Below are 72,089 nucleotides of genomic sequence, written 5' to 3' on the forward strand. Positions count from 1 at the left end.
AGATTTGGGCTCAAAATGATTTTACCTTTAAAAACAGATGTGAACAGTGACATAAAGTCTTCAGAAAAAAGGGAACAAGATTGATTTGTGTCTAGTTTGATTGACACTTCCTATCAGAGTTTAGTGAAAATGTCAAATACATGATTTTATGTGTGTGAAGAAATGATGCTTCTATTCCCAATAACTAGTTGGTATTCATATATAATATATTGATAATGAAAAATAATATTTAATTAGAACTCATTTTAAGCTAGATAATATAGAGAAAGATATTAAGCAGTAGACATTGCTATTGCCCTTAAGACATTAAAATATGATTTCAAAGACAAGATACATGAGAAATAAGAATCCAGAGCAGTTCCTGATAATTGGAAGTAGGAGTACCATTGTGATATTAAACTTGAATACATTTCAAGGAGCGGAGAACTGAGGCTACTTTAAGCCAAGTGCTTATATATTTTATTTCATCTAACAATCACAATAATATTTAAGGTTCTTATTATTTTAAGGTGTTATCCCTATTTTCAGATGAGGAAACTGAAGTCATTTGAGAAGAGCTCAAATTGAGAGTTGGTTCTTATTCCAGAGATATTTCTCTTTATACTTTGTCTCTTGTCTCTCATTTACTTTTTTAAGGACAATATAAGTAATATATGAAATAAGCACATGGCAATTTCAGAAAATCAATTTCTAAACAAACTTGAATTTGGTTGACTTATCAGAAGTAAGGAATTAACCTAGTCTTGAAAGGTGTGTAGATTTGGAGAGGTAAAAATACAGATAGTATAACAGGGGAAACCTATGATTTAAAATGTAGATTGCAGAAAAGAGGTGAGAACCTGCCTCATCCTGATTAAGGACCAAGCAAAGGAACTCTCTGGGTAGTAAAGTAAATAGTTAAAAAGGGAAGTGCTGCCCATGAAGGATCCTCATACCAGGTCAGGAGTTAGGACCTTCAAAATGTGTATATTTTCTCTCTCTCTCTCTCTCTCTCTCTCTCTCCCTCTGCGTGTGTGTGTGTGTGTGTGTGTGTGTGTGTGTGTGTTTGTCTCTTTTTGATAAGATGACTTCTGAATGGGAATCTTGAAGGGATGGACTTGATATTTTGAGCCCTAAGACATATGACAAGTAATTTTATTGTTCATTTTAGGCAAAGTAAAAATGAAAGCTGCTAGCCATACTTTTCCATCTGGTGAATATGGGAGAAGAGGGTAAGGAAAAAGAGAGAAAAGTTGAAGGAAATTCTGCATGAAAATAAAGTAGTTAGCTTAAGGAGGGATACTTCTCAAATAAATGAGAAGCCCGAGGTGTCCTGAGCAGAAGCTCCTTAGAGAGCAGTTGGCTGTAGCCCTAAGCCTGGAGGCAGTGCTAGGAGCCACCACATGGCCCATAACAGCCCCTCAATGACCATCCTGGAGGCACAGAGGGACTTTTTTATGTGGTTTCTACCAAGAAGGAAGACGTAGATACCTAAATAAAATGGATTCCAATTAGTGAGCTCTTAGTTTCCCTCCTGACTTCCGTAACAAAAATGGTCTTTCAAGTTGGCAGGAGATGTGGGGCCATGAATGGCTCGTAAAGAAACTATAAAATAAGCAAAACAGTCTTCCTTTGTTGCTCTCCCATCACTTCCTTCTCCATGCTGTTTCCCAATTCTGGAGCTGGATAATCCTACTATGCTCATCTCTTGCTCTTAGACACGGAATGGTCCAGTACAAGAACTGGACCCTATCTTCACTGCAAACCAACTATGTTTCCTTGTTTAAACTTAGACATCTTTGGACCTATATTTATTTTTAATCTGAAAATTAAAATTAAAAATTAAAGAGATTGAAATATAAGAACTCTAAGTTCCCTTTCAACTATGCTTTTCTGGTTTAGATGTTGTTAAAGTTAATGTTGAAGATAGAGACCTCAAGGTGAAGTTTGCTCATTGTGTTGTTGAACTATCAGTTTTACACTTAGTTAATTTTATTTCTCTCCCTTCTCTTCTTCAACCATCACATACTACGTCAGAAGCTCACATCTACTTGTCCCACTTCTCCATATTCTTTTCTTGCCCTTTTGCTGGGGGAGATCTAAGAATCATCCAACATCCAAGAGAAGTTGTCAGAGGGTCTAGGTGACTCAAAGGATGCAGTGGGGCTTTCTTCCTATGAGACATTAAAAAGCCAAATAAATCAGGTACTTAGCACTTTGTTCAAAGTTAGAAACATTAAATAAGAAGTAGATCCTCGTCAAGAAAGGCAGCAAGAGGAGATAGGGGTGAGGAGGAGAATGTGCGGTTCTAAATCCGGTGTAGGTGTCATCCAAGGATAAGACAGAAAAGACACAGGACAGAGTTAAGGCAGCAGGTAGTCTAGGATCATCAACAACATTAAGGATTTTCTCCCAAAATCTAGTGTTATGGCTAGAGAATTATTTTTTACAGTGAGTGGATTATTTACCTCCTGTGATCACCCTGGGCCCAGTTTTAAGAATAATTGTCTTACAGGGTATAAGCAGAAGAGGTTGGGTAGATCTGGTCTTCTGGAGCAGGTGTTAAACACCAGCAGTGCTGGAATCTCTGGGCCTTTACTGAAACCACCACTTTTCAGTAAATAAGGGTTCACTCAGAGGCCAGATGAAACAGGTAAGTTGTAGGCCTAGTTTTCATTTTCTCACACTTTGCTGCCTTATCTTGATGTTTACTTTTTCCCTAAAGCTGGTGTCATGATGTCACTCAGGTTGGGAAGGTGAGGTCAAGATTCTATTGGACCAGAAATAATCATCCTGATTGCTCTCTTTTCCCACATTAAGTTGACACCTAACTCTCCAAACATCTAACTGGATGTCTAGGTGGGCAGACAAGACTGGTACCTAGAGCTCAAGGTTTTTTTGTTGATCTTTTGTTTTAAATACATAATGCTTAAGTCGGTAATGGTAGTACCAGCCTAGAACAAAGAGAAAAACTACTTCTTTCTAAGCAATTATTAGTTTGTCTACCTTCATTGAAAATTAGGTCTTTAGTGGCTCTCCTGAAAAAATGGGAACGGGATACAGATGTTCTGACCAAGGAACACCCTCTATATCAGACATCCTGGCCTCTAGATTGAGAGAATCTCTTCAACACTCTGGAAAGCTCTAAATTATGCTAAAACTTTAAGTTGATTAGAAGTTGATTAAAAGATTAAAGTCGGCAGTTGTCTGAACCAGGCCCTGAAAGCTGACCAACAGCTGCCTAGCCCTGTGTTCTTTGCAGAGTGGCCTGCTTTATGATCTCTGTTAAGGTCTGAAACTTGATGGGAACTACTTTCCTACAACTAGTACTGGGGTCCCATCATGGCAGTGTTGTCTTTATTCCTCTCTCACTCTTCTGTTATAGTAACTTTACTGTGAAAAAACCTGGTAAGACACCATCTTAATCAGTGATCAAATTGAAAATCATGAATAATGAGATAAATGGAAATAATATATCGATTTATAGATTGCGATGAGAAGAATGCAATATATTTTCTGTGATATCTCTGCCAAAGAAAATTGTTTTAAATGCATAAGCTGTATATTCTCATGAGGAAAAGTCAGAAAAACCCAACTGAAGGAATTTATTCAAAATAACTGGCCTGTTGGCTTCAAAGATATCAAAGTAATATAAGTCAGGAAAAACAAAGGAAGTTTCTCCAGAATGAAGAAAACTAAAGATAGACTACAACTAAACTGACACATGATGCTGGATTAGAACATTTTGCTGAAAATTGGGACAACTGGCAAAACCTGAATAGGCATCTGTAGATTCTATAACAGTAATGTATCAGTATTAGTTTCCCGATTTGGTCAGTTCTATAGTGGTTGTTTTATTTTATTTTATTAAGATTTTATTTATTTATTTGACAGAGAGAGATCACAAAGAGGCAGAGAGGCAAACAGAGGGAGGGGGGGAGCAGGCTCCCTGCTGAGCAGAGAGCCTGATGCGGGGCTGGATCTCAGGACTCTGAGATCATGACCTGAGGCAAAGGCACATACTTAACCTACTGAGCCACCCAGGCATTCCTATAGTAGTTATTTTAGAGAGTACCTCTGTTTTTAGGAAATGCAACTGAAATAATTCAGAGTGATGGGAGATCACATTAAAAGTGCAGCCTCCAGTGTTTTAGGGAAATAAAATATTTGTATTACTTTTGCAACTTTTCTACAAATTTGAAATTATTTCAAAATTAAATAGCTCAAAAAGCTTAAAAGTTAAAAAAGGATCAAATATTCATAGATTTCTAGGAACCAGGTGTTCTAATTCCTTAAAGGTTAACAAAGGAAAACTATTTCTTTATTCACAACCCTACTGACACCAAATGTGTAGATTTTCCATACCAAGCAGTTGCCCAGTCCTCTGTGGACAATCAACTGAATGTCCTACAGTTTAATTCAATTCTGACCTTAACTTACCCAGAGTTGGCACAGGCCCTACAGGTTCAGAGCTCAGTAGCACAGACTGTTACCCTTCAGATGCCAACTGCAAGCAGTGGGTCACCTACAGCTTCTATCCAACTTGGCTACAAATTGGGGCTTCTCAAACCCTACCCCTCAGTTTCAATAATTTACTGTAACAACTTGCAGAACTCACAGAAATACTTTACTATTACCAGCTTGTTATAAGGGATATTAAAAATGATACAAATCAACAGTGAGAGGGAAGAGGTACTTAAGGGCAAGAGTCCTGAGCATGGGAGCTTCTGTCCTTATGGAATTTGGGGTGTGCCCCAAATTGGCACATGGTTGTGATGCACCAATGGCAAGCTTCTCAAACTTCTTCATTTAGGTTTTTAATGGAGGTTCCATTACATAGGCACAACTTAATAAATACCTGACCTTTGCTGATTAATTTAATCTTCAGCTTCTCTCCCCACATGGGAGATCAGGGAGGGGCTGAAATGTTCAATTTTCTAATCACATAGTTGGTTCCTCTGGTAACCAGCCCCCAAGCTAAAGCTATCCACAGGCCCACCAAAATCACCATTTTAGCATAAGCTCAGGTATGATTGAAAGGGCTTTTTTATGAATAACAAAGGATGTTCTTCTCACTCCATCATTCAAAATTACAAGGGTTTTAGGAGCTTTGTGCCAGAAACCCAGGACAAAAGCCAAGTACATATTTCCTATTACATCACAATATCACAAGTACCCAGTGTTTAAAAAAAGAATAAATCATATGGGATTACTGTGCATTTCTTTTAGGAAGCAGAGTACTAAACATAGAATACTATAGTCCAAAGACTACTGAATTTGGAGAGCTGGATTTCACTTTCATATTCTCAATGGGTAGAAGCATGTGTGATAATTTCCCTCTAACACTTAAGTTCCTCATCTGTAGGTAAGGAGGACTATCACGTTTTGACAAAAGAAGGTTCAAGTTAATTAATAGCTATGAGATGCTTAAAATGCTTCCTCGGGTGAGAAGAAGCATCATTATATTTGGATCAGCTTGTAGTCACCTTTCAGGTAGATGAAAGTATGTTTTCATCTTCATTCTAATTTGACTGCCTTTTTTTCTCACTTTTATATTTTTTTACACAGACCCAGACTCAGATTTAGCAAGTTCTATTTCCAGAAATGAGTTGTTCAGGTCCACTGACATGGGGACATGTCCATTAGGACATGGGGTTTAATAGTAAGGTTTTGTCCATCTTTCATCTGAGACACTGGCAGAGAAATTGACAAATACTTAGACTGTTCATGTAAATAATGTGTTTTCTTGACCTTTGGATCATAGAAAAATCATGAATTTGAGGACTAGAAAAGAGAAGGAGGTTTATTGTGTTAATTAGAGCAAACTTGACTGAATCTGTTCCTCTTTGTGCTCTTAATTGGACTGGTAAGGTTAGTGGTCTGAAAATAGTGCCCACCCAGACAACCACTCATTTGCTTTCTTGACACTGTAGATTAGTTTGCATTTTCTAGAGTTTTGCAAAAATGGAATAATATAGTATGTATTCTTTTTTTGCTTGGTTTCTTTCATTCAGTATAATTATTTTGAGATACATATGAGCTGTTGTGTATAACAAGAATTTATTTTTATTGCTGATTAGTATTACATATACATACCAAATTTTACTTTTTCAGTCATCTCTTGAAAGATATTTAAGTTATTTCCAGATTGGGGTTATTATACATAAAGCTTCTATGAACATTCATATACAAGTATTTTTATGAACATATGTTTTCTCTTCTCTTTGTTAAATATTTAGGAACAGAATGGCTAGACCAATATAATTGATACAGTTTTAACTTTTTAAGAATCTGCCAAAGTATTTTTCAAAGAGGTTATACCATTTTAAATTCTTGCCAATAAGGTATTCCTGAATTATATTTCCTTGTTTGGGATTACAGATCCTTGAGAGTTAAATGGTACACAACATAGGCGAACGTCAGGTCATCAGTTTTCCAGGGACAATATATAGTGTCAATGCAGAGATTGCATGATGGCTGTATTGAAAGTTTTCCTTCCATTTTTTCAGAATATAAGATTTTTATCTCCCCAAACTCTGACTTCTGAGAAAATGAAATGGCATTTTCTTACTTGTATATAGCACTTTGTATTTTTATAAAGTTATACATATTAATCTAATTAAATAAACTTTATTATATATATTATTTATTATTCTCTTTGAAGCAAGAATGGCTTTTTCATTATCTTAACAGCAGATTTTGAAAACACTAAGTTAGTATTTTTTATGGTATGAAGGTGCAATTATTATTATTTTGCATATGGATATTCAATATTTCAGCACCACTTATTTATCTTGGGTTTTTGAAAAAGCTAAACAAGTCTCAAATTCACCAAATAAAAATGGTCAAGTTCCATTACTATTATTTTTTAATTGTAGTATATTATCATATATACATCATATATATGATATGTATATGTATATATAAAATTGAATTGCCATTTTTGGTATTGTTCTAAAGTTAATAACTGTCAATTTTATCCACACACACAAAAGTGTTGCTTCCAGAGGTAAGAAATAGAATTTTTAAATATTATACATATGTATTTCAATAAAATTCAGTAGCACATTATTACGCACAAGGACATGCCCACATTAGCAGTTTTAGACTTTTGGAATTCTGTGGGTTTTGATACATGAGGTGTGTATGTTAATTTCCTCATAGTCAAGAAGATTCACTCTTAGAGTTACAGGGAAAATTAAATAAGATGATATATAATAACATTTATTAAACTAGATTTATATATGTAATTATTTTATAAAATACAAAGTGAGTAAATATATAACAAACTCTTGAAATTCAGTTAGAAAACAAACAAAACAATTTGAAACATGGGCAACAGATTTAAACCAATATTTCATCAGAGAATTCATATGAACAACAAATAAGCACAGGAAAAGATGCTTAACCTCATTAGTCATTAGGAGAATGCAACTTAAAACCACAATGGGATACTCCTACATACACATCAGAATGGTAACATTTTTAAAAATTTTTAAAAGCTGGTTTGGAGAGGATGTGGAGAAATTGGACATCTCATACAAAATTAATGGCAATGTGTATATACACACACGTACACATACACACACACATATATACACACATAACTGCAATATATACCTACATCTTTAGCTGTGATGAATAAAATGCATTATTGCTTGTGGACTGGGAAGTCAGAAGCAACATAGGTGCTCATCAGTAAGGGAACAAATCAGTAAAATGGGTTGTATACAAATATAAGCAGAAAATTGGAACAGGAATCGTTAGCCCAGGTTTAAGTAGATAGAATTTGAGGGGCCGATTAACTTAGGTGGGGAAAATGTACATCCTTATATTCATAAATCTCTAACATTTCGCATTTTATGTAAAGAATGAAGTCAAGAAACCACAGTTCTGTTAGCGATTCCTTGACTTTATCACTAACAGAAATCACATTTATTCACAAATTAAACTTGTTTCATACATCTGGAGTCATTTCATACACTAATCACCATAATAGAATGATGGTAGTTATTAAACTGGCAACTGGATTGTATTATTTATGTGTGAATAAATAACCACATATATTGGTATGCCATACATTTGCTGTTTTAGTATTTTGATAACTGTATTCCAGTTTAATTGATTTATTTTGCAATCCAGTGTATATGACTATGTTTTTCACAAGTGTTGAAGACATAAGGTTTCATAAAAGATTATTCTAAGAGTCAAGACTGCCAAAGGGGTCTATAGAACTAAATGTTTATGAACTCCCAAAATAGAGTTATATACAGGATCAAGGATACATATTAAAAATGTGGTATTAAGTATTAAAAACAAATTAGAGTGAAATCTGATGCATAATATCATTTATATATGTTGAAAAATCAATATATTCTATGTTTTAAAAAATAGACATATGTATACAGACTTCGCTAGGAAAGTGAAGAGTAAGTGCATCACAAAATAGTTTAGGTAGACATACTAGATCAGGCACGATAGATAAAACTAATAAAATAAAGAACTTAAAAATTAGTGGTGTTGGGGGTCTGCATATGAGTGCCAGAAATGAAAAATAAAATGAATAAGATTGAGAAGCTGTTTCCAGACCCTAACCTGCAATAAGTCAGCCAACCTCCAAAAGAATCCTTAGGAGGGAGTGTTTTAGATCTGAATTCATAACTGTCAGGATCTATTTTTGAAAGATAAGAAGTGTTGTTCTACTCCCTCCCTCTCCTTCCTCTCCTCTCTCTCTCTCTCTCTTCCCTCCCCTCCCTCTCTCTCCATTTCTCTCTCTCTCTCTCTCCTTTAACGGGAGGGGTTCTAACACACATATCCTCCTAGGGTTTCCTCTTTCTGGTCTCATAAACATAGACAAGAATTGTTTTTCTTCACCACTTGTGACTTCATCAACCCTTATAAGCTTACAACAACCCCTTTTCTAAAATATGTGAGACTTGTATGACCAGCACAATTGCCCTTTTCATAGCTCCTTAAATAAACAAAATGTTGATCCATTAGTGTGCCTATACATTGAACCAAAGTGCAAGTGTACACTATTTGTATATCAGAGATCAATTCTATATTCTACTTATATTCCCTATAACCCCTTGTTTCAATCTGGACCTCATTTTACATTGCTATAGAATATTTCCTAGTTAAATATACATTAGTATTATTTGGCAGCAAATAAGTCATAATTTTCTTTGTATAAATGCTGGTTCATTTACATCTTTGGCCATGGAAAAGCCATATAAACTCTTCCATACCTTTCAAGATTTCTTTTAGTGAATTTGATTTAGGATATTATCTTCTCATCATTTACCATAAATATATCTTTTCTTTATATGTATTTCATGAGCCTGACCAATATCAGAGTCTCTTAAACAGTCTTCTTTGTGTACTAGTTTGGTGTAATACTTTTTCCTTGACTAGGTTGGTTACTCTGCTTCTGAGACTTTGCCTATATGATGAATAAAAGAAACTATTAAAAAATGTTTCATCTTCATCCATGTAATATTTACTACCTTTAATTCATTAGAATATAAGTGCTGTGAAGGCAAGGTTTTTATTATTGGTTCTCTTATATAGCTTCATTGGCTGATCCTCAATAAATATTTGTTGAATTATATCAACAATAAAGCGGGGGTAAAAAATTTACATTTGGATTTCCTTGTAACCGTCACCAACCATCAGCCCTGAGATGGAATGCCAGATGCTGAAGTTGTTATCCAAGCAAATAACCCTGATGGTTGTGATTTTCCTCTTTACTCTTTTCTGTATTCTAATTTCCAATTTCCCATAATGCGAATTTACCATATGATTTTCTATTAAAAGTTTTTTTTTAAGTTTATTCCTTTTTTCAGGTGGTTTCTTTGCTTAGAGATTAGCAATTTTTGATAAAATATGGTGATTATTTTTAAAACTTATTCAAGAACTGATGAAAATGAAATAGTATTACTATCTTTGGAATTTGTTCTAATTCCCTAGAAAAAATTTATTATGATTTAGTACTTTAAATCATATGTTGTATAATGTTTTTTTAAAAATGTATTAATTCCTAGGGTGCCTGGGTGGCTCAGTGGGTTAAGCCTCTGCCTTTGGCTTAGGTCATGATCTCAGGGTCCTGGGATTGAGTCCCACATCTGGCTCTCTGCTTGGTGGGGAGCCTGCTTCTCCCTCTCTCTCTGCCTGCCTCTCTGTCTACTTATGATCCCTCTCTTTCTGTCAAATAAATAAATAAAATCTTTTTAAAAGATGTATTAATTCCAGTGTAAAAGGATAAAAATCCTCAATATATTCTTCTGTCACTCATTCTTTCACTTAATTTTTGAACTCATGCTGAGATACACACATGTTAAACTCCCATAATATTTCATTCTCAAATGTTTCCCTATGTAGTTATTAAAATTATAAAAGAGATCACTTCATTAGTTTTCATTAGATATTGAGTTCCAGACTAGAGGTCTTTCCCAATACCTGTTACAAAGCTGTATGAGTTCTATAAAGAAAAAAATTGTGCAAATAACCTATTAAAGAAATTAAAGAAGACAAATCTACATGTGGGTAAGGACAAACGATGTATGCAACCTATTTTGAATTTTTTTTTAGGATTTTATTTATTTGTTTGATGGAGAGAGAAAGATCACAAGTAGGCAGAGAGGCAGGCAGAGAGCCCAATGCGGGGCTTGATCCCAGGACCCTGACACCATGACCTGAGTGAAGGCAGAAGCTTAACTCACTGAGCCACCCAGTGAGTTTTGAATTTTTTTAAAAAAATTATAGCAGTGTTAATTCCAGTTATTCAAAAAAGAGGAGAAAAAATGGAAATCAGAGACAAAAGTATACATTCTAATAAAGCAAGAAGATAATTAAATTAAGAAAACAGACAAAAGTTTGTAGGAGGGACAAGAATAATGGCAAAAGACGAGTTTCATCAGGTCAGTCCGTTGCTTGCCATTCTTACTTAAACTATCACTTTCCAGATTGGAAAGGTGAGTTTCTAATTAGTTTTTTTTTTTTTTCCTTAGTCAAGGCTCAATCTCTCTAAACAATCTTTGAGTAACAATCATATCCCCACTTTGATCAACTTCAGGGAATTTGAAAAGCCAAATATTAAACAGGTGGTTATGAAATTGTGCTCAACCACCTGTTCTCTGACCTCTGACTGACCCAGTTAACAAAGACCAGTGTACTTCAATTAGTGCAAGTGATACCAAATATAAGCAACTCTAATTAACACTGGGCATTTTTCTCTCAATCTTGCAATTTGATATTCTCTAATTAATCTTCAGTATATTTTTATATCTCAATGAAAGATTATAAAAAATTTGTAACTTGATCCTGAAACTTGTATAATGAATATAACAGGAAGGACTATAATCTTCCCCTACTTTATTTACATATTCATTTGATTTGCCTATATTTATTTGCTTTATGGCTGAAACAATTGCCTGTGTAGATCTGTTAAAGCATTTTCTTTATGTTAAAAAAAAGGTCTCAAACTTCAGTGTCCATCAGAATTTTCTGGGGCATCATTAAAAAGAATTCCAGATCCCAGGTCCTACTCTAAACTATGAAATGAGAATCTTCAAGGCTGGAGCCTAGATGTGTATAGTTTTAACAAGTTCACAAGGTGATTCAGATGTAGACCTCAAGGATGAAGGCTAGCTGTTTGTCACTTGAATGAGTTTGTTAGCTAGTTCAGATGTAGACGGACACCTGAGAATGATACTGATGAACTTATATTTAGAGGACACCTTGAATCAACCTCTAATGAAACATCATACCTTTGAGCTGAGCACCCATCTCTGAGGAGTTGTACTAGAACTCTTTGCTAACATAGAAATCCCTAAAAAGTAGGCAAAAAGTGTTCTGGGTACATAAGCAAAGAGATTAAGAATTATTTTTTCTTGACATCTATGCTGGTCTCAAATTCATCCTATTGTTATTCATTCACTCTTAAAAATATAGCAACTATCTATCATTTACACACACACACACACACACACACACACACACACACACATATCTTGTTCCCAGCTGTGTCCCAACATATATATGTAGGGAACAAAATAGATGCCACTTCTACACTGTGGAGTGAAAATATTCCAAGTTAAGGGTATGAGTTGTGGAATCTGACATCCTGCATCTGAAAACTGGCTCTGCTATATAAAGAACTTGGGTAATTTGTTTACCTAGTCTAAAGTACTTCTTTTTTATTTGAGAAATGGGATTATTCATACATATGTAATAAGATTGGTATCAAGATAAAATTCTTAACTCATAGATATTGTTCTATATGAGACTATTTACTGACAAGTAGATAAAACTGTTTTTACTGTTTTTAAAAATATTTTATTTATTCATTTATTTATTTGAGAGAGAGAATGAGAGAATAGGGGGAGAAACAGAGGGAGAAGAACAAGCAGACTCCATTCTGAGCTTGAAGTTTGACATGGGGCTTGATTTCATGACCCTGAGATCATGACCTGAGCCAAAATGAAGAGTCAGATACCTAACTGAGCTAACCAGGCCCTCCTGTTTTTACTGTTTATGCCATTATATTTTTGATATTTAGTTTTTAGTGTGTTTTTTTTAAGATTTTATTTATTGGACAGAGAGAGATCACAAGTAGGCAGAGAGGCAAGCAGAGAGAGAGATTGAGGAGGAAGCAGGCTCCCCGCCAAGCAGAGAGCCCAATGCAGGACTCGATCCCAGAACCCTGAGATCATGACCTGAGCTGAAGGCAGAGACTTAACCCACTGAGCCACCCAGGTGCCCCTGTTTAGTGTTTTACACTTAACTATCCTAAATGTGCCATTTAGTAAAAAATTTCCATTTCTTAAAATGAAATATTTTCTCTTTAAAGTAGATATTATTTCTTCGTATCTTTACCATAGTTACTGGAGAGCCAAATGCTTAATTCTGTATGTGCTCATTAAATATATCTTAAGCCAAGTTACATTCTAAATCAAATCATATATGGAATATGTGTGTATCTGTGTGTTTGTGTCTGTATATTTTTTCTACTATATATAACAAATTGCCTCACAATTTAGCAGTTTTAAACAATACATGCATTTATTATCTGACCATTTCTGTGGGTTAAGAATCTTGACACAGATAAGCCAAGTCCTCTGCTTTAAGGTCAATCACAAGGTTGCAATTAAAGTCTTGTATAGGGCTAAAGACCCATGTGAAGGCTAATTTGGGAAGGACTCATTCTAAGCCCATTCATATAGTTGCTGGCAGGATTCAATTCCTCTTAGACTATTTGACTGAGGGCTTCTCTTCCTGACTGGGGATTGTCCAGAGGCTGCCTTCATTTCCTTACCACATATGATTTACCATCATGCTTTATGAGAATAAGCAAGTGAGGAAAAACCAGAGAAAGAGGACTAGCAAGATGAAAGTTACAAACTTCTGTATCCTAATCAGAGCCATACTCTTATTTCTTCTAAGTAGCTAGGTCTAGCCAATACGCAAAGGTTGGAGAAGGGAGGCAAAATTATAAAAGGATACGAATGCCAGGAATTGGTGATCATTGGGAGCCATCCCAGAAGTTACCTGCCACTATATATATTAGTGTAGCATATGTAAACACTTTAAGAGCCAGGGAGAATATAGAATATAGAATAGAACCATTCCTTTACAGCGTTCTCAAACTCTAGCCTGTGTTCTGGAAAAGTCTCCAGAGTTTCTGATTTAGCAGATGCCATGTAGAACTTTATAACCAGCCCTCAGCTGATGCTTTTGGTGCTAGTTTGGGATCATTGAGAAATCCTGTTTTAAAGCATATACTGTGCTTTACTGCACAAAGATAACCAAAACTCACCTCAGCATAAGTTCATTTTTCAGCCAATGTGGCAGTACTCCTTTTCTCTACTGGAATAGCTACCATATCTGCTGCTATCTATGGCCATTTTTGAAAAAGATATTAAGAAGCTTTCTTCTGTTGGGATATTTTTTTTCTTTACTAGCTTCTTTACAGATTGGTAGATAAATGGGGATCCAGGAACTTTGTTGGGTGCTAAAAAGTTATAGACAACCCTTGTCTAGATGTCTAAGAAAAATTGACACTTTAGATGAACATTGAAGAACAGAAGGTATTTGAGAGACAGAAAAGGAGAGTCATTAAGTGACCTAATAAAATCATTCTTTTCTTGTTCATTGCAACACATTCTTCATTTCCACATAAAGAAAGAAACCTAAAAGACCAATTAACACCCTGGAAAGCACTTTGGAATTGCTTTCTAAACTTGGTGTAATGAAAACAAATGGACATTTTGATTAAATAGATATCATTAGGATGACATGTTATGATCTCAACCCCTGGTTTAATGATCTAATTAAGACCAAGAAAAATTCATTATGGACTCTCATTCAAATAATTCATTTTACAGAGACCAAAAAAAAAAAAAAAGAGTGTTTAGAATAGGAAGACTGTCCTGAATGAATGAAGAAAAGAACCTCAACCCTGAGAGATTTATAACTACCTTTATTTCAAAGAGGGAAAAGATACAGTAAGAAGGAGGAGAAAGGAATGGTAAGGGGGTAGGTGGGGGGAGAGGAAGAAGAAGAAGAAAATATCAATGGAAAATACAAGTTAATGGGAAGAAAAGAGCTTAGATCCTGGATGCATTTTTGCACTCAAACATTTCTTGCTATATTTACCTAAGCTTGTCCATTGCAAAAAGAGAAAGAGTTTGGTGATAAAGTAGGTGAACTAAGATAACTGCAACTCCATAGGCTTTGGGGGGGGGGGTTATCATATCAAGGGAATTAAGACAAAGCAGGAAGTCAGAAAGCAGGCAAAAATAAAGAGTGTTAGTTGCATATGGGAGATCAGGAGAAGCAATGATAAGAAACAGATATAATAACATGGGAACTGGGACAGTTTTTATACACCAACTTCACTAGGCTAAAGGATGCCTTGATAGCTGGTAAAACATTATTTCTTGATGTCTCTATGAGGTTGTTTCTGGATGAGATTAGCATTTGAATCAATAGACTGAAATAAAGAGTAAATCTGCCATTTCCAATATGCCTGGGGATCATCCAAACCATTGTGGGTCCAAATAGAACAAAATGGTGGAAAGCAAACTCATTCTTCTTGACATGGGACATTCATCATTTTTGGCTCTCAGACATTGGAGCTTCTTGTTCTCAGGCCTTTGGACTCTAGGAATTATATTCTAAGGCTTTTCGTCTTAGGCTGGGAGATACACATCAGCTCCCTGGTTCTCGGGACTTTGGATTTAGATTGAATTATACCACTGGCTTTCCTGGTTCTCAAGCTTGCAGAGGGCATATTATGGCACTTCTCAGGCTCCATAATTGAATAAGCCAATTACCATAATAAATCTCTTTTTTATGTATCTATGTATCCATCCATCCATCTCTCCATCCATCCTATTGGTTTTGTTTCTCTGGAGAACTCTGACTACTCAGAAAGGAAATGGGAAAGGAAATGGACTAAAATTAAAGCATGCAACATCCATGAGATTCCAATGGAATGCCACATGTAGTTTTCTTATAGATAACATTTTCTCACAACAAGTGGGTATCATTGAAACCTGTACTCTAAGGACTCTTTGCATTCACAAAGTTATTGCATGTTTCCTGGCTTAAATCTGTACCTAAATTTATGGGAGAGAGAGAGAGGGAGAGAGAAGAAAAACCTATTAGATCATTGAGGAGTTTTCACTTGGAAGTCCTTAAGATCAATTCACCTAAAAACTTATAAACAAAAGTTTAACAAGATTGCCTGTGGCTTTGTCAATGACAATTTATATGCTGTTTTATATCAGGGGACACAGAAAGAGGTTACAGCTAACTGCTGTCTCTCTTCTTCCTTGTCCCCTTTGAACACAATACTTTGAGTCAACTCATTTGACCCTGCCTTGTCTTCATATGCTTAGCTCTATGGAGTATTAGGATATCAACCATATGAGCAGGAAGGGGAAAAAATGGAGGCTGAATTGGGCAACATGATGAATGGGGACATTAATCTAGTTATAGATGTGGTGTGGCCCCTTAATGGTAGCTGACTAGTGTACAAATTCTGTGAATTCTTCTTGATTAGATTAAGTGTTAATGTCTGAGAGGGTTGAATACAGACAATGAAGTCCAAATGGTAAATAATACTTGAACCAATGGTGAATGCTGTAGATTCTATTATTAATATAAATAAGGACTTTTTCAGGGGCTGAGCATGATCAAATTTGATAAGAGATTTACGAAAATTAAGCAAAATAGCAAAATCTTCACTCAATAAAAGAATACACAAGAAAACAAGGAAAAAAGCTGAATCAAAATAACTGGGCCATTATAACAGGAAAGTTGAAGATTGTTACATACTTGCAGATGCGAAGGTTTTACTGTTGGCATGGTGAGTTCTAGAGTCTACTGTGTAGAGCTTGCTGATAGCTGTTCTGTCCAGTTCCCACGACCTGGGACTGACAAAACCTCTACCATTATAACTAGCAGGATGGGTAAGGTAGGGAGTGAACAGAACATACTACCACCCTTTGGAGGTCATTGCCCCTGCTTCTTTATGCTGATGGAGCTGCCTGACTAGTAGACTAGATAGTTGCATGTGTGGTAAAATACTTCTTGCAGTGATCTAGATATGATCTTGTTTCCACTTCCTTAACAGCCAGAATGGAGAAGGATCTTCTGTCTTTCTTAAATATTGAACTTGAAAGCAATATTCCCACAAAGCCTTATGGTAGAGTAGATAAAGGACAACTTTTAGAGTTAGACAAAAATGAGTTCAAATGCTTACATGCTATTTGGGTCTTGTGTGTAACCTGAGGTTTGATTCCTCATCTGTAAACCAATATAGCATTGTCCACCTCATAGTGTTATTGAGATGATTAAATGAGAAACAAACAAATACAAAACTAAATGCCTAGTACATCTGATGGTACTCAGCAATTGTGAGTTTTCTCCACCCCATCACATATCATCTTTTCCTTTCTCCTATTTAGGGATTCATGGCATTCACCTTCTACCTGTTTATGTACTCATTTTTGTGGCTCCCAAAGCATCTTTTTTTTTTTTAAAGATTTTATTTATTTATTTGACAGAGATCACAAGTAGGAAGAGAGGCAGACAGAGAGAGAGGAAGGTAAGCAGGCTCCCTGCTGAGCAGAGAGCCCAACATGGGGCTCGATCCCAGGATCCTGGGATCATGACCTGAGCCGAAGGCAGAGGCTTTAACCCACTGAGTCACCCAGGCGCCCCACTCCCAAAGCATCTTACCTTCAAACACAAACACATGTCATTGGGTTTATTTTACTCTAGCCTGGCCAAGTTGGTGCTTGCTGTGGCTCATGGGGGAAAAAATTCCCTGTTCAACCAGGGTGTCGTTACCAACCCAGATTGCTGAATATCTAAAATGAATTAATCAGCTGCTGAGTACAGGATTACTGTACAGGGTATAGTCATAGGATTTAAAAAAAAAAAAACTTGTCAGAAAGCTGACAAGTTAAGACAGCTTTGATAATTTGTATATACCTTGAAATTTTATATATACCTTTGCAGGAGTAATATAAACTTCATTCATTCATTTCTATCTTATTGTAGAGTTAATGCAAACTAGAACTCTATAAACCTCTATAAACCTAGGATCTCATTAACCGATGTAAACATCATCTACCTATCCTTTCTCTTGTCAAAGGTGTTTTGTTTTTGCTGTTCTTTTTTTGTTTTGTTTTGTTCTTGACATGTTTTATTTTAATTTTGTTGTTTGGTTTTGTCTTAAAATTGTTAAAAGGAAAAGGGGTTAAAATATCTTGAGGATGAGTTTATTAATGAATAATATTGATGTCTCTTACAGTCAAACAATATAATGGGTCAGAATCCTTGCATTTAGAATGCTTTTATGCTGTTCAAAATAATAATTTTATAGACTGTGAGCTATCTTTATATCAGGTCTGAGAAGAAGCAATTTTTAAACATTTTAAGACTATAAAAACATGGATTATGGTTAAATGGTAATCACAGAGTTGGGCTAGTTCACTTCAACCAAAATATATAAATGAGGTCCCCAAACCTCTTTCGAAAGATAGTTTACTTGCGGAGATAGGCCTGTTTATTTCTGATAGGATTATTGGTGAGAAAAAGGCAAAGCATCTAAGCCCTTAATAGATGGGAAATTTGGAAAGGATCACATTGTGAGATAATTGTGAGACATATGTCATGTAATAAGGAAGGCTATTGGATGCTATACACCAAAGAAATTATCTTTTCATAGTGATAGGCCGTCAAAGTAAAATAAGCAGGAAGCTTTGGGGCAGGAATGTCATCAGGTTAGATAAATAAGTCAGCTCACAAAGCAGGACAGGAGCCTTCCCAGAATAGTATGCTTTTCTTTTTCATATTGAAAGAGGAATGAAGTCTCTCTGGAGTTTAGCATTGGGTCACTTAACTCTGAGAACTCTTCTCTATAGGATAAACATAAGGCTCTTCAACAGGAATGAGGCTCTTGAATTATAAGGATATAAGATGGGCTATCTGGAGTTTAGGTGTAAGTTTATAGGGATGATTTCAGGGTCTCCCATTTCAAGAACTCTTAGATAAAAATCAAATTTTGAAAATTATTTATTTATTGACATAAAAATTAAGGGCTGACAATGTCAAATAAACTCTGAACATAATATTTATGGTATCCCCCTCACAATGTATAGTATATGTTAATAAGAAGGATAATTATTATGCATCTTTCCATAGAGTGGATTGAGTGGTAAATAAAGGGTGACTTACTCCAACAAAATATTTGATTAATTACTGGTGGTAATTTTTCTAAGGCAGCATTTATTCAACAGTATATAATGCATCTATAATGCATGGCACATGTGAAATTCTAAATTTTCTAGTAGTCATATAAAAAATACACAAAGATTGCACCTCATTAATAGCTTTTTTGATTTCACCTTGGTTAGATTTTAGTTCTTTTATTTCTCCAGAAAGGGCTTTTATATCTCTCGAGAGGGTTTCTCTAATATCTTCCATGCCTTTTTCGAGCCCGGCTAGAACCTTGAGAATTGTCATTCTGAACTCTAGTTCTGACATATTACCAATGTCTGTATTGATTAGGTCCCTAGCCTTCGGTACTGTCTCTTGTTCTTTTTTTTTGTGTTGAATTTTTCCGTCTTGTCATTTTGTCCAGATAAGAGTATATGAAGGAGCAAGTAAAATAACTAAAAGGGTGGCAACAACCCCAGGAAAATATGCTTTAACCAAATTAGAAGAGATCCCAAATCGTGAGGGGGAAGAAATGGGATAAAAAGAAGTCAAAAGAAAGAAAGAAAGGAAAAAAAAAGAAAAGAATTAAAAAAAAAAACTAATAAAGAAACTATAAAAAAGAAAAAATATATATATTAGATAAACTAGTTAAAAAACGTTAAAAAAGAAAAGGGTAAAAGTTAAAAAAAATTAGCAGAAGAAGAGAAAAAATAATACTGCAATAAGATCTCTCTACCTTTTCCCCAGTTTTTCCACAGATAAGACTTTATCAACCTAGAGTACAGTATTGTAAATGGGATGTTAACATTGATGTAATTCATCAATCTTAGTCTTAATTTCACAATTTTACTGGTACCTATCTTCTTTCTCTCTGTGGGAAAATTTAGATTTTTGCAATTTTATCAAGTCATTTCTTACTTTTTTTTTTTCTTTTTAAAGATTTTATTTACCTATTTGACAGAGAGATCACAAGTAGGCAGAGAGGCAGGCAGAGAGAGAGGAGGAAGCAGGCTTCCTGCTGAGCAGAGAGCCAGATGTGGAGCTGGGAGTCCGATGAACCCAGAAGAAGGGAGAGACTTTAACCCACAGAGCCCCCCAGGCGCCCCTCACATGCCATTTCATATATCACTACCACAGTCAAGATACAACAGGTATCACCTCTAGGATTCCTTCTGCTTCCTTTTCCTAGCCACAGCCATCTCCCCCTCCCTCTTGTGTCATACATTTCTAACCCGCAGTAACCACTAGTCTTGTCTTCCATTTCTATAATTTTACCTGGTAAAATTAGTTTTAATGATATTTAATTTAATTTAATATATCTAAACTAATACCATTTCAGTAAATGATTGATATAAAAATATAAAAATGAGATATCCTATATTCTTACTCTAATACTAAGTCTTTGAAATCTCAGGTATATTTTATGCCCACAGAACACATCAATTTGGACTAGTGACATTTTGATTGTTCAGTAGCCACATATGTCTTTTGCCTACTGTATTAGTTCAGGCCTAGGGGATAAATGTTTACCCTTGAATTGTTCATGTCATTCAATTTCGAGGTTTTAGATTCAGGGAAATATAAAAAGTTGGGTGTATTTGACATTTGGAAACAGCTGGAGTGTTTAGCGTTGGAGGAATGTTTAAGTAAAATTTTGTGTAATATCTTAATGAAATATTATGGACATTAAAATTGTTTACAAAGAAGACAAAGTAATTTGATGGAGGGAGACCAACAATCCCAGTTTTTCTGGGACAGAGAGAGAAGTTTCTTGAGATGTGAGACTTTCATTGCTAACTAATCCAATAGGAGCCTTAATATAGTAGAAGTTTTATGTATATATGCATATATAAATAATGTATATATGTATATACATGCATAGATATGTAAAATTTATATATGTATATACAAGATCTATGTCACAAAGGGAATGATAACAATATTCATAGAAAAGCATTTTAGGAAAAAAAACCAGTAGGTAGTTATTTTTAAAAATTAAAGCTAAGGTATATTATGAAAAATTGAACTTTGCAGAGCAGGCTTAGGATAAAAAGGATTTGGGGGGTGTCAGTATTTTTTATTGTAAAATTACAAATAGGAGTAAATGATCTCTAATATCCCTTCTAGTTCCAAAATCTAAAATAAATAAGCCTTCATATAGCTCAAAGTTACTGTATAAAAATCAAGAAGTGATTTCAATATTTAGGAAAACATTCACATAAAATGTGAGAAGTAAATATGACTTTGAAAGATGGGAGAGTTTGCTCTAGATGAATAGAAGACAGGAGGTAATCCCAAGTAAATGAGTAATAGTTAACTCAGCAAGGCATAGTAACAACACAATTGAGCTAAATTCCTTACAGGGAACCCCTCAGGCAAGGAAGTTTATTTTTAAAAGGAAAATTATTTTTAAAAAACCTTAAAGAAGATTCCTCTCTGTATTAATAACTGAGCACTTTACATTTGCCAAAAACATTATAAACAGTAGTTAGGAGCTTAAAAGAAATGACCGCTTATTTTAAAACTTGCTAGTGTTTTACATTGTGTTTATTTAAAATCTTTATCTAATGTATATGCTAAGTAATAAATAGCTTGCAGTGCTGGTGGGGATTGTGCAGAGAGGAAATTTGCCTTTCATAAGTCATGCCCATTTTAAAAGGCTAATTGATCTGGTATACCATTTTCCAATTAGAATCCATGTTTGCCGCTAAAAATGGGCATTTGATTCTGATAACAATCACAACAAAAAATTCACTCATACATGGGCCAGTCACTCTTTTACTGATCCTGTGAATTAATGGTATTCAGTAATCAGGATGTAAATTCTGAATAATTAAACCCTACATCTAGATGTTTAAATAGTGACATGATGGAGGAATAAATTGGACATACATATAATAATGACAACTCCATCCTTAATCTGTAGAAACAAGCAATAGAAATTTTACTCTCTGATTATCCTACTACTTACTGACCTAGCTTGAGAAGTAGCTGATAATGAAAACTTTAGCATGCCAACCCAATACTCACATTGTTTCTTTGTAAAATAGACTTCTGTTTCCATGTTTGAGTATACTTTCTTGGCCACACCTGATCAGACTGGAAGAAAATCCCTGACATAGGAAAAGCTAACCCATTAGATAGGCTGAGCCAGTCATGTTCTGTCTTCTAGGAATTTCTACTGAGTCTGAGAAATAGCTCAGCTAACTATGGCAGGAAACTTAAAACAATAGTAGAGCATGGAATAGTTGTGCGTGGGTTATCTTGAAGTGTAAGAGCAAATAGTCTGCCGGAACAAAGAATATAAACAATAATCACTGGGAAGACATGTTTCTACAAAGCTATATTTCTGCTAGCCAAAAATGACCCCTGGCCTTTAAGTCATTTGTTAGTTCAAACATATAAAATAAGTGGTAGTTAAGTCTGCAGTCAGTAGGGAAAGAAAAACCTGGTGCTGGACACTCTTAGTGTAGTGTTTTTTTTTTTTAATTTTTAATTTTTAATTTTTTATAAACATATATTTTTATCCCCAGGGGTACAGGTCTGTGAATCGCCAGGTTTACACTCTTCACAGCACTCACCAAAGCAATACCCTCCCCAATGTCCATACCCCCACCCCCCTTCTGCCAACCCCCCTTCCCCCAGCAACCCTCAGTTTATTTTGTGAGATTAAGAGTCACTTATGGTTTGTCTCCCTCCCAATCTCACCTTGTTTCATTTATTCTTCTCCTACCCACTTAAGCCCCCATGCTGCATCACCACTTCCTCATATCAGGGAGATCATATGATAGTTGTCTTTCTCCACTTGACTTATTTCGCTAAGCATGATATGCTCTAGTTACATCCACGTTGTCGCAAATGGCAAGATTTCATTTCTTTTGATGGCTGCATAGTATTCCATTGTGTATATATACCACATCTTCTTTATCCATTCGTCTGTTGATGGACATCTAGGTTCTTTCCATAGTTTGGCTATTGTAGACATTGCTGCTATAAACATTCAGGTGCACGTGCCCCTTCGGATCACTACGTTTGTATCTTTAGGGTAAATACCCAGTAGTGCAACTGCTGGGTCATAGGGCAGTTCTATTTTCAACATTTTGAGGAACCTCCATGCTGTTTTCCAGAGTGGTTGCACCAGTTTGCATTCCCACCAACAATGTAGGAGGGTTCCCCTTTCTCCGCATTCTCACCAGCATCTGTCATTTCCTGACTTGTTGATTTTAGCCATTCTGACTGGTGAGAGGTGTTATCTCATTGTGGTTTTGATTTGTATTTCCCTGATGTTGAGTGAAATGGAGCACTTTTTCATGTGTCTGTTGGCCATCTGGATGTCTTCTTTGCAGTAATGTCTGTTCATGTCCTCTGCCTATTTCTTGATTGGATTATTTGTTCTTTGGGTGTTGAGTTTGCTAAGTTCTTTATAGATTTTGGACACTAGTCCTTTATCTGATATGTTGTTTGCAAATATCTTTTCCCATTCTGTCAGTTGTCTTTTGGTTTTGTTAACTGTTTCCTTTGCTGTGCAAAAGCTTTTGATCTTGATGAAATCCCAATAGTTCATTTTTGCCCTTGCTTCCCTTGCCTTTGGCAATGTTCCTAGGAAGATGTTGCTGCAGCTGAGGTTGAAGAGGTTGCTGCCTGTGTTCTCCTCAAGGATTTTGATGGATTCTTTTCTCACATTGAGGTCCTTTATCCATTTTGAGTCTATTTTTGTGTGTGGTGTAAGGAAATGGTCCAATTTCATTTTTCTGCCTGTGGCTGTCCAATTTTCCCAACATCATTTATTGAAGAGGCTGTCTTTTTTCCATTGGACATTCTTTCCTGCTTTGTTGAAGATTGGTTGACCATAGAGTGAGGGTCTATTTTTTGGCTCTCTATTCTGTTCCATTGATCTGTGTGTCTGTTTTTGTGCCAGTACCATGCTGTCTTGATGATGACAGCTTTGTAATAGAGCTTGAAGTCCGGAATTGTGATGCCACCAACTTTGGCTTTTTTTTCAATATCCCTTTGGCTATGCGAGGTCTTTTCTGGTTCCATATAAATTTTAGAATTATTTGTTCCATTTCTTTGAAAAAGGTGGATGGTACTTTGATAGGAATTGCATTAAATGTGTAGATTGCTTTAGGTAGCATAGACATTTTCACAATATTTATTCTTCCAATCCAGGAGCAAGGAACATTTTTCCATTTCTTTGTGTCTTCCTCAATTTCTTTCATGAGTACTTTATAGTTTTCTGAGTATAGATTCTTTGCCTCTTTGGTTAGGTTTATTCAGTATAGTGTTGTTTTAACTGTTATCATTAAATGTTGTTATTAATGAACTTAAGCAGGCTGTGGAAATGGAAATAATGTTTCTCTGGAGTTTTCCTTTTAATGAAGAATTTTCTACAATATCTCTTTAGGATTTAATTTCTTGGTTCACAGTGTCATTACTTTTAGGTGACAAGGCCATCTTTATCAAACAAAAAGATTTGAAGTATGTATATGTGTGTCAAATAGATTTTATACCACTAAAATAGGACAAGGAGAGAACAAAAATTTACTCATAAGAAAACATGAATTGTACATTTGGAATACTTCTAAAGTAAAGAAAAAAATAGGTCTTAGCTTTCTATAGAAGGAAATTGCTTTTAAGGAACTTTGGGGTTCAAAAATCCAGGTGTGTTGAGTTTCCTTCACATCGAGGTATATGGTGCCATCTGTTTCAGGACCAAAGAACTTCATCTCAAGCTATTTATTTTCCACTTAAGGATGAATGAGGGGGTGGTTTAAAAGTTTTCTGGGTAATGTTATGACAGGCTGGGCAGTGATTCCAGTTCTTTCTGTTCCTGTGTATAAGAGGTTGATTTTGATGAGCTTGCCAAAGGACGTAGACTCTTCTCCTCCTCCAAACATCTGTGGGTGATCCGTCCCCCCCCAAATGACAGTATCTGTCTTCCTGTTAGCTGGCTAGAGAGCTAGTGTGCCAGACTCTCACAGCTGTGGGGGCACATCTGACAATCCATCTTCAAAATGCACCAAATGCCAGTTGTTTGGATCAAGGTAGCTTGGAAAAGTTGCTTCTTAGGAAGAAAACGATCTTTGAGCTGATCTTCTCATAAGGAGTATATTTCTGCTTTTTCTCAACTTCTTTTTATCTCAACTTCTGCATATACAGGGGACATCAGACTATAAAATAATTACCTGGCCTTTGTGGGTTCTTCCTATCAGTTTTTAACAGCATAACTGAGTTGGGGCGCCTCGGTGGCTCAGTGGGTTAAGCCTCTTCCTTTGGCTCAGGTCATGATCTCGGGGTCCTGTGATCAAGCCCCGCATTGGGCTGGGCTCTCTGCTTGGCAGGGAGCCTGCTTCCCTCTCTCTCTCTCTGCCTGCCTCTCTGCCAACTTGTGATCTGTCTGTCAAATACATAATAAAATCTAAAAAAAAAAAAAAAAAAAAAAAAGCATAATTGAGTCACCTGGCTGAGAGCTTTGAGGAGCATTCCCTACTTGGAATAAAGTCTTCTTCATTTTCCAAAGCATGTTGATAGCTAGACACTTTGAAGGTTACAGTTACCCTCCATAAACATTTCCCCCACTTTTGCTCACCAGGAAGAGCATTAATAAATAAAATTTTACTTCTGCCAATGAATAGATCCTAGGTATTTATTCATTTAATTTATTAATTGCTGTTTCAAATTCTATGTTTATCTTGAGGAAAATTCCATATACTAATATGTTTTAAATATTAATGCAAGTATGATATAAATTAATTTAGCAAAATGTGTCCTTAGGAGATGTGTATGTGTAGATATATATATATCTCTACACACACACACATATGTGTGTTTGTAGATACTGTATTTACATATACACACATATACATGTATACACATATACACATATTAAAATGCATTGATGCATCTATATTATATATATATGCATACAGACATATAAAAACACATACGTACCCTGTAACTATGTACACAAATACTATTTTATTAAGTAACATGACTCTAAATGTTCTAGTTATAGGATTCACCTGAAAGTTTTACTTGGATTTCCATGACAATATATCTGTACCCCTTTTTAGACAAATGGACAAATGGACAAATGATACAGAGAGACAAAGAGCAGGACACTAATGTGATTTTCATGCCCTTAAGTATGGCTGAGTTTATAAGATTGACAAGCTGACATTTCCCTCAATTAACCAATTCTTTGAGAGAATTGAAGGATTACACCTAATGAAGGCCAATTATTTCTCCACCCAACAAATGTTCCCTCTCTAGAGTCAAGAGTATTTTTTGATTTACCTTGTGAGTATGGTTTCTCAGTTTCACATCTCATATTATCTATAAATGGGTCACTGATGTCTAATGTACATTTATTAATAGAATAAAATTTTATAAGGCTTGTAATGAAATAAGCATTTTATATTCTGATGTAACTTTTTTTAATTGAAAGATTCATTATTTGTAAATTAACATTGTTCCTGGAGCACAGCAAGAGTTCAGCAAATGTTTATTTTTGTTTTACCAATACTATGAGACACCACAATAGCGATGTCAGAGAGGTCCAATCTAAATGTTTTACTTTTTCTGTATTAGGGAAAATGATGAGCAGGGGGATTGAGAGCCGAGTGTGGTCCATAGAGTGACCCAGGAAATGACTCTGTAAGGACCTATAAGATTCATGTTGAAGCATAAATGAGGAAAGAGGCTGGATTCTTGAGGACAAACAGGCAAATGAGTTGTTGCTTTTGAGTAGATACATCTAGAAACTATTAATTCAAGAGATAGAATAAAAAAGAGGTGATCCATAGTATCTGATTTCGAAATGTTGCATTTTTTGTTCACACCAAACAGTGGCATTGCTTCAGTGGTTGAATCTCTAGAAAATGAATGTCATGTTCTAAATCTACTTGTTGCTAATGAAACAAATTTTATTCATGTTTCATAGTTTTGAGTGAGATATCATTTGAAAATTGCACAGTTTAAAATATTTGAAAAGCACTAGTGTAAGACTACCATATTTGTAATGCAATATTACAATACTGTTATGTTAGAAGTATGTACTTGCAGGACATAACATTAGAATAAGGCAAGACATAGGTAGATCTCTATGTGTAAGCACAAAAATTAAATTTAGCTCTCTTTTCACACAGGTCAGGATAATAAAATGTGACTCTAGAGAGATTATTATCTAAACAAATATTGCACATATGAACATACATGATATATGAATATTTTAATATTAAAGATCAATTGGAAATACGGGGCTACCTAGGTAGGACTTTGGAGACTTTTGAGACTTTTGAGTTCTAGCTGCTTTGCTAAGGACAACAAATCTTTATATTTGTGAATTTATAATTATATCTCAAAACAATTTCAAACATACTTTTTTTTTCTCTGCCTCAAAACCCCACAGTATGTAGAATATTTACAATCAAATTAATTTTGGATGAGTAAGTACAATTGTAGAAAATATACATTGCTTACCAGCATTTACAGAGCAAGTTTCTTTCTAAAGACATCTAGAGAAATCTTCAGGAGCTGAAATGGAGTAGCTCTTTCCCCAGGGTCATCTTTCCTTCAGCACTGAAGAGTTCTGCCCCACCCAACCCACAATGGCAATGCCTGATTAATGTACTCCTTTTCTCCCTCCAGTCACTTTTCCAGATAGCATCTGCAAAAGCAGTCTTGAACAAAGCTCAGAAGGAAACATGTGTATGCAAATCTTTTTCTTTGGAGAAGAGAGTGAGGGAGAAGATATGTGTGGCTTGGGTATCTCCTTTCTCAGAATGATAACTCTATCTCGATTTTGAGCTCTCCTCAGAACAATGAAGGATACAATCTAAAAGAAAGCTTTTCTCTCTTAGGCTGACCTACAAAAGGAGTCACTACGGCAAACTCCCAGTGAAAGGAAAGTGTCCTTTTCCTTTTGACTGATAAGGAGTTCACAATATTTTCAGAATAAGCGGTGATTCTTTATTGTCTTCGTTAAGAGTATGATAAATGTGTGTAGGGCAATAAGGAGAGGAATAAAGAGAGAAGACAGGGCCACAGGGGCTTGCTTTGGAGAGAAATGGGCTGCCATTTGAGGAAGGGGAAATAGTTACAAAGGGCCTTCTCTTGGAAAATGATCCTTCTTTAGTGTGTTGATAAACTTTCTATAAGAAAAGCTGCTTTGCTTCTTTAGCAGTTTATTTCCTGTAATCATCTTTGATGAAACAGCTGATCCAGTTACCTCAGGTATTATCTAAGTAGAGACTGAATTACTTTTATACTACCACCAAATGTAAAAGAATAAAAGAAAAAATACAAAAACTTTATTTTCAACATCATTTTATTTCCTTATGACTGTTTGGAATGGTAACTACTTATTTTAATCCTGTTAAACTGCTTTTCCAAAATTATGCTAAATATAAGATTTAAACACTTAGAAAGAACTGGAAGATGCCATTGAGCAGAGCTGCACTCATTATCTAACCAAAAGAAAAGAATTTTGGAAGAAAAAAAAAAATCACAAATGGCAAGACTTTGAAGAATCTACTTGTTATCTTTTCCACTCCGGTGATTTTAGACTCCCCACCAAATTGAAACACCACTTTCTGAACAACAATGTAATACATTTTTGACATCACAAAAGAATGCTTTTAAGGCATAAAAAATGCATTTCCCTTATGTAATCAAAAACAAAAACCCTGTAAATTATAATGCAATGAACAGTCCGATTCCTCTATTGAATGTATTTAAACGATATGTGCTGATTAAGCTCTTCCTCATTTATGTTAACTGTCTGGTGAAAGCTTTTAGAATCTGGTTTAACCCATGTGAAATGCCCTAGTAATAGCCCTCAAACAAAAAGAGAGGGGGGAAATTAATCCTAGCCTTTGTTCCCTTATATATTTTAATAAATGTTGCCTCACATTTTTAATACATTTATGTTTTACACAGAATGCCAAATGGTTTCTTTTGAATGAAAAGCCAAAAACAAATTTACACTTTAAAATGTAAAGCAATTCAACAACATAAACCATGTTTTCCTGAAGATGTTTTTTCTGTTTCTTAATAACTCTTCATAGTAATTTCAGTTTTATATGTAAGTATGCTTTGCCTAAAGTTTTCCTGGTCTCCCCCCAGCTTTTTTACTCTTTTCAGTGCTGAGATTGTCTTAAGACTGTCGTGTGCATTCTTCCATTAATAGATTCTACTTCTTTAACATAGTGATTTGCAAGTTGATAGGGACATCTGCTAGATTTTGCCATGAAACCTCTTTACACAGAGAAAACCAAAATAAAATAAAGAGAAGACCCCACAATATTTTTAGTAGGGATGCACGTAACAGAATACCAGAAGACATTGCTGTAGTCCATGAGGTGACCATTTCTGGGACATCTTTAAATTGAGATGAAATAAAGAGAATGGACAACCACAAATAAAAGTAAAAGAAAATAAAGAGGACTGCCCATAGATGGGGCATCTAGCACTCTAGTTGCCAGCACTCTGGTTCAAGAAAAAGGATCAGAGGGAAAACTATAATGTTGATTCAATTCCCATACTTAAAAATGTAATGGTTTATGGGGAAAAAAATATAGCCAGCTCAGTTGATTATGGTTTAGTAACTCTTCTGTAATGGAAAATTAAGCAGGAGGCACCTTTTAGTGACTGATGTCTGCTCCATAGTAAACTGATAAAGCAGAAATGAGACACAATGAAAGCAGATATGTAGAAGAAAAAGCAGACTGAAATGATTAAGATGTCACTCAAAGGCTCTGTGACTTGGGACTGGTCATTTAACCCCTGGGTCCCACTCTTATGTTGTTTAATAATATCATCTAACCATGAAGATCTCTTCAAACGTAAGATTTTATGGGGGAGAATCCCATTCTTTCCTGGGTGGTCAAATGAAAACTGAAGCCCATCCTGGAGCTAAGCCTCAACTCCACTCTAGGAGTAGGAGTTTTGGCTTGGAGAACCATAGTTGCAACCACGTGGAATGATAATTGTTCTCCAAATGAAAAACTGTGCCATAACCTTTCTCTATGCTAGAATTATTTTGTCCATCTGTAGTTTTTCAATCTAGGGAATCTGCTTTAAGCCTATCTATTTCAATAATTTAGATGACTTTGGAGCAGGTAAAATCATTTCATTTCCCCTGTGTTCTCATTCTTTTGTGCTAATAACTTGTCCTCTACATTGTTTCTTTTATCAGTTCCCCAATTCTTCCCAGTTTTGATATCTGAATTACAAGTTAAATGTGGTAGGTATTTAAGAGAAATACTGTTGTACCAAGTGGATCAACATATCCTGTTTATATTATATGTAAGAACAGGTCTGTTTTTAGTAGTTGTATAAAAGAGCTGTTGTTCTTCTTATAAAAGGACTAGTAGAAATAAAACACAGCATTTTTTAAACTAAGAATAGAAATATAGAAGAAATTGATCAGTTGATGACATTTTGCACATGTAATGTGCCCTGTGCTCCTTCCTCTGTAAGGTAATGACTTTTTGGTGTGATAATATACAACTAGTCCCATTGACTACCATTCATCGAACATGTATGTCTCTGGTAGGAACATGAACTCTGAAGCCACACTACTTGAGTTGGAATCCTCACTGTGCCACTTAATGGCCTTCAGTTATTTATCTTTTTTGTGTTATGTACTGTGTACAGTATAGAGGGAAGGGGACAAAAACAGTAATACAGATGTTATAAATTATTGGGAATATTTAACTTGTGATATTTATAAAATATTTAGTACTAAGCCTGACACAAAAACAATATGCACTATCTGAATTAATAACTATAATTATTGATACTATATAATCAACATAATTATTAATGTTATTACACTATGGAGTATTATGCCTCCATCAGAAAGGATGAATACCCAATTTTTGTAGCAACATGGACAGGACTGGAAGAGATTATGCTGAGTGAAATAAGTCAAGCAGAGAGAGTCAATTATCATATGGTTTCACTTATTTGTGGAGCATAACAAATAGCATGGAGGACAAGGGGAGATGGAGAGGAGAAGGGAGTTGAGGGAAAGTGGAAGGGGAGGTGAACCATGAGAAACTATGGTCTCTGAAAAACAATCTGAGGGTTTTGAAGGGCAGAGGGTGGGAGGTTGGGGGAACCAGGTGGTGAGTATTAGAGTGGGCACGTATTGCATGGGGCATTGGGTGTGGTGTTACGCTGAAAAGAAATAAAAAAATTAAATATTTATTATATAATTTATGTTAATAAATATTTGAATATTAACAAATATTTGAATATTTTGTCATTAGCTATTACTATCAATAGCCTTTATTAATGTCTTTATTTATAACTATATGAATTTACCATGTATTTTAGCAGTATGATTTTAATTAATCTTCCCTTAAGCCCTCTGAGTTAGAGGGTATTATTTTCTCATTTTAGATATGAGAAAATTGAAGCGTAAAGAATTTAAGTAAAGTGTGCAAAGTAAGAGTAAATGGTAAATCTCAGACCTATTCATAAATTCTCCTCTGTCTCTCTTGTCTCTCTTTGAGTTCTGCCTCCCCCCATAATAATAACCCATACTTGTCACTTGGTCCCCACCTAAGACTGTGGACCATATCAGTGAACCTATCTAGTTTTTAAAACTTTGTCCTTTAGCATCTGGCTTATCCAATTTTGATGACTCTCAATCTAAAGGCATAGGGGAAATACTGTTAAGGTGTCATTTCTTAGCCTCTTGGAAGGACTTAGGTAGCTCTTTTTTAACTCTTTCAGAAACTCTTGCCTATAAGTGGCCCCTACTTATAAATAAATTTATAAGAAATTATAGTGTTGTCCTTTTAGAAGATAATGCTACACAAGCATGCACACACACATAACACATTTCAAGTTCTAATGGTAGATTTTTTTTTAGCTTATGTATTAGGCTAGAAGGGTAGAAATTTGGGGGTGAATATTTACTAATGAAAGATGATCTATTCCATTCCTAAACACATTCAACATCCTTGAATATATCTTAGACATGGGATTATATAAAGTAATCAACAAAGTCCTGATACGTAAAAAACTTTGAAAAATTTTTTTTATCTCTTCTTCTTGTTCAATATCTGGATAAAAACGAATGGCCATAATTATTCTGCCTTTGTAAATTCTGTGATTTTATTTTATTTTATTTATTTATCTAATTAATTAATTAATTAATTAATCTATTGATCAACCACTGATCTGGCCACCTCTTTCCTTGTTTTTGTCTTGGCAAATATGGGAAGCCCTAGCATTTCTGGATCATACTCACTACTACTTCTGTGCCCTAATAAACACAATAATAACCAATACATTGTTGTGAAGAATACTCGTTTTCCTCTTAGTCCCATTGTGCTGTTACTGCATACTGTAGCACCTTAATTAGATATTTATGAAGATCATTATGATACAGACCTTCAAATTTATTTACTTCAATGCCACTCCCTTTCCTTGTTCTTTTGTTGTTTTAATGGTGATAAAATAAACAAAAAGTTTACTATTTTAAGCATTTTAAAATATAGTATGCAGTGGTATTAAGTTCATTCACACTGTGGTATAACCATCACCATTATCCATCTCCAGAACTTTTTCATCTTTCCAAACTGAAATTCCATAGTAATTAAACAATTCCCCATTTTTCCCTCCTCCCATCATCTGGCAATAACTCTTCTACTTTTTGTCTGTATAAATTTGACTACTCCAGGTAGCAGAGAACAAAAAGAATTTGTCATTTTGTGATTGTCTTATTTCACTTAGCATAAGATCTTCCGGTCTTATTCATGTTGTTTAATGTATCTAAGGTTCAATAACCTGTCACTGTATGTATATAACACTTGCCCATATATCAACTGATAGACATTTGGGTTGTTTCTACTTTTTGTCTATTCTTTATATTTTGGACATTCATTTATGTAGATTGTTTTAATCATGTAAATTCAAAGTTATGGACTTTTTCAAAGTCTGGACAGACTTACTCTCCTTTGTATATATTTTTCCTTATGGGCAGTTCTTCATCATGATGTTCTTCTAGCAGTCTGAAAATAACCATTATTAATAATAAAAACAATAAACACCACCAAATCCAATGCCCGTTGATATGCCAAGCTGTTTTGGGGAACTCTCTCATTAATTTTCACCAAAATCCTATGAGGCGGATACTAATAATCATGGATACCAATAATGAGGAAACAGAAGTGTAGGATTATTAAATTAGATGTTTGAGGTCATACAACTAGTGAATAAAAGAGTGAAACAACAAAATTATTTAAGGTCCTTTTTGGGCCAAAGTATTGAGATAAAATGTTGTGCCCAAAAGTTTACACATACATGAAATTAGATGAGAATGCTAGTCATTTCAAGGAAGTGGCAGGAAGCTCTATGTATGTAATACAATGAGGAGGGCTTTATTTCCACCCATTCCATAAATGATTTCTCTGACCTTAATAAGTCAGTTGAGCTTTCTGAGCTTCTCCTCTTATGAAAAGATATCATGTTGAGCCATGTCATTTTTCAAAGTTCATTTCAGATCTAAAATTGAATGCCATATTTTAATACTTTCCCAGCTATTCCCTGCTTATGTTAACTGTGTTTTAATTGCTTATCCAAGATTCATAGGCTCTAGCAAGAAAACTTCATGAAAAGTTATCAAGATGAAATTTGGTTATTTGATCCATTATTTTTAATAGCACGTCCAATCATGAAAAATTTAGTAGTCTAATGATGTGACTGTATTTAATCAATTACAACATTAAAAAATATGTACCTTCACTAAAAAATATAAACAATTAAAATAACTTATACCAGCATGAGGTATGCTCTCTTTTCTCTAGTTACAAAATAGGTGACCCTCAAAAGTGTCATTGGTTCCCTTATAATTCAGCTTTGACCTCCATCTGCTTCAACCTAGTAATCCTCTTCTATGTCTGAAATCCTATCAGGAAGAAAAATCCACACTACTGAAAAGTTTTCCTAACTTATTGAGCCCAAATGTGAACAAAACACAAATGAGAAAATAAGGAAGTAAGAATTAAACAAGAATGTCAGTTCAGCACTTATTAAAACCCATGGACTCATCCAAAATTTTCTGGCATGAATCATTTTGACGAAAGAATAGACCATTCACCAAAGCTATTTGTTTGCTCGCTTCTTATTTCCTATGCAGTTTACAACAAGAATCAGAGGGGAAAATGAAGCAAATATCAATGACAATAAAATCAACAATTTGCCAGACAGTTCAAGGGGAAAAGAAACTGTAAATAGATTGAAAAGTGCCAGCAAAGAATTTCAATGTGCTAGTCCCTCCCTATCTCTCTCTCTGCTATCGAGGATGTTCCCTCCAACTTTCTGCAACTAAAGCAAAAATAATCCCTGAGGGATTTCTGAACACTAATGAAGAAGATAATTTCTATTTTTAGAGGGGAATTTGATTTTTCATATAGATAGGCTGACAGATGTAAAATAATGGAGGAAAAATCATCTATGCATTTGCAGTTTCATCTTCCCACTTTCTCACCATGACTCATTTTGGGTAAGTTGAAGTTTCCTCAGCAGTAAAATGAAACAGTATTTCCTCAACTCCCTTCAGAGGTTGCTATAAATCTTAAAGGATGTTATACACATGCAGGATTTGAAGCACCTGAATTTGTTGGTTTCCAATGTTAGCTTTAGAAATTGTTGTATAAATCTTATTTATTTAATAGCCCTCAAACAATGGTAAAAGTAATAAGAAAATGCTCTATTAATATACCAGAGAAATTTTGGATTAAGAGAAAATAAACATTATATTACCTGCAGTTCCTCATCTGGAAGATTTCTCCTTCTGTGAAAAGATATTTAAAAGAAAGTTTGTCCACCCTCTAGTCTAAACATTCAGGTAAAGAGCAGGGACCATCTGCAGCATTCCACAGAGCCGCTGGGAGACAATCACTGGATCATATGCAAATGTTTCTGAAAATGTCTTCAAATCATGGAACTTTTATATTTTTATTTTACCTTTTTTAGAAAAAAGTAATAGCAATCAACATTCAAATGTACATTTCCATCTGGGAAATGCAATTCACCTGAATAATCTCTGAACTCATTTTGAATGGGATAATACTGAGAAAAATCACCACTGAAACTAGCATTAAAGGTATAAACATTTGTACAGACATTACAGTCTAATAATAATAAAACCAACATAGATACCACCTGAGGAAACATCACAGAGATAAAAGAAAACAATGCACAATAATTTTTATTTCCAAATCTGTTTCCATATGAAATCTGCATCCTGTATGTATTTTGTAAGACTTTAATAAACACTATTTATCCTGAATAAGGCTTCCTTCGTGTATCTAGTCATTAAACGTAACAAATAAATATTTAAGCTATAAATATGACTCAGGAGTTGGAAATACAGGAAAAATTTTTTTTTTTTAAATAATCTTAACATCACTCTAGAAGTTGGCACCTCTAGCACTTAAAACCTTCAGTCAAAACTTTGAAAGCAAAATTTGAAGGCATCATGACTTTATATTTGGTGGTGCCATTTTATTTGTTAATGGAAATTACATTAGAAACTTAACTGAGAAATACTATATTTTTTCTGATAAAAAGGAATATATTTTATCATAGAAAATGTAGATGATCAAAACAGAAAAAAATAAATCACTTCTTATCTTACATGTAGTTAGAAACACAAACACTCTTGTGGAAGTTACATTCAAGGAGTTTTTCTACAATTTTTATCTATTAAACTCATCTTTTAAAAAATTAACTGTACTGAGAAATAATTGACATACAGCATTATATTAGTTTCAGGTGTACAGTATAATGATTCAATATATGCATAGTATATTGTGAAATGATCCCTACAATAAGTATAATTAACATCACTACACATAGTTACAAATTCTTTTTTAAATCAGAACTTTAAAAATATATTCTCTTAACAATTTTCAATATACAATACAGTATTAATAATGATAGTTATATAATTACATATAAGTTATATAATATTCCATCAAATATATATATTTATATTATATATTTATTTATATATTCTGTCATAGATAGATGACAGAATATATAAATAAATAAATATCTATAGATAAATGAATATCTATATATTAATATATAAATAAATATCTATTTATGTACATAGATAGATGACAGAATATGTATTTCTTTATCTATTTATCCATAAGTACACACTTTAGTTGTTTCTATGTCTTGGCTATTATAAATAATGCTGTATAAACATGGGGTGCAGAAAAATTTGTGAGAGTGATTTTGTTTCCTTTGGATAAATGCTCATAAGAAGAAATGCTGGATCATATGGTGGTTCTATTTTTAATTTTTTGAGGAACCTCCACACTCTTTCCCATTATGACTGCACCAATTTATATTCCCACGAACAGTGTGTAAGGATCCTCTTTCCTCCACATCCTCACCAAATTATTTCTTATCTTTTTGACAATAGTAATTGTAACAGGAATGAGATAAGATCTTATTGTGGTTTTCATTTGCATTTCCCTGATATTAGTGCTGTGAGGATATTTTCACCTATTGTTGGCCATATGTATATCTTCAGATCCTCTGCCCATTTTTCAATTGAATTTTTGGGGGGACTACTGAGTTGTATGAGTTCTTTATACATTTTGGACATTAACCCTCATCAGATACATGATTTGCAAATACTTTCTACCATTCAGTGGGTTGCCTTTTCATTTTGTTAATCATTCCATTTGCTATTTAGAAGCTTTTTAGTTTGATGTACTCCCACTTGTTTATTTTTTCTTTTGTTGCTTTTGCTTTTGGTCTCAAATCTTAAAAAAAAAAAAAAAATTGCCAAGACTGATGTCAAGAAGCTTACTGCCTATGAGGTCTTACACTTAAGTGTAATCCATTTTCATTTTTTAATATGGTGCAAGATAGTAGTCTGGTTTCGGTTCTTGCATGGCTGCCCAGTTTCCCCAACATCTTTTATTGAAGAACTCATCCTTCTCCCATTGCATATTCTTGAGTTTTTCTGTCATAAATTATTTGACTTTATATGCATGGATTTCTTTCTGGACTTTCTATTGTGTTCCATTGATCTATGTGTCAGCTTTTATGTCAATGCTATATCATTTTGAATACTACAGCTTTATAATATGGTTTGAGGGGCGCCTGGGTGGCTCAGTGGGTTAAGCCGCTGCCTTTGGCTCAGGTCATGATCTCAGGGTCCTGGGATCGAGTCCCGCATCGGGCTCTCTGCTCAGCAGGGAGCCTGCTTCCCTCTCTCTCTCTCTGCCTGCCTCTCCATCTACTTGTGATTTCTCTCTGCCAAATAAAATAATAATAATAATAATAATAATATGGTTTGAAATCAAGAAACATGATGCCTCCAGCATCTTTCTCAAGATTTCTTTGGTTATTCTGGGTCTTTTATGGTTCCAAACAAACTTTAGAATTATTTGTTCTATTTCTGAGAAAATGTCATTGGAATTTTGACAGGGGTTACATTGAATCTGATTATTTCTTAGTAAGCTTCCAAATTTTCACCACTGAGTATGTTAACTCTGAGCTTATCATATGTGCCCTTCATTATGTTGAGCTCCTTTCCCTCTATACTCACTTTATATAAAGAGTTTTTATTTTAAATGGATGTTGGATTTTGACAAATGTTTTTTTCTGTATCTATTGAGATAATTTATTTTTATCTTTTGTTCTATAATTGTGGTGTACCATTGGTTGATTTACACATATTGAACCATCCTTGTATCTCTGGAATAAATCCCACTCAATCATGGTAGATGATTCTTTTAATGTATTGCTTTAGGTAGCATAGACATTTTCACAATATTTATTCTTCCAATCCAGGAGCATGGAACATTTTTCCATTTCTTTGTGTCTTCCTCAATTTCTTTCATGAGTACTTTATAGTTTTCTGAGTATAGATTCTGTGTCTCTGGTGGTCTTTTAAGGTGGGGGTAATATTCAATTGGCATTTCAAATACAAATCCACTGGCCATCAGAGTCAGGCTAAGGGATGTCCTCTAGGTGATAGCCATAAAAATTAAGGCAAATGTATATGCAAGTTCCCTTCTCAGAGACACTAGAGTAGGGCAGACAGAGAGCATAAAGATGGCTCCCACCAGCCTCCCCAGTCTCTGGAGAATATTGGAATCAGCTCCTAAATGTGTTTTCAGTTAGAAACCTTCCCCTCAGATCACAACTATGAAAATAAGCTGATAACCTTCTTTTATGAAGAAACTAAGTGTTTCTGTCTGCTGTCTTTGCACAATGCCCCATTAAGAACCATTTTTTAACCCCATTTTTACAGTCCTCTGGACTCATAAACAGGCTAGTTGGCTATCAGAACCAGGAGATAAAGGGGTGTCCCCTGAGATGCAGTTGCAAAAACCAGGGCCCCAGATGTGTGCACAAGTTTCATTCTGGGAGATACTAGAAACCCAGAGTATGGTAGAGGTAGAGTGCAAAGATGGCTTAGACTAATCTCTGCAATCTCTGGAGAATATTTCATTTGGCCCCAGATGTGTGTTAAATGAGATCCTTGCCCCTCAGGCTAAAGCTTTTTCACAGAAAAACTGGGTAAGTTTCAGCTTCCTCTGTGCTATGCCCTGGGGGTATAGCCACAGTGAGTCCACATGAGCACTTCAAGAATTGTTTTTAAATTCAGTAATGCCTCATGGGTCTCCTGGATGCAAGTTTCTTTGGCTTTCAAAGCTGGATGTTTTGGGGTCCCATCTCTTAGATGTGGGTCTTAAACAATGGAGTGTCAGATGTAAGGCTTAAAACCATTGCCCCTCAGGGAGAGGCTGGGATTTGTTTTTCCTCCTACTTGTGGATCACCCTGCTGGGGTTAGGGTCTATGGTAGGATTGTGTCTCAGACTTTCTTACTCATTTGGGTGTGTGTGTGTGTGTGTGTGTGTTTCTTATTTGCCTACTGTGTAAGAGTTACTAGCCTCAGGGTTTCTTTCAGAGGTAATTCTTTCATAGCTATAGATTCAGTTTGTTATTGGAGGAGGTAAGTTTAGGATCATCTTATGTCTTACCTTTCATTAGAACCCCTTAAATCCATCTTATTCATGATTTATGAACCAATTTTCTCCCAATAGATGTTATAAATATTTTCAACAAAAATAAACATCTTTTATGATATTATTGTAGCAGTTGCATAATATTTTATGAATATACCATAAGCATTTAAGCAGTTTCTAATTTGGATATAATTCATTACCAAGTTTATGAGATGATAAAACACATATTTATAAATATCCTTGCCCACAGTTTTTCATCAACACCTACAATGTCCTAAGAATAAGTTCTTAAAAATATGATTATGGGTCAAAGAGCATAGCCATTTTAAATTTAATTATTGCCAAGTTTCTACAAGGGAAAAGATGTGCCAATTTAGTTTCTTACTACCAGTGTATGAAAGTTGTCTTTTTTCCTTGGACTTATTGTTCTATCATTACTAAAAAAAATTGACTGTTAGATAGGGGATAAATTGTATCTCATTTAAATGTAGCTTTGGAACTTGTAACTCCCTTTTTAACCCATTTTTACTGTTCCAAAGAAAAGTAAATATGTATTAAAAAAGTAATTTTATAGTAATATTTTTCAAATTTGGGTGGCTTTGGGAGGAACTGTAAATTTGGAACTTGTACCTAGTTCCTTCAGCAAACAAGTATCTAAATCTCATACCTTTGGATACAAAAGTGAAATAAAAATTACCTCAATTTATTCTCATGGGAGAACTGAAAACTTTGGGTCTTAAATCACTTCTGTTAACCTTTCAAAAAAATCATACAGTTTATTGGCACAAAGAAAATACCCCATCAACTTATAGTTAGGGAGAAAAAAATGTTTTCTAAAAAAGCCCTCTATCTGGAAAAAAAAAAATCAAAAAACCAAAAACCAAAAAAAAAACCCCACAGGTAAATAATTGATTAATAGTGATTTCCTAAAAAAATTTCAGATCTCTTCTTTGGAAACATTGACAGAATACTTTTGAAATCTTTCTAGAGTTTTGGGATATCTGTATTTCACTTGAATACTCCTTTTCTTTTCTTTTCTTTCTTTCTTTTTAAACAAAAGGTAAGGGTATTTTGTTAACATATAACCTATTATTTGTTATAAGGGTACAGGTTTGTGATTAATCAGTTTTACACAATTCACAGCACTCACCATGCCACATACCCTCCCCAGTGTCCATCACCCAGTCATCCTATCTTTCCCATAGCCCTCCACTCAAGCAACCCACAGTTTGTTTCCTGAGATTAAGATTCCCTTATGGTGTGTATCCATCTCTGGTTTCATCTTGTTTCATTTTTCCCTCCCTTCCCCTATGATTCTCTTGTTTCTCATATTCCTCATATCAGTGAGAACATATGATAACTGTCTTTTTCTGATTGACTTCTTTCACTTAGTGTAATACCCTCTAGTTCCATCCACATTGTTGCAAATGGTAAGATTTCATTTTTGATGGCTGTATAGTATTCCCTTGCGTAGTTATACCACATCTTCTTCGTCCTTCATCTGTTGATAGACAGCAAGGTTCTCTCCATAGTTTGGCTATTGTGGACATTGCTGCTAAAACATTGGGGTTCATGTGCCCCTTCAGATCACTACATTTGTATCTTTAGGGTAAAAACCCAGTGGTGCAATTCCTGGGTCATAGGGTAGCTTTATTTTCAACTTTGTTTTCCAAAGTGGTTGCATCAGCCTGCATTCCCATGTTCCCATGAACACTGTAGGAGGGTTCCCCTTTTTCCACATCCTCACCAACATCTGTTGTTTCCTCACTGTGGTTTTAATTTGTATTTCTGAAGACTCATTTTCTCAAAGAGAATGTTAAAGATGTCCCATCTCACTTTCTCAATGGCACCAGGGAACCCATGTTTCCTGCCATTGATAGGTTGAATAGTGAGATCCTGATCTTTAAGTTCTAAAGCAAATCAGCATGTAGTCTGGACTTTAAAATAACATAGTGATGGTTGAAACTTATACTAGTAAACTGAGTCCTATGTCATGCTAGCCAATCCTAGCATCCTTCACTGCTTGCCTAATTGGATCTATCTTATCCTTAAAATCTCAGCTTATTTTTATCTCTAGATGACTTTCCCTTTTACTCAGTAGTAAGTGGGTTCCTTATTAATATGCCTCAACAGAATTCTATTGTTTTCCTTCTTAGTGCTTATCAACACTCAATTGTCTGAGTTTACTGTTTGTTTTCTCCCTAATTAGACTATAGCTTCCATAAAGATAGGCTCACAGCTCTTATTTTAGGTTAGTACCTGAACCTCATTATTAGAAGAGAATGAATGTGGATATAATGCCTATAGGGAAAATGTGCAGACTAGAAGGACAAATTCATTGTGGAATAACAAATCTAAGAACAGACACTGACTCTGAAAGATGAGAGTTTTTACACATTAAATAATATTTCTCTTAACATAATGAAGCACAATGCTAAATTCCTATTCAGAAAATGTCAATAGATTAAAAGTGAGTTTGATGAGTTAATGGGCTAAAATACAAGACAATAAGATGCTTTGATGATATGTGTAAATTTGAGGTTGCATCTTGAAGAATATCCATTCTCCTTCTGATTTAACTTTGAAGATGAGAACTGGGCTAAGGGCTGGTTGGGGGTGGTGGATAACTTTGTAACTGATGTGAATGTAATAATCACTATGCTAAATCAAAGAGGAAAAGAAATCATAATTGAAAAAAATTCAATTAACACGGTAAAAAGTAACTCTTCATAAATTTTTTAAAAAGTCTAAGACTCAGCTTTAGTACTATTTAACCAAAATAAGATTATAGAATAAAGCTAAAGAAGAGTTTACTTGCCTTCATGATCTAGCTTAAGCAAATAAAGACAGTGCAATTCTGGACCTAAATTATTTGCTCTATAAAGATCTAGTATGGTAAAAGCAAATGGACATATTGCAATAAAATGAATATGTTGTTGGCTTTATGATGTGTAAAGATGAGTAATATGTACTTCTAGATGGAAATACCCCATTTCCCTTATAAATAGCTTGGAGTTTGCTTAGCTTTTGCCTAATGCTATCAGAAAGGTGAAGGATGGACTTTGTTTAGTAGACGATGTATATTTGCAGCCATACATTGTTTTTATTTTATATGACATACAATTCTTTTTTCAGCACTTTGAATAAGTCTTTAAGCACTTTTTGTCCTCCCACTGCATTTTGATGTCCATGGTTTTTGATGAATAAATAGTTGGCAATTTTCTTGAGAATTTCTTTTACTTTTCTCTTGCTGCTTTCAGAATTCTTTATATTTGACTTTGACACTTTGTCTTTTAACACTTTGATTATGATGTGGCTAGGTATGGAGCTTGTGATAGTTAATTTTATGTGTTACCTTGGTTGGGCAATAGGGTGACCAGATATTTGGTCAAACATTATTTTGGTTGTGTCTGTGAAGGTGTTTTGGGATCAGATTAACTTTTCAACTGGTAGATGGAGTAAATCAGATTGCCCTCCCTCATATGGGTGGCCCTCATCCAATTAATTAGGGTCACCAAAAAAATAACAAAAAGATTGAGTAGGGACGGAACTTCTGCCTGAATGATGTTACTGGGACATCAGTCTTCACCTGCATTTGGACTGGGCTACATTATTGACTTTCCAGGGTTTTCAGTTTGCTGACTATAGATACTGAGAATTCTTAGGCACCATAATCACATGAACCAATTACATACATACATATATACATAAATTTTAATATTTTTAAATATATATTCAGAATATACACATTCAGATATATATAGTATATAGTACATATATAATGTATATATTTTTTTTGTGTGTGTACACACATACATATTTTTGTAGAATATACAAAAAACCCCAGTGCTTTCCAAAATATATTTTCACATTTTTAAAGTATGGTGCTCCTCATGGATTATGGTGGCTATCATGATATGGAAATACTCACACATTGATATTCTCATATATCTTTGCAGGACCAAAGAGTTCCCTTTCTAAGTAAGGTATAAACAAATCACCTGTTTAGAAAACTGTAGCATAGACTAAGCAACATATTTCAACTAAAGAAGGGGCAAAGCTTATAAAAACCAGTTGAAGTGATGAGCAGTGGAAAGAAGTCAGGCTGCATTCACAGGCAGAACCTCTTAGTATTACAGAAGTAGAAAATAACTAGACCCTAAGAAAAAAGACCCTACAAACACATAGAATTATGGGACTTTTATTGTTTTTCCCCTTTAATAAATAAAGCAAATCCAATAACTGGGTTCATTGGTGGGAGCTTTTTTTTTTTTTTTTTTTTTTTTCCTAGGCAAAGAACTTTATTAATCTTGTTTCAAACTTTATTCCCAGGCTTCTTCAGCTTAATAAGCTGCAAAGAATGAATTGTGTATAAGCAAAAACTGAAAAGAGCTGCAGTGTCCAAGGGGCTTGGGCTTAAAAATATTAGAGATCTAGATTTTATCAGATCCATGAACAAAATTTTAAAAAGCAGTCATAATATAAAATAGCAGCTCCCAGTAACTTCTTTAAGTTTTATCTTCTTCAGAAGTTGACTCAATTCAGTTTGCTTCATTCTTGGAAGCTTCATCAAAATTCTCCACAAGATCTGGAACTTCATCATCATCATCCTCTCCGGTAGCAAGTGGTGCTTTTCCATCCACAGATTGTTTGGGCAGAGCTTCAGCCAGTCTTCTTAAACTAGTCAGACTGTCTGCACCAAGTTGGTTTAAGATACTGGGTAGCATTTCTGTCAGCTGCTTTGTCTCAGCATGGCCTGTAATGGTGAAAGTGTTCGCTGCCAGCGATGCCTGAACTTTGGGGTTGTTAAAGTGGATCACTGTTCCTTGGTTTGTGAACATATTCACTTCTTCAATACCAGAGATATTGTTTACCCCTAACTTCTTTAAGGAGAACTGAAGTTTTTTATCATCTGCTGTAGCTGTTCTATGAACCACCTTCTTCTTTCGGCGAGCAGTTCCTTTCCCACCAATGCGCACTTGTGCTTGCAGTTTGGCGAGTTTCTCCTGGTTCATGATCGTTTCTTTCATCTTGTTGGAGCGGAAATGGGACCGCGTGGGGGACTAGGGTTGGCGCTCAGGGGGTCTCGGGCGGACCAGCTGAGATTAGGTGCACACACGCGGGGACGCAAGATGGCAGCTCCATTGGTGGGAGCTTTATAGCTCTACTTTGGTTAGGGGGTGCTCCCCTCTTTTTTTCCTGAAAAAATATGAACTCAGGAAAAGCCAATTTCATGTGCTGTTAATTTAATTCTTAACAATAAAACCTTACTTCTACTGATGGAAAATGAAATTACCTTTTCTATAACCTTTTATCTGTCAATTAAATTATGCTTTTTCCACTCTAGAATAAACCCTATACATCGTTGGCATATATACTCATCTCTTGACAAAATTAAAACTAGATAGGAAGTAATTCACTGCATTAAGTTTAGTAAATCTTGTCACTTAAAGTTGTTGACACAATGACCTTGGGACCATCACATCAAGGTTCACACTTCCAATGAGATGAGAATTTTTTGGAGATGTTACTCCAAAACTCCAAAACTGGTGTTACTTCTGCACTTATTTGGGTATGTGGAAGCATGATATTTTCCTTGAGATTATGTACAGTGAAAGCACCTATAGTGTTTATACCCAGCTTTAGGTGAATGAATGTCATTTATGCCCTATCATTTTTAGCCTTCTTGGCAGTAAAGAATCATAAATTTGAGTTTGTAAAATAAATTAATTTGTCTGGGATATATAAAGGATAATACTATATAGGAAATGTTTCCCTTGCCTTAATGTAAATGCTGGCCAAGAGATTTTAAAGTACTTTAAACAAGAATGAACATCAGTAGGACACCTGAGTGGCTCAGTTGGTTAAGGTCATGATCCCAGGGTCCTGAGATGGAGCCCCACATCTGGCTCCCTGCTCTGTAGTCTGCTTCTCTCTCAGACTGCTGCTCCCCCTGCTTGTTCTTTCCCTTTCTCTCTCTCTCTCTGTCAAATAAATAAAATCTTAAAAAAAAAAAAAAATGAACATCAGTTCTGTCCACACTAAATAAATTCTCACATAATATTGCCTTTGAACTTCTAATGGCCCATACTTCTTGTTTTTTCTATAGTCTCTATACAAAGGGACATATAGAAATCCAGTGTTCAAAACACAAGTTAGGCTTCAGGAACTGATTTTTAATTATTAAAAGTTTTATTTAGAATCATAAATTTATGCACATATACACATAGATCTGTAATGTGTATAAATTTAAATGTATGTCTTTGAAAAGAGCAATTCAATAGATAACCACTCCTTAGCCTTCTTTGTGAAAAAAGAGAAAAACAAAATTGTCAAACATTATGTAATTTGGAATGTGAGAGGATATAAAACCAAAGTTATGAAATGAGGTACATACAATTCTATGGCAATAACTTTGAAAGCTTTTAAAATGTCAACAAAAAAAAAAAGCAAAATTAACTTCAGAGAAATAGGTAACTTAAATAGAACAGTTACCTTAGCTGAGACTGGAATGCTGATTTAAGATCTACCATTAATACAGCCAAAGGCCAGGTGGTTTCACTGTGAATTCTATGAGGTGTTAATGAATATATAATTCCAACAATACCTAAAATATTCTAGGTGTTATAAAAAGATGGATAGCTTGTCAAATCATTTCATTAAGGCAGTATATTTCTAATCTAAAAATATATCAAAAATAAAACCCCAAATCAAACAAAAGCCTATAGAATAATCTTAATTATAATCTTAATTAACTTTAAATTAAGTTATAATAAGAATAGTTACAATAAAAATAAGAATTTATAACATATATAAAATTATTAATTCTTATATAATAGGATTTATAACATAAATAAGTTATAATAAGAATAACTTATTATTCTTCATAAGTTATTAAGAAATATAATCCTATAGTATAGAAAAATACTATGTTTCAATGATATTTCCTCCAGGAGCACAAAGATGATTCAGTATTAGGAAATATGCAATATATTAAAGACTCAAAGAGAAAAAATATAATTAATTAGTTAATGCTTAAAATTTCTTCCATGATATCCATCATTGCTCATTATATCAACAACAACAAAAAACTCTAAGCAAAGAAGAACGTTAGAAAAGTATGCTTTTTAAAAAAATTAACATATAATGTATTATTTGCTTCAGGGGTACAGGTCTGTGATTCATCAGTCTTACACAATTCACAACACTCACCATGCCACAAACCCTCCCCAATGTCTATCTATCACCCAGCCACCCCATCCCTCCCACCCACCTTCGTTCCAGCACCCCTCAGTTTGTTTCCCAAGATTAAGAGTCTCTTATGGTTTGTCTCCACCTCTATCCATCGGTTTCATTTTGTTTCATGTTTCCCTCCCTTCCCCTATGATCCTCTGTCTTATTTCTCAAATTCCTCATGTCAGTGAGATCATATGATAACTGTCTTTTTCTGATTGACTTCTTTCACTTAGTGTAATACCCTCTAGTTCCATCCACATCATTGTGAATGGCAAGATTTCATTTTTGATAGCTGTATAGTATTCCCTTGCATAGTTATACCACATCTTCTTTGTCCATTCATCTGTTGATAGACAGCAAGATTCTCTCCATAGTTTGGCTATTGTGGACATTGCTGCTAAAACATTGGGGTTCATGTGCCCCTTCAGATCACTACATTTGTATCTTTAGGGTAAAAACCCAGTGGTGCAATTCTTGGGTCATAGGGTAGCTTTATTTTCAACCTTTTGAGGACCCTCCATAGTGTTTTCTGAAGTGGTCGCACCAGCCTGCATTCCCATGAACACTGTAGGAGGGTTCCCCTTTTTCCACATCCTCGGCAACATCTGTTGTTTCCTGACTTGTTAATTTGAGCCATTCTCGCTAGTGTAGTATGCTGGTTTTTATAGAGTTTTTAATCATATGATTTAAATGTTATTTTAAATGGAAAATAATTAAATCAGAAGTAAATAGGAGAGGCCATCCATTAAAAATGGTATTTAATCATCATGGTTTTTGCAGTTCTAAAATAACTATGTATTCATTCAACAAATGCTAATTGTATACTTCAGATGTACCAGGCACTGGTAATACAGCGTGAACGAGGGACACAATCTTAGATCTCATAGAATTGTTTCTTTCAGTGGGAGGAAAAAAAAAATCAGTAAGGACAGAAGACATAGGATGGTACTAAGTGCTATGGAGAAAACAACCTTGTAGTATTTCTTAAAATCAATATACAGATATTCTTCAATGTAGATATTAATTCCTGGAAATCTATTTCCTAAAAATAAAAAGTTCCATTAGGGACAATACTTTGCCAACAAAGTGAAGGTTATAAAAGAAAAGAAGATTGAATAAATCGTGGTAAATCCTTTCCAAGGAATATTATTCAGTCACTTAAATGAATTACATTTCAACCTGTTGACTTGAGCGAAGATTTTACATTTTATTATTAAAAAAAGAAAGATACAAGTAGGAGATTCTATTTTGATAGAATAAGCAATAATAAAGAAAAAGTTCTGTATATGTGTACATGTTAATCTATCTGCATACATAAGTGCACATATACCAGTTATGTGGAGAACATATAACAGTTAATAACAATCATCTAATAGATAAAGATAATTTCTGTGAAGGTATACAAAAACATAAAGCCAACTAATACATATAATAATAATACATATAATATCCCATTTATGAGGTTTATGAGGATTTGTAGGATTGTGAAAATGTTCATGATAAATTCTAGAGTGGCAGGAATTTAGGTGGTTTTTATTCACATCTTATGAACTATTATTTTAACAATGATAATCATCATCATCTTGAGTAATTGGTAGAGATGGTGGGAATGAGATTCTGATTTTGATGTAGTGTTTCCCAGAATATAACTTGTTACTTAAACACTAAAAAGTCCTTGCTATAAACAATGAGCAAAAGAAAAAATCTATGCCACTCAAGAGAATACTTCAAAGCATGTGAAAAATACATGTGAGTTTCTTGAACATACAATGAAATTCAAGTCTGGAACTTCAAATAGAGAAGTGAGTGTATTTTATCCATACCTGATATCCTAACTTTCCTCCATGCCCTATCAAGACCAAATTAACCAAAATAGATTTTTTAAGATAAAAAATCAGCTTGCCTTTGCAACCCTGAAGACATTCCAAGCATGAATTTCAGTTACAGGATTTGTTACTTCAGAAATGGTTAAAGTAAATCATGCTGTTTAAGATGAAAAATGCAGCATGCACACCACCATTGCTCTCTCTGCTTTGCCCTCAGTTTCAGATTTTTTTCCTCATCAAAATGCAAAATACAGTTTGAAAAATTAAGCTAGGCCCTTTGTGTTTATCATGAAGTTTATTTGTATTGTCATCCCTCAGATGCTTTAGGTAGTTGACCTAGTCCGAGCAGACTCCTCAGTCTTTATAGATTACCCAGCACCTTGAGAGTGGATGGGAATATACCAAACTCTCCCTGCAACGGAAGGTCCATGAATACCCATTGCAATTTTTCACCTCTAATTAAAGTGTAGATGGTTTTAAATCTTTTTTTTTTTAAGATTTTATTTATTTATTTGACAGAGAGAGAGATCACAAGTAGGCAGAGAGGCAGACAGAGAGAGAGGGGGAAGCAGGCTCCCCGCTGAGCAGAGAGCCTGATGTAGGGCTCAATGCCAGGACCCTGAGCCGAAGGCAGAGGCTCAACCTACTGAGCCACCCAGGCAGCCTGATGTTTTTAAATCTTAAGTGTGATGACAACACATTGCAATTTTATACATGAGATTGGCTGGGGGTTCTTTCACCATTCCAATTCACCTACCGTATCCTCAAAATGATTATTCCCATCTCAGAATCAGTCCTGAAGCATGTTTATTTGTAACTTTAGGTAAAAATCCTGAGTAAGAAAATCCAATAGGATAGGTTACAATACAATATCTTACAATGCAATGCAATGCAACACAACATAATACAATACATTTTCCTAGGTTTAAAAAAGAAAAAGTGTAACAAGGAAACTATTTATAAATCTTTGCCTGCTAGGTTATTAACAAAAAAGCTTAATTTTTTTCTTTTTTTTTCAATGTGACTGTTAAGACCAATGAACTATGAGAAAAGTATCTAAGGAAAATAACAATGATAACTTTGAGGATAATTAAAATCAAACTTTATTTTTCTTAAACTGGGGTTTTGCAAACTCAGGGTGGCCATGCACACAAATTTGCATTTGCTTCTAATCTTCTATCTAGTTCCCTGTTCTATTGTGATGTTACTTCATCCAGGTTTTCAGTGCCCTCATGATGATAATAATATGGGAGTTCTCTCATCATAGTGTTCGTTAGTTAATCACAAAAGATAGATTGAGCTGGAAATCTATTTTGAGTATATATATTTAAAACATGTTCTGTTGCTTCTAAAATTTTTTGTTCTCTAAACTTGACCCAGTCCTCCTTAAGATTCTAATAAGTTATTTTTCAAACACATTTATAAAATCTTTAAATAAACTAATAATTTACTGATGACATAAACAATTTTGGCAACCGACACAAATTAGTCTTGATATGTGTAAATCTCACCTGGGGGGGAACAGGTAGACAATATTAGAGAGAAGTCCACTGGCCACTATAATTCTGTGGGTGGTGGACATTAGTCTATAGATTTGAAGGCAATGACAAGTATGGGCTAATTTAAAAGGTAGAACTCACAATGAAAGAGCCAGCTGTAATAATAAAAGGCAATAATAACAGGTGATGATTGCTGAGCATATGCCATGTACTAGAAACTGTGCTAAGCTTTTACAAATACAAATTCCTTCTTTATCATGGTGTCAACTCTGAACAGTTTGGTATCTACTGTCCATACCCAGTAGCTGTCCTTGGTCTATATATTATTCACTACCACTGACACAAATTCATTTACACACAGTTATAAATATTTTTTTCCTATGAGTAATAAAATCCTTCCCTTTTGTTGTTAGCTTTAAGTTTCAGTTATAATGTTAATGGACAAGGACTGCAGAATTAGACACATTTTATCTTACTAATCAGCACCACTGAAGAGTGATCTAAACCAGGAAATGGATACAGAAATTTGGAAATGATAGAATGAATTTCTGGAGCATGTTGGTTGAAGAAGGATTGAAAAGGGATTCCAGTTAGGACAGGAATTTCTCGTTGGATATAATTCACCATAAGCTTTGTTTTCACAAGATAAGATAACGTACATATCTTTAATGTTTCTTAAATAAATGTAAAATGTCAAAATCAAGTTTTATTTCGTATAGAATTCACCAAGAGGAAATGAGCCTCTGGTAAAGCAGATGTAATTTTGACAGGAGGAAGAGAAGGAACTCCAGGTGAGAATATATAGTTTATCCTTGGAGACATCTAACATCTATGTATCTTGCATGACACAAATCTCCTTGCCAATATAGCATCCACACACTGATCTTCCACCCAAGAATATTCTGAATGGCATCTATGATGCTGGTGCAAATAATGATATAAAATCACGTTAAGATCAATCTGGCCTTGCGGCTATGCTTTCTTTGGACTGCTACTGAAACTTAAAGAAGATTGGTAGAGTCTCAAGGAGGAGGATGAAAATCCGAGAGGTAAAGGGCTTCTGGGAAGTTTCTCAGGGCTTTGGGGGTACAGCTGTTTGAAGAGGACAAGATTGAGGAGATCAATCCCCTTATCCTCTACTTTTAATAGAACGACTCCAATTTTATTTTTCTTTTTGAGATAGATAAGGATTCCTCTTATGACTACATCAAAGTAGTAAAACAAAACAAAACAAAACACAGCAATTACTGGAAAAAAAAAAAGTGAAAAACATCATCCTGATTTCCCATCTAAAAAACATTTAGAATGCAAAGGTTAAAATAAATAAATAAATAAATAAACAGAAACCAGTTCATAGGTCTGAAGTGGGTGTCCAAGAATCTATTTCTTTTTGTTCTTTAGTTTAAGCTCCTATGTTGACAGTGGTAAATGTGGTCCCAGACCACATTTTGAGAAATACTTCTCAGGAAGGTTTTCTTTCAGATTACTTTGATACTTTTCTCCTGCCATTTCCAAAACACCTTATTTCCTGGAGCTCTCCTTCATTTACTGCAAATCTCCTTTTCTCCTCTGGATGCATAGAAACTTCCTTTTGGTGACTTTTAACTTAACCCTGATTCCTGCCTTTTTATCAGTATGAGAAATCTATCTCCTTGAAATTTGTTATTTGTTTCATTATTATTATGTTTCATATTGTTTCAGTCTCTCGTAAAAGAGATTGCTCATGAATGTTTTTGAATTCTGAATTCCATTAACAGAAATTGGGCCTATAGCTTTGTAAAATGAATATGTCGTATTTCATAGTGTTCATATTCACATATCTACATTGCTATGATGATTTTTAAATAATCAATAGCTTTCTTGTTTCCAGTTATATTATTTGTCTAATGTAAATCAGTTGTCTTAAAACTTATGTACAGCATGGTAATTTTAACACAGAATTGTACCGGGAACCTTAATATTTTAAACAATCTATAAATTCTTAGAGACTTTAAGTTTTGGTTCTTGAAAGGAAAAAAATAATTTTTATAGACGCACTAAAACTCCTCCTTTGGGCCCTAAGTTTCTAAGTAGAATGAATTTGGAACCATTGTCTTCAATGGCATAGCTCCTATGCCTCTCTGTAAAAAAAAATGGGCTTTTCCAGCCTTTCTCTTTACACAGGTTTTTCAGGAGCATTCAGTGATGCTGTGTATTAGTGCCAAGAATTTCTAGTGAGCTGGAAGAAGTAACAAATGAACATTTCTCTTTTAATGTAAATCATAGGCTTAAATTCTCTCTTGCTCACTCTGCCCACCCTCTTTTGCTTTATTATGTCCACATGTGTGAGTTGGGAGAAACACATAAAGTGGACTGTTCATTAAGAAAAGAAAACCATAGCCCTTAAATCATGAATTTATGCAATTTTTAACTGTTTTTAACAAGCACAAAATGGTTCACGGGAATTATGCAAGTATAGATCATTTTAATTTGAATCATTGTGGAATCATAAAAGACTCAGTTCTTTAATTTTGTGCCTTCAAGTCAGCTACTTTGATTAAAAAATAATAAAGCATGAGAGCCGTAGGGTCCTCACAGGTTCTCGACGCTATCGTGGCTCCCTGATCTTCCGTGCTAATTCTCCTCATTAATATTAATAAAAGGCTGATAGGCCATTGCAAAGCATGATACGAAAAGCAGGCAATTAATTGCTTGTAGTATTTTTATGCTTATTTTGCACAATGAAAATAATGCCTCAGGACTGACTATCAGCTAATCAATAATATCAACTGTGTTGAAAATGAGCACCTTCCGTTTCTTTTTCATAAATCTCCCTGAAATCTGAGAAACATGAAAATCCAGTGAATGTTCTTGAAATTAACAGGATGGAAAAGAAAGTGTTTTATTTTAGCTGGCACTCTTCTATTTAGGGAGAGGAATCTCTCTCTCTCTCTCTCTCACACACACACACACACACACATTTGTATAATTTATATATTTGGGCATTTCAGATTGTCCAGTAATTTCAATTAGCATGTTCCAGATGGTTTTACATTTTTGTAGGTGAGACTGAAATTTAGAAGATCAGAAATAAGAAGATAAGGACCCAGTTTGGGGGTTTACTGATCAACGCTTTTGATTGATTTATTAAATCAACGAGTTTTACTGATTTTTTAAAACCTCTTTGTTGGGGCGCCTGGGTGGCTCAGTGGGTTAAGCCGCTGCCTTCGGCTCAGGTCATGATCTCAGGGTCCTGGGATCGAGTCCCGCGTCGGGCTCTCTGCTCGGCAGGGAGCCTGCTTCCTCCTCTCTCTGCCTGCCTCTCTGCCTACTTGTGATCTCTCTCTGTCAAATAAATAAATAAAATCTTAAAAAAAAAAAAAAAAAAAAAAAAAAAAAAACCTCTTTGTTAATCAGCCACCTGATATTTTTAAGGGCAAATGCCCTTTTGTGAGTTGAGTTTTAAAAGTCTTATTAAGGTTAAAAAATCCTAGATCTAGAGGCTTCCCTTATCACTGGAGATTGGAGAAGAATGCTTCTGATCCTGGAATTTCTGTTTTACTTGTGAAAATTATGTAAGTTCTATAATTTTACCATTCAAAAAGCCATTCTGAGTATATGAAATGATGAATTTAATCTGACCTTGTTCTTGATGTGACCATGTTCATTTCATCTTACATCTTTAGCATTATAACATCAGTTCCTGTGCCATACCCCAAAAGGCCAATCATTAGGTGTTTAATAAATCCAGTTGCCTATATATAAATATATACACACACATGTCATTCAGATGAAAATACCTGGAATAAATAATTTTTATTAAAAGATACTTTCTCAGACATTTAGCTTCAAAAATAATTTATGTATTATTTAACAAAATGGTCAAAGTGATAAATGGGCACAGAAACATAGTTTTATAAATATCAGGGTACTCAAAATAACTTAACCTAAAAATGTGACAAGAAATCTGTGGGTGATCAATTAAAAATTCTAACGCAGCAAAATAATCTCCTTAGCACACAATTTCTCCAAGTCACGCATATGCCAATGAAGGTAACCATATCCAAGTAAAAGAATAGTTACTGGGACGCCTGGGTGGCTCAGTTGGTTAAGCAGCTGCCTTCGGCTCAGGTCATGATCCCAGCGTCCTGGGATCAAGTCCCATATCGGGCTCCTTGCTCCGCAGGGAGCCTGCTTCTCCGTCTGACTCTGCCTTCCACTCTGTCTGCCTGTGCTCACTCTCGCTCGCTCTCTCTGACAAATAAACAAAATCTTTAAAAAAAAAAAAAAAGAATAGTTACTAAATGAGTAGAATCTCTGTAGATTGTAAGCTAAATTGCCAAATTAAGGGGGAAAAAAAGATCTAAGTCCAACATAAGAACTAGAAACAAGGGCTGTCAGTCCCTTTTGTACATGTCAACTTCAATTCTTAACCAAACAACCAAATAGGACTATAAAGTAGGGAATAATATAGTGTGCTAAGAAAGGTTGCTTGCAGGGACCTTGGACCATAGGAAATACCAAATTTTCCCATTTTCAAGATGACTTTGATTTGCAAAAGGCCCATCTGAAGATTGTTTATCTTATATTTTGAACCCTACACTTCTAAGAAGTTACCATCAGGTGATTCATGGCATTGTAGATTTAGAGCTTTGACTTTACTCATGGTATCTTGGAGATAAATGGTTTTGAGTCAGATAGTGGATTTAAGATCCTTTACAAAAACATAATTTATTAGTACATTAGACAATGCATCTCAATGAATAATGGCAAAATATAGAAAAGTTGTAGAAATCAATGTTAAAGATGTGACAATTTTTTTCTATTGTTTTTCTAGAATCAGTTGTTAAATTTGAATTATTCATTTATACTTAAACATTTTAATAGACATTGAGGTGTTTTACAGCTAAAGAAAATAGAAAATGAAAATGTATACATTTAAAATATAAAATCCTATCTCCAGGAGCTAAAGAAAGTTCTTGAGGGGTAATTCTTACTGTTATTGGAAGTTTCATGTTGCTATAAAATTTCTAACATCTAATCTAATTTCTAAGTTTCTTAGAAACTGAAGTAAAAAGGGAAACACATTATGATGCATAACTTTCATTTTCTTATAAAGTACAATTTGCAAATTAATCCCCAGAAATAATTTTTTTCTCCCAGAAACTCAACTAATTGACTTATCTGAGATTGCACTATTTTTCAGAATAAATTTTAAAGGATGTAGAAAACATCTTTCCTTTGTTAGAGACTCAAATGATTTGAAAGCCAAAAGTGATTTTGGAAACCAGAAACATAAACTTGATATTTTATGAACAGTTGAACTGAGCTTATGAAAAGTAGATAATTTTTCTAATAACATTCAACTGATTAGCTGAAGCAGCTCCTCTGGAAACCACTGACTTCAGTTCTTCTTACATCCCACTTTATCCTAACTTGGTCTCAAAATTAGATAGTATAGCTCAGCCTCTCCTTCTGACTAGCCTGTACTGGTTAACAAATTCCTACAGATGACTTCAACTACATCCCATTTTAGATTGTGGCATAATTTTCCTACCCCTCGGTTAAACAGCCCCAATTCAGTTTCTGACAGAAGCTGGTTTTTTTTTTTTTTTTTTTTTTTCCATTTGAAATCTTGCATCTTTCTGTCTTCTTTTAATTGTAGTAAAGCACACTGTCTAGCCATCTGCAGGACACCTGGGTAGACAGTCCTCTTGTTCCAGTTTCAGATTTTTCCAATGACCACCATCACCATGTGTTCTTATCAAAATAGGTGAAAATACTTCTTAGTAAACCTATGTACACATCCTCTTTGGAAATATCTATTGTGTAAGATAAAATATTAGCATGTATCTTAGACATGCTAAAAATCGAAGTGGATTTTATTGGTCTTTATATCTCAACTTTGGCACAAGAAAAGCCAGTCTAATTCAACTACATCCAACAAATGCTATCATGTACTTATTTTAAAGTTATTCACAGTGAAGAATAATAAGAATGGCCTATGCCATCTAATGAAAATAAGTACAACAAAATAATGTCTTTAAATAAGCCATGAGATGGGCGCCTGGGTGGCTCAGTGGGTTAAGCCGCTGCCTTCGGCTCAGGTCATGATCTCAGGGTCCTGGGATCGAGTCCCACATCGGGCTCTCTGCTCAGCAGGGAGCCTGTTTCCCTCTCTCTCTCTCTGCCTGCCTCTCCATCTACTTGTGATTTCTCTCTGTCAAATAAATAAATAAAATCTTTAAAAAAAAATAAATAAATAAATAAATAAATAAGCCATGAGAAAATTAGTAAATAAGTAGTACTATGCAGAGGTGGGTCTATTACTTCTGTTGGAGGGAAGTATAATGACTTCGGGTGGGACAAATCAGATTGCTATTTGCAGTGATTGGATTGACGATTACCATAAGATTGAGCTGAAGTACCATTCCCTCCAACTTTAAATAAAAGTAACATTTAAAGGATAATACCTCCCATGAAACATTCTAATTGTTGCCTGGTGATGCTCTCGGGATTTTTGTTTGTTGTCTAATATTCTTTTTAGGTTCTTCCATATCAGTGTTGTTTGATAAAAATCATAGGTACTTAATGTATGGGAGCACAACTTCAAGATATACATAGTACACTTTCAGTGGGTAGAGAATATGAAAGGCCCAGCCTAGATCAGCAACATCTAGGCAAGGTAGTATCTGTATTGTCTCTGTAGTCAAGATAGTATCATATGCTTTTTTAAATGTGTTAAATGTAAATTTTAGGATGCTCAAACAATATGGATTGATTAGAATGTTGCAGTCCTCTTGTATTCCATCTCAAATGTGGTACCAAATGACATCTGCTTGATATCTACATTGTTTTGCCCCTTGCCATGATGGTAGTATGTTTTAAGTGTCTTAACAGACTCAAGCCAAGGGCTCCCAAGGTTAACACGGCTCACTTAATCAGGAATATGAGTTAGCAGTTGTATTATTATTATTAATTTTTTTAGAGAGAGTGCATAGGTATAAGAGAGTCAGAGCGGTGGGGGGGAGGGGTTGTGGACAGGAGTGGAGGGAGAGGGAGAAAGGAAATCTTAAGCAGTCTCCGTGCTGGGCAGAGGACTTGATCTCACAACACGGAGATCATGACCTGAGCCGAAATCAAGTCAGATGCTTAAGCAATTGAACCACTCAGGTGCCCCAGCAGTTGTCTTGATGTAACTGAGCCTCTGCAAGAACCAAAGGAAAGTAGAGTAGGGGGGACAAGATAGAGATGAGAAGGAGGTTCTGGATCTTTTACTATCTCCAGTGGAAACATCTAATGAAATATTTTTGTTTGCCTGTTTTAACTATTCTTTGCTATTGAAAATGAGGGGGTTTTTTTCCCCTCAAAATTTAAAAAAATTACAGACCAGGATGCCTGGGTGGTTTGGTTGGTTAAGCAGCTGCCTTGGCTCAGGTCATGATGCCAGGGTCCTGGGATCCAGTCCTGGATCAGGCTTCCTTCTCCCTCTGCCTGCTCTGCCTGTTGCTCTCCCAGCTTGTTCTTTCTCTCTCTCTCTGACAAATAAATAAACAAAATCTTTATTTTTTTTTTAAGATTTTGTTTATTTATTTGAAAGAAAGAGTCAAAGTGAAAGAGGGAACAGAGGCAGGAGGAGTGGGAGAGGGAGAAGCAGGCTTCCCGCTGAGCAGAGATGGGGGGCTTGGTCCCAGGATCCTAGGATTATCACCTGGGCTAAAGGCAGACACTTAACAACTGAGCCACCCAGGTGCCCCACAAATAAAATCTTTTAAAAAATAAAGTAAAGGTGCCTGGGTGGCTCAGGGGGTTAAGCCTCTGCCTTCAGCCCAGGTCATGATCCCAGGGTCCTGGGATTGAGCCCCGCATCTCATTCTCTGCTCAGCAGGGAGCCTGCTTCTCCCTCTCTCTCTCTTCCTGCCTCTCTGCCTACCTGTGATCTCTATCTGTCAAATAAATAAATGAAATCTTTAAAAAAATATAATAAAATAAAAAATTACAGGCCAAAATGATGACAACAACAAAATCCAAACAGTTCTGAGCAAGGAGACTGATTAGCTGCTCATTAGTAAACACATATTCCCCTCCCTTCCCACAGACAGAACCCTTCAACACAGGTGAACATCCCTGAAGAAACGTATACGGTGGTCATTGTCCGTCAATCCTACCTCATGCACAAAAGGAGACCATGAAAGATAGTAGTTAGTGGGATGTTAGATGACTTACACAATTTGTTTTCTGAAACTTTCTACTTCACACAGAAACTAATACTTCCAGAGAAAATTTTACTTCTCAAATACAGAAAGGTAAAAATTCCACTATGCAGATATATTCAATCTAACTCTTGCTCTTCCGGTCTTTTCTGTTGAACACAATGTTTGAAGGTATTTGGGAGAGGGTTCTTTGTGTACTTTAGGTTCCCTAAGGCTTTCTTCCTGATATGTTCTCCAAAGGTTATCAAGAGAATCTAAATGAGTAAATGGAAGGGTGGGGGAAAAAAAAATAACAGAGGGGAGAATTTTGATATCTTATCAATTCCCCATCTCCACCATTGGCTAACCCTTTCCACCCTATGATGGAAAGGAAGGAATGAAGGAAGAAAAAAAGGAAGGAAGGAAGGAATTAAAAGTTCCATTCAATTAATAAATTTAATGATTTTTGAGGATGCTATTTTGGTGGTGGTGCTATGACCTGTTTAGAATTTAAAAAAAAAAAGTAGGGCCCTGAATCCAAACAGGCACAAATACTTATCTTTTAAGAAAATGTGCTATTGCCTAAACCTTCTTCCCTTCATTGACATTTTCTTGGACAGATCTTTTGTAAATTCCACTTACAGTGAGTTTTCCAATATTAAGGTTTTACTGTGTAGCTAGCCTTACCAAGATATCCACATCTTCAGTCTGACCTTGACATCATTCAGGTGACAGCACTACACTCCTGACATCCATAAAAGAAAGGCTATACATGACTACACAGTTAACTCATATTCAAGCTGGGCAGTGCCAAGTCTTAAAATGTTACAGAGAAAAATATTCTGGATTTCACATACCTATCAAAAGTGGCTGGATTTCATACTTCTTTTCTACTTCAAGTCTGATCCTATTTCAGAGTAAAGAGTTATTTGAAAAAAGAAAATACAAACATTTCTAATTGTTGAAATACAATTTATTCTTTTAATTTGTCCACAAGACATGCAATTTATTTTTAATGAGTTTTAACTTTTTTGGAGTAATTAGTAAAATATAGAATTTATTCAGAAATCTTCCTAATTTTAAAATAATACCAATATAACATCATTTTCAGCTAGCCATGAATGGAAGTAAAATACCATAATGACAAAATCACCTAACACTAAAAATACAGAAGGTCACCAAAAGTGACTTAATGTGGTCCATAACCCCAGTACTGCAAAGTCAATTCTTCCTGAATAGTTTTCATTCTAGGAAAACAAAACTGCTGATTAATGTCAGCATTTAAGCACATAAGCTGTAATATAATGTATACTTGGGAATAGTTATTACCAAAAAAGAAGAAGAAGAAAAAAAAAAAAGCCCTACCATCTGATTTCCCACCACAATTAAAAGAACACTTAGTTCATGTAGACAATATGTAATAGCACCCTGGTGCTACAATTACAACCCTTGCTACTCTTGGCAAATCTACTGGTATGCCATCTGTTTGCCAATAGCATCTTTAGGGTGGGATATTATAGTAAGAACAGAAAGCTTCTATGCTTCCATCAATCATTACTACAGGTCAGCAAGAAAAGTTCTTTGAACTCAGCTCTAAAACCCAGTGGGAAAGAATTGTATTTTAAAGACCAAACCTATTTTTTTTTAAATTTTTATTTATTTGAGAGAGAGTGAGAGAGCATGAGAGGAGAGAATGTCAGAGGAAGAAGCAGACTCCCTGCTGAGCAGGGAGCCTGATACAGGACTCAATCCCAGGACTCCAGGATCATGACCTGAGCTGAAGGCAGTTGCTTAACCAACTGAGCCACCCAGGTGCCCCTGTAAAGGACCAAATCTTATTTCTTGAAACAGGTTGCCAGAGACCTAGCATCTAGTTCAATGATTGCTTTTTAGTAGTCTGAATTATTGTTGGCATATTCATCACATGGAAGCAGGAAGCATATGCATAAAACATCTTCTCAGTGAAACTTGCAATGTATAAAATTATAGTATAAAATTATTAGTATAAAATTATAGATTAAAAATTGCAATAATATTTAAAGGCAATCACCTATGTTCTGTTTCTCAAGGCAAGGTAGTATTTAATAAATGTCTTAGAAATTGAGGAGTTATTTCAATAGGATGACTCAAGGAGGTCTCTTGGAAAAGGTAATATTCGATAGATGTTTTAGGAAGCAGAAATGACAAGTATTTATCTATGAGACCTGCATATGTTTGTATGGGACATGGAGGAAGTGCCTTCTAAGCAATTGTTGTGCAAAGCAAGAATGAGAGTAAGAGAGCTCTGTGTCTTGTGGAAATGTAAATAAATAGTCCATGTAGTTTTATCTGGAGGGTCCATTTTGATGAGAAGTAAAAAAGGTTTAAAAGGTTGCTTTGGAATGATAGTGAAGGGCCAATTATTTGGGAACATTCACATTTTTTTGGTAAAAAGAATCTAAGATGTGGCATATATATGCAATGGGATATTATTCAGCCACAAAGAAGAATGGTATCTTGCAATTTCCAACAACCTAGATGAACCTAGAGGATATTATGCTCAATGAAGTGAGAAAGACAAATACCGTATGACTTTACTTACATGTAAAGTCTAAAGGGGGTTGAAGGGATGGGGTAACTGGGTGATGGACATTGGGGAGTGTATTGTTGTAAGGAACACTGGATATTATATAAGACTGATGAATCACAGACCTGTACCTCTGAAACAAATAATACATTATATGTTAATTAATTGAATTTAAATTTAAAAAATAAACTTAAAAATATTCACTAAAAAACATACAAACAGAAGAGAAACAGAATTGTAGATACAGATAACAAACTGATGATTGCCAGGGGGTGGGGCATGAGCATGGCTGATGAAATAGGTAAAGGTACAACCTTCTGGTTACAAAATAAATAAGACATAGGGATATAATACATAGCATAAAAAAAATAGGCAATAATATTGCAACAACTTTGGTTTCAGATGGTAACTAGACCTATCAAGATGATCATTTTGTAATATATATAAATAGTGAATCACTGTACTGTATATCTCAGACCACTACAATGCTGTATGTCAATTACTCTTTAATAAAAAGAAGAGATTTGGGGTACCTGGATAGCTCAGTCAGTTAAGCGTCCAATTCTTGATCTCAGCTCAGGTCTTAATTTCAGCCCCATGTTGGGCTCTACACTGGATGTGGAGCCTACTTAAAAAATGAAAAGCAAAAGAGGAGACTTGAATAGATATGTCACAAAATAACTTGGAAAAAGGATTAATAAGCATGTGAAATAATGTGCACTTCAAGGAACTGCAAATTAATATCACAATAATATACCATCAAACATTAATAAGACTAAAAATAACACATGTTCATTGGGATATAGAGCAACTGGAACTCTTCTGTAATGCTGCTGGGGGGCATAAAAACTATCAGGTTCTTTTAGAGCCAAACATACATTTATCATGTAATCTAATAATTCCACTCCTGCATATTTAACCAAGAGAATAAAAACATGCATACACACACACAAATAAAATTAATCTCGGTGCTATCAGAAGATTGACTTCAGTGGGTAAACTGACTACAAAGGGAAATTAGGGCCCTATTTCAGTTTTCTATGAACAAGACCATATTTTAATTGAACCAAAGCATTGGTGAAAGAAATTGAAAAAAGAAAGAGAAGCAAGAGAAATCTCAGAGTAACAATTATTAGCAAACTGTGAAAGGCATAAGAAGAGATTAGATTCATGAATGTAAAAACTATAAAGAAGTTGGATGGCCTGTGTGAATAGGCTTTATTTTTATGAATAGCTGAATTGTGATTTAGATTAGAATTCAGAAAACAATATAAACAACTCTATGTTGGTGAACTGAAATTCAAGGTGAATTATAAATTATTCTCTCTTTTTTAAGGTTTTATTCATTTATTTGTCAGAGAGAGAGAGAGAAAGAGAGAGCACGAGCATAAGCAGGGGGAGCCACAGGCAGAGGGGGAAGCAGGCTCCCACATTAAGCAAGGAACCCAATGGGGACTGAATCCCAGGACCTAGGATCATGATACGAGCCAGACATGAAGGCACATGCTTAATCTACTGAACCACCACAGTGTCCCTAAATTCTTCTGTCTTTAATATTTTTATTTTTATAAACACTGATGAAAATGATTCTGCACTGAGAAGAAAAACATTTTTGAAATTTTCATTTGTCTGTTTACTGTGTTGAAACATGCCCTTAATTCAGGATTTCATTGTGTTACTGCAGTCTCAGAAAGCATGTCTTCAACTTCAGGAAATTTTCCTATAACAGTAAGATCTTGGCATTTTATAATTATGCTAATTAAAGCAGTCCAGAGATCAAAAGGGGAAAATGGCTATGTTTCTGAAGAAGGACCAGGGAAATATAAATATGTAGTATATTCATTATTTAGATGAAAATATGATCTATTGTGTTGGCTATAGATTTTAATTCTATTATTGCATTTTTCATTTCCTCATATTCTCTCTTCTTTTATCCATTCATGCTTACATCTAATCCTGTTATAATCAGTTTATCCTTTTCTTTGCTACTTCCCGAAGCAGGAACCATGCAATATGTCTAGAATCTAAACTGAGAATCAGTAGGCCCCTTGGAGTCCCATCATTAGCTTAAAGTGCCTATGAAACATGCAAATTATTGTGCAAGTGTTCAGTTATCTTGGTATAACTTTTTGAAGTTTATCAAAACACTCAAGTATTTTGCACTGACACATATTTGTCCATGTACTAGCACACAAAATGAAAATGGACTTTAGCTTTTGTATGGAGTGTGCAGTGAGACTTTGTCTTTGCAATTAGTTGAATGTCATTGGCAATAAATTCTATGGCTCCAGTAAGGGAAACAGCTAACTCTTAAAGGCTCTCTTTTAACATTTCCCACTGCAAACATAGGTCCAGTTCTATACACAGAGTTGGTGACTGGCCTCTTACTATAACATTGTTTCTTCCAAATCCCTCTCCCACTAGCTTATTATGTTAAGTATCCTGTAAATTATATAACTGTAGTAGAAGTGTTCTCCTAGAGCTCCTCATAAAAAATATCTATTACTTGCGTGGACAGATACGAGCCTGTCCCTCTGGGTCATTTCCACAAAGGGTCTGACCATCTACATTTGAATGTAACTAGAAAAAATAATTCCATGAGGAAGGTAAGTTTGTGTGCTTTTGTTCACTCCTGTATTCATACCACTTAGGATAGTGCTCAGCACATGGTACATATGCAGAATATTGTAGAAGGAATTAATGAACAGCTGTGTATTTGAGGCCTTTGCTCTGGTGAAAACACTTTCAGATGGATTTCCTCCTCTCTTACCTCTACTTCTGCCTTCTCTCCTCCTCTGCAACTGGGTTCATCAGATACTCCCCATTATTTTCTATAGCTTTTCTCCCTCCTGGCCAAATTCTTCACATAAACATTTACATGTGCCCATCTTAAACATACAGAAAAATAATGCCTTATTGATGTCCAAGACTGTAATGACTCTAAATTTTAATCATGATATACAAAATCATTTCTGATGTAACCCTTCCTTTCTCCTCCAACCTTATCTCTTGCTTTAGGTCTTTGACATAGACAGCTTAACCCTTCCGATGTTTGATAGCATAATGTTTCATTTCTCTACCAACTCTGCACATTTTCACAAAATTGTAACTCTTCCTGGGCCTTCACCTAATTATCCCTTTTCTCTTTGACTAGATAGTTTTTCCGTCAACCTTATACTGCAGCTTTGATTTTAATTCTTGAGAAGCCTATCAGTTGCCCTGATCCATGGTGTTTTATGTGGCTTTTATGGAAACTACTATGCCAGGTGATGTATCTATATACTTTTTAACATTTTCTAATAGAGCCCAAGCTCAATTTAAATACTACCTACTTTTTCTTATTTTCCTCTCTACTTTCAGACACTAGTACAATACCAAAAATATAACGAGTGCTCCCTATCACTGAAAAAGTGAATAAGTAAAATAATGTTATAATTACCATTATTTTTGTTGAATATATAATATTTAATATGAACTTGATTATCCTCCAATCCTCATTCTAATTTCTTGAATAGCATGAGATCTGAGAAAGTTCACTGCTTAGAAAATAAGTTATGTTGTTATCACACCCCCTGTCCCCTCTAAGTCATTCTTAATTCTGCTAGGTAATTATGTTATCACAAAGAAATGTATTTAATCAAATATCTTCTGCACATGGGACATATCTAGTCAATATGTGGTAAACAAGTTTATTTCAATATAAAGTAGGGACACTGTGTTTCAGAGAAATGCATTGATCTCAAATGGCAGAGTTAGTCTTCTTTTGTGAGAAGAATCTTTCAAATAAAGCTACTTGAGTGTTTGAAGGTGTCAACACTTTGATGTTTCAAAGCCTCAATTATTCAGGTACCACAGAGCTGAGCATTGTATGTCTGCCAATGTCACATTTAAAAAGCTTAGATGGCTAAAATGCCATGTTCTGTTCAAGTCTTCTGATATTTGGGATTAAGAGAAGACCCCTTTTTATTTCAGCAACTCCTAAGGCTCTCCCAGTCTTCATGCTGTTGCTCTGAAACTCAGCATTCATTAAATGCTTGCTTGCAATTTGAATACATTGTTAACAGAGTGGACAGCTTCAGAGGTTGAAAGTTCAATTTATACTCTAGGGCAAGGGGAAACTTTTGATATCTCTGATTGAGGTTCGTTATTGAATCAAGGGCTTGGTTTGGAGCCAGAGTTGTATTAGACAAATTATCTGAGAGGACTGAATAAAATGCTTTTATCTTATGAAGCATCTGTCCAAGCTACAACCTTGTTTCAGCATATGGCATTCAAAGAACATGTTGCACTCCTTCCAGACGGGTCTGAGAAACTTTTTTCAAGAAATCAAGTGCAGACCCTGTTATTTTCTACTGACATTATAAAACACCACTTTATTCCATGCACTGTGATGTAAAGCTTCAGGTCCACTGGCTCTGGAGTCACAACCATAAACCCCAGGGCTATACCACCTTTTGTTTGTCAGACAAATACTTGCATGTAAATTCCTAGTGCAGTTTGCTTCAAATAGTAGACTTTCCCAGCTTCAAAAAATCTGTCATTTGCATTGGTCTGAAATTATCTGGAAATTATGTTTGGATTAAATAACCTTCATGAGTAAAAATAAATTTTAAATATTTGGAAGAAATAATGAATAAAGCACATAAGAGGTGTTATCAGTAATACTGACAAATGAAGTTTTAAATTCCACCTTTTGTGCCCAGTTTTTTATAGTTACTCAATAAGTAATTGTTTAATCAAGAAGTGAAAAGAAATACTCATCCTGCATATCACTCTCAGATGATTCCTTCTAAAGCAACATTTTCAAAAATGCCTTGGTCACATTACCATTCCCTTTTTGACACATTGTCTTTTTTTCTACTTTCAGGATTTTTTTTTTTTTTTTTTTTAACCTTCAGGATTCTAGTCAAATGATGCTCAGCCCCACATCAGCTTCTGCTTATAGTGGATCTAAAATACCTTTCAAGGATCTGCTAGACTGATTCTTCTATGAATAATTGTCTTACTGTTTCAACCTAGAATGATCTCTCCTGCCTCACATTTGTATTACTTACTATCTGCCCCATTTATTTGGCATTAAGGCATCCATTGCATTGTGACATCTGTTCTATTTTTGGCTGATATTGCAATTGACCTTTTTATGTATGTATCTTGTCTCCTTAACTGGATGGAATGCTCCTTGAGGACAGGGTCATGAATTGAATCATAGATTTTTACACCTACAAGAAACTTTAGAGATCAAATAGTCATACACCTCATTCTGTAATTGAGAAGAGAAGAGTCTGGTAAAAGTTAAATAACTGATCTAAGGTCAAACAATAATTTAGTTAGAAGGCCTCAAATCGAGTTCTTGGCTTGAAATACACTGCCCTTTACAGTGTGCTCCATCCACTGTAACTTTCATAACATATTAGAGTTGAAACATAAGTGTATTAGTAATCCAACTTCCTCAATTTCTAGAGTGAGAAACTGAAGCTCAGAGAAGCTGTGAAATTGTTGCCAATGTCATTTATTGAGTTAATTCTAGCAGTCCTGCGGTGACAATTCAGATTTCCTATTTGTACAATGCTTTGCCCACTGAAAAGGAATTTTCCTTTCATCTTTCTGTATTCTGCAAAGTTCTATGTACCAAGTAAATAACTATTAAGCATCTGCTAAACTTTATACATGAAAGTTTAAATATCTCCAATACAGAATCCTAGAATCTGGCATTTCAGTGGAAATTGAGAAAATCGTAAGTTTCAGAGTTTAACTCTAGGCTTTTTCATTAGGCTTTCTCTGTATAACACTCTATTTTATCTTAGGAGACCCAAATTGTGGATGAAAATGGATAGATTTGGGAATAACTCTATTTGTAGGGTTAAAAAAAAAAAAAAAAGTCTTCTGCCTTGTCAGATTTTCTGGAGTCAAATCCCCACCTTATCTGTGCATGGCAGATCTATATTCCACAGGACTCTCAATCTGTGTAGGATTGAGTGGGATTTCATTTCTCCTTACCCCGTTTTCTTCTTAAGTGTAATGAATTCTTACTTTTTGTATCTCACATGCAAAAATTCTACACAAGAAATATTATAATCCTTTGTACAATGAAGTCCATGGGAGGCTTTCAATTGGCTGTAGCATGTCAATACACTTGGTAGCCAGAAGCACCTAAACTTTGTGTTTTTTTAAATCTTCTTATTAATTATTTTTATTAACATATAATGTATTATTTTCCCCAGGTGTGCAGCTCTGTGAATCGTCAGGCTTATACTTCACAGCACCCACCATAGCACATACCCTCCCCAATGTCCATAACCCAACCACTCTCTCCACAGCCCCTGCCCCCCCAGCAAGCCTCAGTTTGTTTTGTGAGATTAAGAGTCTCTTATGGTTTCTCTCCCTCCCAATCCCATCTTATTTTATTTTTTCCTTGCCTACCCCCCAAACCCTCCACTCTGCCTCTCAAATTCCTCATATCAGGGAGATCATATGATAATTGTCTTTCTCTGATTGATTTATTTCTCTCATCATAATACCCTCTAGTTCCATCCACGTTGTCGCAAATGGCAAGACTTTATTTCTTTTGATGGCTGCATAGTATTTCATTGTATATATATACCACTTCTTTATCTGTTCATCTGTTAATGGACATCTAGGTTCTTTCCATAGTTTGGCTATTGTGGACATTGCTACTGTAAACATTTGGGTGCATGTGCCCCTTCGGATCACTACATTTGTGTCTTTAGGGTAAATACCCAGTAGTGCAATTGCTGGGTTTAGGGTAGCTCCATTTTCAATTTTTGAGGAACCTCCATGCTGTTTTCCAGAGTGGCTGCACCAGCTTGCATTCCTACCAACGGTGTAGGAGGATTCCCCTTTCTCTGCATCCTCTCCAATATCTGTTGTTTCCTGACTTGTTTATTTTAGCCATTCTGACTGGTGTAAGGCGGTGTCTCACTGTGGTTTTGATTTGTATTTCCCTGATGCCAAAAGATGTGGAGCACTTTTTCATGTGTGTGTTGACCATCTGGATATCTTCTTTGCAGAAATGTCTGTTCATGTCCTCTGCTCATTTCTTGATTGGATTATTTGTTCTTTGGGTGTTGAGTTTGAGAAGTTCTTGATAGATTTTGGATACTAGCCCTTTATCTGATACATAATTTGCAAATATCTTCTTCTATTCTGTCAGTTGTCTTTTGGTTTTGTTGACTGTCTCTTTTGCTGTGCAAAACCTTTTGATCTCAATGACGTTCCAATAGTTCATTTTTGCCCTTGCTTTCCTTGCCTTTGGCGATGTTTCTAGGAAGAAGTTGCTGCGGCTGAGGTCGAAGAGGTTGCTGCCTATGTTCTCCTCAAGGATTTTGGTTAGAATTTTTGCATCTGTGTTCATCAAGGATATTGGTCTACAGTTCCCCTTTTTGATGGGGTTTATGTCTGGTTCTGGGATCAAGGTAATGCTGACCTCATAAAATGAGTTTGGAAGTTTTCCTTCCATTTCTATTTTTTGGAACAGTTTCAGGAGAATAGGTATTAATTCTCCTTTAAATGTTTGGTGGAATTGCCCCCTGGGAAGTTATTTGGCCCTAGACTCTTGCTTTCTGGGAGATTTTTGATGACTGCTTCAATCTCCTTACTGGTTATGGGTCTGTTCAGGTTTTCTGTTTCTTCCTGGTTCCATTTTGGTAGTTTATATTTCTCTAGGAATGCATCCATTTCTTCCAGATTGTCAGATTTTCTGGCATATAGTTGCTCATAATATGTTCTTATAATTGTTTATATTTATTTGGTGTTGGAAGTGATCTCTCCTCTTTCATTCATGATTTTATTTATTTGGGTCTTTTCTCTTTTCTTTTCTTTTTTTAAAATTTTTTTTTCCTTTTCTCTTTTCTTTTTGATAAATCTGGCCAGGGGTTTATCAATCTTACAAAGAACCAGCTCCTAGTTTCATTGATTTGTTCTTCTGTTCTTTTGTTTGCTGTTTCATTGATTTCTGCTCTGATCTTTATTATTTCTCTTCTCCTGCTGGGTTTAAGCTTTCTTTGCTATTCTTTCTCCAGCTTCCTTAGGTGTAGGGTTAGGTTGTGTACTTGAGACCTTTCTTGTTTCTTAAGAAAGGCTTGTATCACTGTATACTTTCTTTTCAGGACCACCTTTGCTGCATCCCATATATTTTGAACAGTTGTGTTTTAATTATCATTTGTTTCCATGATTTTTTTCAATTCTTCAATTTCCTAGTTGACCCATTCATCTTTAGTAGGATGCTCGTTAGCCTCCATATATTTGAGTTCTTCCCAACTTTCCTCTTGTGATTGAGTTCTAGCTTCAGAGCATTGTGGTCTAAAAATATGCAGGGAATGATCCCAATCTTTTGGTACCACTTGAGACCTGATTTGTGACCCAGGATGTGATCTATTCTGGGGAATGTTCCATGTGCACTAGAAAAGAATGTGTATTCTGTTGCTTTGGGATGGAATGTTCTGAATATATCTGTGATTTCCATCTGGCCCAGTGTGTCATTTAAGACCTTTATTTGCTTGTTGATCTTTTGTTTAGATGATCTGTGATCTCATTTCAGTGAGGGGATGTGTTTATGTCCCCTACTATTATTGTATTATGTTGATGTGTTTCTTTGATTTTGTTATTAATTGGTTTATATAGTTGGCTGCTCCCATGTTAAGGGCATAGATATTTAAAATTGTTAGATCTTCTTGTTGGACAGACCCTTCGAGTATGATATAGTGTCCTTCCTCATCTCTTATTATAGTCTTTGGCTTAAAATCTAATTGATCTGATATAAGGATTGCCACTCCAACTTTCTTTCAATGTCCATTAACATGGTAAATTGTTTTTCACCCCCTCACTTTAAATCTGGAGGTGTCTTTGGGTCTAAAATCAGTTTCCTGCAGATAGGATATTGATGGGTCTTTTTTTTTTTTTTTTTTTTTTTAATCCATTCTGATACCCTATGTCTTTGGATTGGGGCATTTAGCTCGTTTACATTCAGAATAACTATTGAAAGATATGAATTTAGTGCCATTGTATTGCCTGAAAGGTGACTATTCATTTCTGGTCTACTCCATTTAGACTCTCTCTTTGCTTAGAGGACCCCTTTCAAAATTTCCTGTAGGGCTAGTTTGGTGTTTGCAAATTCTTTTAATTTTTGTTTGTCCTGGAAGCTTTTCTATATCTCCTTCTATTTTCAATGATAGCCTAGCTGGATATAGTAGTCTTAGCTGCATATTTTTCTCATTTAGTGCTCTTAATATATCGTGCCAGTTTTTTCTGGCCTGCCAGGTCTCTGTGCATAAGTCTGCTAGAAATCTAATATTTCTACCATTGTATGTTACAGACTTCTTGTCCTGAGCTGCTTTCAGGATTTTCTCTTTGTCACTAAGATTTGCAAGTTTTACTATTAGATGATGTGGTGTGGACCTATTTTTATTGCTTTTGAGGGCTGTTCTCTGTGCCTCTTGGATTCTGATGCTTGTTCCCTTTGCCATATCAGGGAAATTCTCTACCATAATTTGCCCCGTTATACCTTCTGCCCCCTCTCTCTTTCTTCTTTTGGAATTCCAATTATTCTAATATTGTTTTGTCGTATAGTATCACTTATTTCTCAAATTCTACCCTCATGGTCCAGTAGTTTGCCTCTCTTTTGCTCAGTTTCTTTATTCTCCATCATTTTGTCTTCTATATCACTATAGAATAGTGCCTTATTTATCCTAACAGTAAGAGCCTCCATTCTTGATTGCACCTCATTAATAGCTTTTTAAATTTCAGCTTGGTTAGATTTTAGTCCTTTTATTTCTCCAGAAAGTGCTTTTATTTCTTTAGACATGGTTTCTCTAATATCTTCCATGCCTTTTTGAGCCCAGCTAGCACCTTGAGAATCATCATTCTGAACTCTAGATCTGACATATTACCAATGTCCATATTGATTAGGTCCCTAGCCATGAGTCCTTAGTACTTCCTCTTATTCTTTTTTTTTTTTTTTAATCCATTCTGATACCCTATGTCTTTGGATTGGGGCATTTAGACCGTTTACATTCAGAATAAATATTGAGTTATTGGTGGTGAGTTTTCCTGCCTTGTCATTTTATCCAGATAAGAATATATGAATGAAAAAATAAAATACTAAAAGGATGGCAAAGACCACAGAAAAATGTATGCTAACCAAATCAGAAGAGACCCCAAACTGGGGGAGAAAAAAGGGGATAAAAAGGAAAAAAATATGTATATATAAGTATATATATGTAAAACTTATATATATATGTCTAATATATATATATATATATATATATATATATATATATATATATATTAGATTGGTGAAAGAACAGAGCTACCCACTTGATTTTGTGTTTATTTTAGTCTCTTAGAAGAAACTACCTCCCAAAATTTTAAAGAGAGAAAAACTTATATATATACATATACAAAAATAAAGGTAAACATGATGAAGAGATGAAATATGACTGTAAAGTTGAAAATCACAAAAAAGAGTTCTAAAAAAGAAATTGATAAGATAAGTTGATTGTAAAAAGAAAGAATAAAAAAGGGAAAAAAGAAGGAGAGAATGTGCTCAGGCTGGAGACTAGAACAAAGCCCTGTGCTAGATTTAGGGTAAGTTTTGATCTATTAGAAGAAATTGTACCCCAAAATTTTTTAGGAAAAAAAAACCCTTATGTATACAAAAAATAAGGTTAAATACAATGAAGGATAAAATATGACTAGAACAATGAAGGTTTAAAAAGATTTTTTTTTTAAAGAGAGGTATTGTTAAGATAAATTAGTTAAAAAATGTTAAAAGTGGTAAGAGGAAAGGTTAAATTAAAAAAATTTAATTTAACTTTGCAAGACCAAAGGATCATGGGGAGAAATCCAGGAATTCCATGCATTGCTTTCCCTTAGCTCTGGAGTTCCACTGTTCTTCTTGATCTGTAAGCTTGGTCTTGACTGAATGTTCCGGGGGAGGAGTTTGTGGCAGTGATTCTCAAATGTCTTTGCTTGAGGCAGAATTGCACTGCCCTTGCCAGGGGCCAGGCTAAGAAATCTGTTTGGGTTCACTCTCGGGAGTTTTTGTTCCCTGAACGCTTTCTGTAGGGCTCTGGAGGACAGGAATGAAAATGGCAGACTCCCAATCTGCAGCCCGGAGGAGCCGAGAGCGTGGGTCCCCACTCCTCAGTGCATCCTCAGAGAAAAGCAATCAATCCCTCCCATCTCCCTGTTCTCTGGCCGCGGTCCGAACTCACCCAGCCTGTGACCAAGGATTTCTATCTCTGGCGCATGGCCCCATTTGGAATTTCTAGACCCAGAAGATTCCTGCCATGCTGCTCCTCCAGCCTCCCTGGATCTGCCACTTGTGGATGGAGGTGAGCCTCCCTGGATCTGCCACTTGTGGGATCCCTGCTCAAAGATCAGTGGTATGACTGTGTTGTGGATGACAGTTTACGGTAACCCCGTGCTGAGAGCTCAATCCTTGGCTCTGTCTCTATAGCTGGCTTCCCTGCTCTGATACCTGGGAGCTCTGCCACACTCAGGACACCCCCAATCTTTCTGTGACCCCATGGGACCTGAGACTACACTGTCCCTGTGAGGGCTCCACCCCCACTCAGCCTCTGAGCGATGTCTCTGACTGGAGCAAACTTCTAAAAGTTCTGATTTTGTTCTCCACTGCTCCACCACTTGCCAGGAGCCGGCCACTACCCCTGTGGTCTATCTTCCCATCATTTCAGTTTCACTTCTCCGCATGTCCTACCTTTCAGAAGGTGGTCAATTTTCTGTTCCTAGTATTGCTGCTCTTATTCTCTTCGACCTCCTGTTGAGTTTGTAGATGTTCAGAATGGTTTCATAACTATCTAGCTGAACTCAAGCAACCTGTCATTTCAGTCCACTACTCCTTCGCTATCTTTCCAGAACCTCACACCTTAGCTTTTTAAGGGCTTTCTATATTAACACCATAAAATTAGAATTCAATCTCTGTAACTCCTAAAAGTCTAGAGTTCTCATTTTAACTTGGTTCATAAATTTTGCTTTACTTCATCCTTTTTGTTTAATAACACTTAATACTAGATTTAGCAAT

At 35.2% G+C, this 72,089-nt stretch overlaps 1 protein-coding gene across 1 annotated transcript; it reads right to left on the bottom strand.

The window, feature by feature from the left end:
- Positions 1-43,027: 43,027 nt before the first annotated feature.
- Positions 43,028-43,866, bottom strand: LOC131811640 (transcription factor BTF3). The gene has a single exon (XM_059140322.1). The coding sequence runs from the start codon at positions 43,758-43,760 to the stop codon at positions 43,272-43,274; it is 489 nt and encodes a 162-aa protein (XP_058996305.1). The 5' UTR covers positions 43,761-43,866; the 3' UTR covers positions 43,028-43,271.
- Positions 43,867-72,089: the final 28,223 nt, after the last annotated feature.

This window comes from Mustela lutreola, chromosome 11, assembly GCF_030435805.1.
Source record: "Mustela lutreola isolate mMusLut2 chromosome 11, mMusLut2.pri, whole genome shotgun sequence".
NCBI classification, from domain to species: Eukaryota; Metazoa; Chordata; class Mammalia; order Carnivora; family Mustelidae; genus Mustela; species Mustela lutreola.

Coding starts and splice junctions, on each gene's coding strand:
- LOC131811640 (XM_059140322.1), bottom strand. CDS start 43,760: ATGAAAGAAACGATCATGAACCAGGAGAAACTCGCCAAACTGCAAGCA.